Here is a 72,089-nt window from a genome sequence, read left to right as displayed (position 1 = left end):
GTACTGGAGCCTGAAAATTGGAGGAGACTTCCTTCATCTGTACAGCGGGGGTCATGCCCTGCTGAGGCTCATGGGGAGACAGCAAAATGGTAAATGTAATTACCCAGAGGTATTATTGCTATTTTTATTTGTGATTTCTCACCAACAGAAAACATCCCTTATGGCACCATGAAGATCACTTGGAAAATAGCTTTGACAAACTGTTCACTTGAGTCTCCATTACATCCAGAGCATGATATATGTATATGTATATATATATATATTGGTTCTGCTCTCACCTTACTCCCATTTATCATCTCTGCAACTGGTCCTATTTCCCTGCCCTCGATCTAATCATAATCCAGTACCATCCCAAAGGGACCAGCCACATGTAAACGTGGACACACCATAGATCTGCACATTCAAGTTAACTGCAGGGCTTAGGGGTGTGCTTGATGGTGGGGTCAGAAGACTGAAGTCAGTGCACACCCTGTGCCCTACTCCAGCCTTTCCCTGACTCCCTGAAGAGGAAACACCTCACTCCACTACTTCTTACCCATCTCTGTTGTTTTCTCCATCTGGCCTTCCCTATTTGGGATTTTCTCTATCTGTCTCCATAAACCAGTGGTGGATTCCAACCAAGCCCTCTATCCCTGGGGTTCAGCACAGCACCTGGCACACAATAGGTGCTTAGTAAATTTGTAATGAATGAAAAGATGAGGAAGGTAGGAGACATCACTTTCACTACTGTTCATCTTGCCTGAGTAAATACCCATACTGTTCATTGTGTTGAGGGTATGTTTTCCACCTTGTTCCATCTTTCCTGCTCCTTCTCTCATTTGTGTCTCCCTCCACCTCTGACCTTTGCTGTACCCAGCCTGAGTCACTGCCTAGGGTCTCCATGTGGGAAGTGATGCTTCCACTCCAAAAGTGCCATACCATTGCAACTTGAACCAAATGGTTTGTAATTCTGCCCCTGGAAGAAGCTCAGAAAGGCTGAAGCCTTTGTTCATCCTGGATCCCCTTTTACATGAGTGACATCCTCCCCAATAGCTTTGGAGTCCAAGGGAAGGAACAGGCTGGGGCATGTAGAGGTGGGGCTGGCTCAAGGATCCACTTGGCCTGTCACTTGGCAATCAAGAATAGAAAGGACACTGCAGGTGTGTCTTGCAGAGTGCCAGTAACTAGGGTGGGGGGGGGAGTGGAATCACCTCTGTTTGAAAGGCATCACCTAGGCATGCCCTGGAGCATAAGTCTACTGCCAAAGATCCTTTGAGATGGACGAATAGACCCTATTTTTAATACCCCTTGCAATCCCTCTGAATAGGAGGTGGTGAAGTTGGTGGGGCCATCACCATCTCTTACAATGTGTAACACATCCTATCACCATTTACTTTGTGGTGGCCTCTTCTCAGCTCCAGTCACAGGGTGCTAAGTCTCCACTTTCTTTGAAGCCAGGTAGAGTTGGGCTCCTTTCATTGTGGTTCAGACATGGTTCTAGATCCTGCCCAATTATGATGCACCTCCCCAACCCAAAGATAGGTAGCCACTCCTATTAGCACCATTGGGATTGGAATCCTTTATTGTTTACTGAATGTTTTATAGGGCTTTGCAGAGTACCAAACACAGTCCAGCAAAATCCTTGGGTGGGAGTGCCCTATGTGTGAGTGAGTGTGTGTTTGTAGTAGGCCTGGTTGATTTCTGAAGCATCCCCAGGATTTCCACTGAGGGAGCCAGGGCAAACTTGCTGTTTCTCTTATCATAAACCAATAAATACAGCATCAGGAAGGTGTCACTCAAGATCCATGTCTTGGGTGAGCTCCACTTTACTGTGCTCCCTTGAAAGTTGCCAAGACAGGTGCCCTGAGGATCCTGGGGGAGACAGAAATACATCCCAGTCAGCCTCATCAGTTACCTGCCACCCCCTTCAGCATCCAGGGTCAGTGGCCTCTGAGTTTTATTTCCCTCCTTTAGTAAGAACCAAGTGGCTCTCTCAGCAGCTGTGGAGGTGGGGTGTCCATCCAAGAACAAGAACTGCAAGACATATGACTGCCCTGAGGGAGGGCAGTAGGGGTGGGAAGGATTGGTAGTTTGCTATTAGCAGATGCAAACTCTTATATAGAGAGTGGGTTAACAGTAAGGCCCTCCTATATAGCACCAGGAACTATTTCAATAATATGTGACAAACCCTAAAGGAAAGAATAGGAAAAAAAAATGCATGCAAAACTGAGTCACTTGTTGTACAGCAGGAATTAACACCACATTGTAAATCAACTCTACTTCAATACAATAAAAACAAAAAGAAGGAAGAAGAAGAAGAGGGAGAAGAAGGAGGAGGAGAAGAAGAAGAAGAAGAAGAAGAAGAAGAAGAAGAAGAAGAAGAAGAAGAAGAAGAAGAAGAAGAAGAAGAAGAAGAAGAAGAAGAAGAAGAAGAAGAAGAAGAAGAAGAAGAAGAAGAAGAAGAAGAAGAAGAAGAAGAAGAAGAAGAAGAAGAAGAAGAAGAAGAAGAAGAAGAAGAAGAAGAAGAAGAAGAAGAAGAAGAAGAAGAAGAAGAAGAATGGCTCATAGATCCCCTGTTCTTTCCTTCTGAGCCATGCTCACTGTTTTCTCTGCAGAGATTGCCTTTTCTTCTCCCTCTTCTGCACAACCTGTTCTTTAGGATTGTGCTCAGCTCCTCTAGGAAGACTTCATCGACCCACAGCCACCCTCCTGGGCCATCCCAGGATGAGCTGGATGACTCCGCTTGGTGCTCCCCTTGTCTGTAGCCCTCATCACCTCTAATCTGGCCCAGGCTCCCCTTGGCTCAACCCCTGGGAGTGATGCTTGCATACAGTCCAGTGTAGATTTGCCTCAACTTAAGCAGGCCTCTTCATGGCTCCATAAAGCTGGAGTTTCAACTTACTGAAATTCCCTCTCTTCCTCATAGTGTTCTTGGTGCCCATCAGCCTCCTCTGAACTCCCACAGGGAGCTGACATTAAATCTGAACCCTGTGCCAAGGTGATGCATCACTGTGCACCCTTTACTCATGTAAGCATCCAATCTCCCCACAGAGGGGTCTTGTAGCCCAACTCACACAGGGTGAACTGATGCTTACCAAGGAGAAGTTACAGCTCAGGACTAGAGGAACTATGCAGTTGATCCTCCAACAGGGACAATTTTGAGATGGGAACGGATAATCATTATGATGTGAAAACACACTGAGACTGTCCCCAGCCAACTCTACTTGTACTTGGCCTATTTCAGGGATTTCTAGAGCTGACTTTCCATGTTTATCCATCTGAGGTCTCTGGTGGAACTGAAGCTCTTTGAGGGCTGAGACCTTTAGTGTTTCCCTCTCCTCATGCCTCACACCATGCTGGCATGGGCTGGTGTCTCTATTTATTCCAGAATGATGGATGCCCTAGAATGCCCTTTGGTGTCAACTTATTGGTTGTGTGGGACACACTGGCCCAGCCACAGGGGCTCAGCAGCACCTGCAGTGGTTTGACCTGGCCTGGAGAGGGTCCCCGCCTAACAGCAGCAGCTCAATGGTTCCTTCAAGGCCCAGATTTGAGAGCCAGCTGCCAGAGTTGGCCCCTCACCTTCCAGATGCAGGCTTGAGTGGGCACTGGGTAGTGGTTGCTGTTGATGGTGAAGATGATAGTAGGCAGGCTCGTGATGTTTCTACATGGAATCTCATACTATTAGAGAAAGAAAAGACATTTGACCCAGCTGATCCCTGGTGTGTGGAGAGCACCAGCGTGACCCTGTGGCATGTCCCTTCACCTCTCGACTGATATGCATGACAGTGATTGTTGCTGAAATCGGTCCATCGAGAAACCAAACACCACACTCGGAGGGTTGGAGAACTCAGGTTTATTAATCCGGTGGCCCCAGATGAGCTAACGCTCCAAAGTTCTGGGCCCCAAACTTAGGGTGAGCTTTACTTTTATAGTGCACATGTTTACAGAGCATGGAAGTTTCCAAACAGAAACTTACAAGAGCAGGTTCAGAACATTCCATTTCTTAGCTAAACATCTTAAAGTTACACTGAATTGTTAGGTCATCCTGTTTTTCTCAGTGCAGCAAGCATATTTCACAAAAGCAAATCAAGCATGTTTTTTTTTTTTTTAACTGAGTGTACATTTCTAACTTTCCTCTTTAATGCCCCCTCTTGATGTCCCTTAAATCTTATAAGGCATCAACTTCTTGAGCTTCTAAGCCCAGGGGATGATAACCTCTTAGGGCTAGGAGACGTGTGGTGGCCCTCCTATCCTCAGTGGCCTCAGCTAGGTTGGAAACTTCCCTCATGAATAAGGGCAAGAGGCAAGGTAAAAGGGGACATGTCCCGAGGAGGAGTAGGACTATTCCCACAAGAGTTTTGAATCTCCCTAGTTAAGAAAACCAACCCCCAAATAGTTCCCCAGGATTCCATTGCTTTTGGGTAGATTATGGCCAACACGACCCCTTATGTTTGGCCTATAGAAAACATAAAGGCCAGTGGTGCAACCAGTCCCTACAAGGCAGGATGTCATCATAACCCTGACTCACAGATGTCCCTCATCGAATTCCTCAAGTTTCTGCCGTGTGTAGACCAGTCAGCCCTGAAGTGACTGGAGCAGGCCTGGAGATCACAGATGGGACTTGATTGTCTCCATAGGAAGACCTGAAGCAGCTGGTTCAAATAAGCTTTAGCAGTCCAGGTCTCTTGCTCTTCTAGAGGTGCTGCTCTCTTCACCCAGGTGTAGTGGATGCACAGGGTGACTCCTGTAACTTTAACAGCAGTAGGGGTTGCCAGGACAACTGTATGAGGGCCAGACCAAACTGGCTGAAGTGGTTCCTTCCTCCAATCTTTTACCCATACTTCATCTCCTGGCTGATAAGGATGAACCCAATTGCCCAAGGGAATGAGAGTACCTTCAAAGGTTTCTGGAGTAATATGGCAAAAGACCTTTCCCAGGGCGTGGAGGTGTCGAGACATCTCCAGGTCTGCCAGTTTTTGGGGTTCTCCCTTGAGCTTCCCTATCACTGGAGGAGGTCTCCCATATAAGACCTCAAAGGGAAAATAGCCTGAGGACCTCATGGTACATCGAGCTTGAAGTAAGGCTAGGAGTAGCATGTTGACCCAAGGTAATTGGGTCTCCTGACAGAGCTTAGGTAACATAGTCTTGAGGGTCCAATTCATGTGCTTGACTTTCCCTGAGCTTTGTGGTCTGTAAGCAGTGTGGAGCTTCCATTTGATTCCCAGGGTCTTGGAGAAAATCTAAACTATCTCAGACACAAAGGCTGGGCCTTTGTCAGACCCTGTGGAGAGAGGTATCCCATATCTGGGGATTATGTCTCTTAGTAGGGCCTTGGCCACCTCTCGTGCCCACTCAGTGTGCATGGGGTAGGCCTCAGCCCATCCTGAGTACGTGCAGACTATCACAAGCAAATACTTATAGCCTTGGTAAGGCTTGACTTCAGTAAAGTCCACTTCTAAATCTTCAAAGAGAAATGTCCTAACTGTCTGCATCCCTAGGCGGGGTCTTTGTCTTTAGCTGGCATTGTTTTGTGCACAATCACACACCTAATACTGATCTGGGAACATAGGGTTGGAAGCTTAGGAACAAAATAGTAGCAGCTCAGTAGACTTTCCAATGCAGTTTTCCCTAAGTGAGTTGTCTCATAGTGCTGCTGTACCAGCTGGACTGCTATAGCACTAGGGACAAAGAGTCTTTGGTCTGGAAGCTTCCACCAGTCCTCTTTTCCTTTAGTTCTTCCCTCACCTAAAGCCCATTGATCTTCTTTGGTATACCTCAGGGATGGGGGCAATTCTGGTGCAAAGAGGACCTTAGAAATCAGCTCTAGGCCCAATGTGGAACTCAGTTGGGTTGTCGCCTCTTTGGCTGCCTGGTCAGCCAACTGATTTCCTTTGCTGCCTGGATCAGTTCCTTTCCGGTGGCCTTTGCAATGGATAACTGCCACCTGGGAAGGCTTCCCAATTACCTCTAACAGCTGAAGGATTTCTTCCCTGTTTTTGATCCCTTTTCCCCCTGCTGTTAGTAGTCTACTTTCTTTATAGATGGATCCATGAACATGCAAAGTAACAAAGGCATACCTTGAGTCAGTGCAGATGTTGACTCACTTCCCTTCGGCGTGCCTCAGCGCCTGGCTGAGTGCCCACAGCTCAGCCCATTGTGCTGACCACCCCTGTGGCAAGGCCTCAGGCTTTATTATCTCATCTGTTGTTATTATTGCATAGCATGCTTTGTGTTGTCCTTTCTGGATGGAACTGCTTCCATCAGTGAACAGTTCCAGTTCTGAGTTCTAGAGGGGTGTGTCCATCAGGTCTGGCCTGCTTGAGTAGATTTCAACCAGGATCTCTTCACAGTCATGATTGGGGGTTCCCACCTCTGTAGCTAAGAAGGTGGCATAATTGAGTGTCTGCACAGTCTTGAGGCAGATCCATGGATTTTCACAGAACAGCCCTTGATAGTGAGTCATTCTGGCATTGGTCAGCCATTTATGTCCCTGGCTGTTCATCAGCATGGTAACAGCGTGGGGGAATTTCACATTTATATTCTGTCTCAGTGTAATCTTGTCTGCTTCTCTGACCAGCCCTACTGTAGCAGCTAAGGCCTGGAGACATGGTGGCCATCCTGCAGCCACAGGATCCAGTCATTTGGACAGATATGCCACCAGGCACTGCCATTGCCCAACTATTTGTGTGAGGACCCCCAGTGCAGTATGATTTTTCTCATGCATGAAGAGGTTAAAGTCCTGTGTCACGTCTGGCAGGGCTAATGCTGGAGCACTGGTTAAGAGTCTCTTTATCTCATTGAAGGTGTTTTCTTATTCAGGCCCCCACTCTAGGGGGTCCTTACCAGACCCTGCCATGGCCTCGTACAACAGCTTGGCAGTTTCAGAGAAACCCAGTATCCAGATCTGGCAGAATCCAGCAGCCCCAAGGAAGTCATGGACTTCTTTCTTGGTGCTTGGCTGAGGTATTGAACAGATGGTTTGCTTCCTTTCATGTCTAAGCACCTGATGCCCTCTCAATATGACAAACCCAAGGTACTTGACCTCCTGTCTGCAGATCTGTGCCTTTTTCCATGACATCTTGTACCCCATGGTGGAGTGTAGGGCCAACAGGGCTTTGGTGCCTTTCCAGCATTCCTCTTGGGTGGGACTGGGTAGCAACAGATCATCTACATACTGGAGTAGGGTGCCATTCAAGGCTTCTCCAGGGAAGGCAGCAAGATCTGCAGCCAGTGCTTCACCAAACAAGGTACGCGTGTTTTTGAAGCCTTGTGGCAGTTGGATCCAAGTCAGCTGTGTCTTTCTCCTGGTGTGTGGGTCTTCCCATTCAAAGGCAAACAAGGGCTGGCTGGCTGGTGATAGCCAGAGGCAAAAGAAGGCACCCTTGTGATCCAGGCAGGTGAACCAAGTTGCTTTGGTGGGTAAGAGGCTCAGGAATGTCTAAGGGTTTGAGACAACTGCATGGATGGTGATCACTGCATTTCTGATGGCACAGAGATCTTGGACGGGACAATTGTCATTCCCTCCAGGCTTCTTGATTGGTAGGAGTGGAGAGTTCTAGGAACACTGACACTCTATCAGAATTCCGGTGTCATGCAGGCACTGGATGTGGTCCCAAATTCCCAGATGTGCCTCTCGCGGTACTGGATATTGCCTCTGTCTGACAGGAGTGGTCCCTGGACTCAGGTCCACCACGGTGGGTGCATGGGTTTTAGCTAAACCTGGGGTCCTCTCTTCTGTCCAGACAGCAGGGGACACTTCTAGCAGGCTACTTGGATTCATTTGTTCTCTTTCTGAAGAATAGAGGCACCATTCATCTTCCCTGGGCATGGTCACAGCCATTATCAGAGCTAGTTTTCTTCCCAGGGTGAGGCTTGTGGGCTTCCCGGGGACAAAGGTGAACTGTGCCCCAAGTTTGTAAGCAAGTCTCTGCCCAGCAAAGGAATGAGGCACTCTGGTAGGTACAGGAATTCATGACTCCCTTGGTGGCCCCCTAGCTGACATGAGCGGGCCTTGCAGAATTTGCAAGCAGTCCTGTCTCCTGTGGCCCCAGTGATAGTTGCTGTTCGACCTGTGAGGGGAGCCACAGGTGTGGTTTCCACAGAGTGTTCAGCTCCAGTATCCACCATAAAAGTCATTGATTGGCCCCCTACTTTCATTGCAACCATAGGCTCCTGGGGGCCCAAGATCAGGGAGTCCTGTCCTCCCTAACCTGATCCTACTCCAGCCAGGCCGATAAGGTCTTGGGTGGCTGGCTCAGGCTGGTGTCTTCCTCTGCTGGGTTGACTGAACTTCTTTGACCCTTCAGCTGTCCCTCTAAGATGGGGACATTCATTCTTCCAGTATATGGTCTCTTTGCAATAGGTGAACTGATCATGTGGGTGTAAAAAAAAATGGACTTAAGGAGGTCAATCATCGCTTGTGGCTTCTCCGAATAGGACAGGGTGTGGTGTTTCCAGTTGAGATCGGTGGTGCTGAAGGGCTGATTGTAAAGGACCGGGCATCCTGGCTGGACAGAGCCATCCTCATTGACCTGGGGTGGGCCTCGGGCCTCTCACAAGGGCCTATGCAGGGATGCAGGCTTTTGGACTGGTTGGTTGCCCAAGCAAAGTCGCCATGGGCTTGGAGGGCACTCTGGATTTGGAGGCAGTGGAGAAAGAGACGGTGGAGGGCTGTCTGGTGAAGGGTGAGATGGCTGAACGGGAACTGGTGGAGCAGCTGGCATGTAGGGCGGAGGCACAAGGTCACTTCTTTGGGGTCTGCTTGGTGGATACCATTTGCCGGCTTTCCTTTGCTTTTAATTGGACCTGGTTGGGCCATGAGGATCCTACACTGTCCCTGCCTATTTGCACAGAACCAAACCCAAAGAGGCAGCTGAACAGTGATTTGCAACCAGGAATCTATGTATGGAAACTGGTCTGGGTACCTGGGAGTCCCTTGTCACCACTCCCTACACAGCTCTAACTGTAGGAAGGTTTAGAGTACCCTCCACAGGCCATTCCACTCTGAAGATGGGCCATTCTAACTTGCACAGGGTGAGGAGCTTTCCCAAGGTCATCTTAACCCCATAGTCTCTGGGAAAATCCCTTCTTAAAGTTTTTCATCATACAATCCAAACCAGTCAGCTTAAAGGAACACCCCCCATGTTGACACGTGTCATCTACCTCTTTGACCAGGGAGGAGAGGGGCATACATGGGAAGGGCCTTGTCTTAGGGCCTTATAACCCAGGTAGTGCTGTTGTCACTACTCCTGGAAAGCCCAGTATTCCCAGACAGCACATGTGCATGCCTCCTTAAAGATGGCCCTGATCGTTAAATGTCTCAGGGAGACAGGGCTGTAAGTAGGTGGTCTCTTGTGATGGAGTTTGCAGAGGAATAACTTCAGGTGGGGCTCCAGAGGAGGTCTGGGGTGATTGACCCTTTTGTGGGCATTGAGCAGGCAGAGCTAGCGAGTATGAGTACTCTTCATCTAAGTGAAGAGCCTGAAATCCTTGGGGAATCAGGGGATTATGAAGGGAAGGTGACAAAGGAAAGCAGCCTTGTAATGAGGATCCCAAGGTATACAAGAGCTCTTAAGAGTTTGCTGCTCTGCATGGAGTGGTCCAAGGGACCAAGAGGGAGGGAGGTACAGATCTGTCTGGCAAATGGGGCAAGTCTTTTGGGGAAAACCTAATTTCTCAATAAGTTGGCTCAAAGAGCCAGGTGATAGAAGAGGATAGTGAGCAGTAAAATTTTAAGAAAATAATCTTGGCAGAGGGCCCTAGGGCAAAAGGGCCATTTGGACATACACAATTGTTAAATCAAATCAGTAATCAATCTCTCCCCCTCTGTCTATCCTGCCCTGTGTCAGTGTCACAAAAACAAACAAGAGTGGGTGCCCCCTCAGAAGAGGAGACCATTCAGGTGCGCACCTGGCCACATCCCCATGGGGAACTTTGGTGCCTTTTAGCTTTGGTGGGTGGTATACAGTCCTGACTTGAATCTGACTCACAGGGAGGGACTGGGTCCCCCAGAGACAGACACTGCCCTGAGGCATATGAGGTCACCATAGAAAGGCAGGTTAGGGTCCACTCGGACTCCATAGCCACGAAGGCCGTGGAGCCACACAATCGCCCTGGAATGAGGATGAACCAGGGTGCTCACTCACACACCCAAACTCACACCAGAGTTTATCACAGTGCCTCTTCCCTCTGGGACGGTCCCTAACTGGTGGGTGCCTCCCTCCTCTGGAAAGTCCCTAACTGGTGGGTGTCTTCCCCCTCTGGGAAGGTCCTTCACTGGTGGGTGACTTCCCCCTCTGGGAAATTCCCTAACTGGTGGGTGCCTCTCCCCTCTGGGAAGGTCCCTAACTGGTGGTCTTCTTACTGAAGACCATAGGAGGTGATCAAGCTCCTCTTCCATCTGGAAACGAGACCTGACTGGGTTCAGTGCCCTGGGGACTTACCTGATCCTGTGGCCAATCCTGGTGAGTGGGTCCATCCCTACAACAAGTCCGGTTGGGCCCAGCCATCCAGAGAGTCAGTGCACCAGTCGAAAAGAGAACCCAGAGTACCATCAGGTGGCATGTCTCCTCGTTCGTCTCGGAGTTCATTCCCTCTGACTCGGCCGAGCCACCAGTCCGGTGGCTCAAGAGGCCAGTGTGGCTGGAATCTCCCTGGGGCCTCCAGAAATGTTGCAGAAATTGGTCCATCAAGAAACCAAGCACCACACTCAGAGGGTTGGAGAACTCAGGTTTATTAATTTGGCGGCCCCAGATGAGCTAACACTTCAAAGCTCTGGGCCCTGAACTCAGGGTGAGCTTTACTTTTATAGTGCACATGTTTACAGAGCATGGAAGTTTCTAAACAGAAATTTACAAGAGCAGGTGCAGAACATTCCATTTCTTAGCAAAACATCTTAAAGTTACACTGAATTGTTAGGTCATCCTGTTTTTCTTAGCTCAGCAAGCATATTTCACAAAAGCAAAACACACATGGAGTTGTTTTTAGCTGAGTGTAAGTTTCAAACTTTCCTCTTCATGATGAACCTCTGTATGGTGGTGACCAGTGTAGCTGGTCCAAGCAGGAACCAGTATCCACAATGGCCTAGCAGCCTCAGCAACAACCAACAACCATCCCATTCATGGTGATGATGAGGACACTGGGACAAAGTGGGCACATGTATTGCTCTGACGTCTCTCCACATGACTGCCCCACTTCCTGACTGTCTTCAGAACAGCCCTTCAGCTCATGCCCTGACTCTGTTTTCCTTTGCTCTGGTCATGTAAACTTCTTTGACTTACTCTCTGTTTTTGAATACACCAGGCTCTCTTGTGCATCAGGGCCTTGACATGTCCTGGTAGTCCTTGCTAGAAGACCTCCATCCCCTTTGCCTAGCTAATTTCTTCTCACCTTCCAGGTTCCAGCTTAAATGTCACTTTTCCAGGTAAGACGTCCCCCCATGGTAGATGAGGTCACTATCTTGTTCACTTACTGTAGACTCTTCCTTATATTTAGCAAGTATCGAAGTGGTGATTCATTATGTGTGTGACTAGTTTCATAAACATCTGCCTCCCTAGATGGAAGGGCAAGTTATATCCTCAGTGCCTCCCTCAAGTGCCCGGCACACACTGGATGCACAATGTATATGTGTTGAGTGAATGAATGAATGAGTGCGTGAATGAGGAAATACATGAGTAATAACCAGAGACCTGCGTCTAATGTCTGCCCAATAATGTCACCCCACACAGAGAAGATGGAGATTCTTTGAGGGATCAGATTCTCAAATTGTTGAGGAGGGAAAAACAGGTTGCCCTGGGAGAGATTGTTTCCCAACACGGCTCAGACACTGGGGCCCGTGGCCAGGTGATGCCTGATCTAGTCCAGGGGGCCTCAAAAGGACCAGTAAGCTTTTGTCTAAAAGTATCACACAGAGTCCCATCAGTTATTGCCCCTTGTTCTCAGGCCACTCCTGGATCCCAGCTTTCTGATTCTGTCACAGCTCCTGCCCCACTGGGGGATGAGGGGTTATGTGTCAATGGGTAGGGGGAGTTTCACTTTGTGTGAGTCGCTTTCAGGTCTCAGGAATGTGCCAATCCCTTCTCCACTGCTGGGGAGCTTCTCCCCAAGATAGTAGTTTTCCCAGTTTGTCCAGGAGTTTCTCTGTTTTTAATATAGCAGTTTTTTGTATGAAGAATTCCCTTATTCCTGGATAGCCCTGTACAGTTGGTCATCTTATCACCACCATGTGCAGGCTGGTGAAATTCTCCCTGAACCTCTTTACATCACACTTTAGGGTCCTCAAACCATGCCTTCTGCGTCACAACACAGTGGGTGCAGCTCTCTCTCTGGGCTGCACACCTCTCAAGGCCCTGTTCAGGACCCTTGACGAGGCCCTCGTTGCAAGGACTGGGTCGATTACAAGCCCTTTGGTGGTGTATTTATCTGTGTGTATGTTCCTTTGTGTGTGTGTCTTTATGTGTATCTCTGTGTGTGTGTGTGTGTGTATCTGTGTTCATGCGCATGTTTATATGTGTGCCAATATGTGTGTTTATATGTGCCTCTGTGTGTGTTTATATGAGTATTTGTGGGTGGAGCATATGTGTCTGTGTGACTGTGTGTCTGATCATGCATTTCTGTGTGTCAGCATGTGTCCATGTGTACCTGTGGGAGCATCACTTGGGGTGACGCTCAGAGGGATAGGCTTAGCGGTTCATGGTCCAGTGCCAGTATTTGGTTCGGGACACTGGTATCCACTTGAGCTATTCTTTGTAGTAGCTGTGGTCCACCCTGCCAAACATCACTACCCTGCCATTCTCCTTCCTGCTGGGGAGAGAAGGAAGAGGGAGGGTGGCTTGTCAGAGAATATCACCCCTCACTGTCTGAGGGTTGTGCTTATCCTCCCATCAGAAGCACTATTATGGTCCTCATTTTACAGATGTGGAAATTGAGGTGTGGAGGATTGATTACCTGACCAAGGTCAGTCACTAAATAATTAGTGGCACAGAAGAGGTTCAAAGCTGGGCAGCCTGGCTGGGTTCTGACCACCCACCCTTCTGAAGAGGGGGTGGTCCCCTTAGCAATCGGAGTGCTCAGAGGACATCATGCAGGAGGGGTCTGGTTTTCCATTTGTGTAACCTCTCACTTTTCAGAAAAGCAGAGGCCCAAGAGCACTAAGGCCATGGGTTCAGGCTGACTCAGGTTTGACTTCACAGGCCTGTGACCTGCACCATCCATGGGGACCCATGCTCAGCAAGGCCCGACACCTCTGCTATTTCTGTCTTGAAATTCCTAATACGTTTTGAACAGGATGTCCCACATTTTCATTTTGCGTTGTCTCCTGCCAATTATGTAGCTGCTTCTGGACTGCCAGTAAAATGTTAGTGAGGAAGTAAATATTCTTGCCTTTTCTTTTGTTCCCTCCATATCAAATCCATCAGCAAATCTTGTTTCCTTTTCCTCCAATCTGTATCCTGACAACTTCCATTGCTCTCCCTCTTCCCCCTACCCTCTAGTTCAAGTAGAAGGCAGAGACAGGCTGAGATTTGACACCCTGTCTCTTCATGTTGTCAAAGACAGATATGACTGCTTGGTGGGTGAGGCTGAGGTAGCCCATTCCCAGGACCCCATCAAAGGATGCATGATCCAATCCAATTTGTTTCTTGATCAGGCCAAATGCCTGGCCCAGGTCAACAAGATTCCCTATTTGTGGGAGAGGAGAGTGTTCCCAAGTAAAGTTTTGTTAAGTGGGGCTGTGACTGGGCTGTGGTGGAGATGCCATTAGCACCTCAGGGAAGACCTGAGGCCTGGCAGTGCTTGGAGTGACCTCAGATGGCTAGAGCAGGCTGGGACAGGAATTCGGGTTCTATTTGTACAGGGCTGGGGATTTTAACTAACACCTGCTCCCTCTGCACACACCATCTGAAATGAGTCAAATTGACCTAATGCCTTTGTACAGGTGGGGAAACTGAAATTCAGGAGAGGACCAAATGGTTACCACTTGAGCACAAAATGAGTAGATAGCAGGGTGGTCTACTTTTTGACATCGTTACAATCAGATGACATAAATGGGCTGAATTCATTGCAATGCATTGTGGATTCTGCATCTGACCAGCAAGATAGAAGCCCATCATACATCATTACTGCCAGAGTTCTTATGAAAACTCTGCCTGGGAAACATGATTTGGGGGATGTGCATGTGTGCATGTATATGTGTGTGTGTGTGTGTGTGTGTGAGAGAGAGAGAGAGAGAGAGAGAGAGAGAGAGAGAGAGAGAGAGAGATTCATTCCCCTTGGGGGAGATAGGCCACATATTTTATTGGATTCTCAAAGGCCCCCTAGAGTTAGAACTCATCTATCAGGCTCCTTCACTTCTGTGGCCCACTGCTTTCCCTGCCCAGATTCCTGAAGCACTTGGCTGCCCCCAGGGGCCCAAGATCAGTTTTATCCTTTCACTAAATACCCCACACCTGCATGAATTCTGACTGGCCAGCCAAGACCCACCACTTAGCAGATGGCTGACCTTGACAAGGCCCTGGCTCTGTGGACCTCAGTTCCTTCCTCTTTATAATGGAGCTAATCATATTACTTGGTGTGTGGGGTTGTTGCAGGATTAAACATGTTATTACCATGAAATTGCACACCAGGGTCTGACAATAGAAAAGTGGGTGCTTCTTTCCCCGTCTCCCTGCTCCCAGAAAAATGAACCTTTAGCTGCTCATGAGCAAAGGAGCTACAAATCCATACCCCAAGCCACTACCTGGGTTAGCCATTTTGGGAGTTTGTGTGTCAGCAGAGGCATTGTGTCCAGCTACTATGGGTTGTTGGGAAAGATGGGCCCTCCGAGTTGGTTCTGAATTTCTTTTATAAGCAGTGGTCACTCCCAGGGCCAGCCCTGACTCACCTTCTGGTTTCCACTTACCTGTAAGTTGTCATAGCCATGAAATCCAACCTTCCCAGAGCTGTATTTGATGTTGATGGGCCAGCCTGAGAGCTGGAAGGCGGTCGATGAATGAGGGTTGAAGAGCTTGCATGTACCTGCAGACACAAAAGATTAATGTCCGTCAGGTGCCAAGGATGGAGACGTGGATGGGAAGAGTAGTATAAGATGGTTGGGGGATAGGCAAGAACTCATGGCAGGAGGGATTGGAACAGTAGGTGGAGGACACCCACAAGTGAGATGAGCCAGTGTCAAAGATGACCCTGAACTTCTGAGGGGGTGTTTTGATTGCAATGTTGCCAACATAAGATAGCTACAAGGGCCAGGGTGGGGTGATTAGGGCAGGCCTGGCTGCCCTGGCCACCGTTGATTCCCAGAATGCTGCCCCTTTTGAAGTGTCCCATGTCTCCTGAAATCACTTTCCAATCACCCCACCTCACAAACTCTGCCCAGACCAGTGTCTTCATTTGATTTTTTTTTTCTTTATCCATGTGCAATCTTAGTTTCCAGACCTAGGATCGAACCTGAGGCAGTGCAGCATTAGTGCAGAGTCTTAACAACTGGAGCTCCAGGATTATCCAGGTGCCTTCATTTAACAAGCTCTCCAGGCTCCCATTCAAGTCCCAGCCTGAGTGTTTCCTTCTCCACTTGGCCCTCCTATGTCTCCCCGGGCCACATTCACTAACCCCAGACCATGTCCTATCAATACCATGCAGCTGGCCCTTTTATTGCACATATATTTACTCTTTGGCTATCAGTCAGGCTGGCCTATGCATCCTTTTTTTTTTTTTTTTTTTAATGTCCTCAGGCTATGTCATTCTTACACACAATAGTTTTTGTTTGTTTGTTTTTTAATCTTGATTGGAGTATAATTGCTTTACCTTATTGTATCAGTTTCTGCTGTACAACAAGGTAAATAAGCCACTTGTATACATATATGCCCATATCGCCTCCCTTTTGAGCCTCCCTCCCCAACCTCCCTATCCCACCCCTTTAGGTCTTCACGAGGCATAAAGCTGATCTCCGTGTGCTCTGTGGTAGCTTCTCACTAGTCACATATTTTACATTCGATAGTGTGTATATGTCAATGCTACTCTTTCAGTACTCTCTCAGATTCCCCTCCTACCATTGTCCTCAAGTTCATTCTCTACATCTGCATCTCTATTCTTTCCCTGCCACTAGGTTCATCAATACCATTTTCTAGATTCCATATATATGTGTTAGCATACAGTATTTGTTTTTCTCTTTTTGACTTACTTGACTCTGTATGATAGACTCTAGGTCCATGCACCTCAGTACAAGTAGCTAAATTTCATTCTTTATTATGGCTGAATAATATTCCATTGTATATATGTGCCATAACTTCTTTAACCATTCAACTGTCCATGGTCATGTAGGTTGCTTCCATGTCCTGGCTATTGTACATAAAGCTGCAATGAACATTGTGGTACATGGATCTCTTTGAATTATGGTTTTCTCTCACTATATGTCTAGTAGTGGGATTGCTGGCTCATATGGTAATTCTGTTTTTAGTTTTTTAGGGAACCTCTGTACTGTTTTCCACAGTGGCTGTATCAATTTACATTCTCACTAACAATGCAGGAGGCTTCCCTTTTCTGAGCATCCTCTCCAGCATTTATTTTTTCTATATATATATATATTTCTTAATGATGGCCATTCTGACTGGTGTGAGGTGATACCTCATTGTAGTTTTGATTTGCATTTCTCTAATAATTAGTGATGTTGAGCAGCTTTTCATGTGCCTCTTAGCCATCCATATGTCTTCCTTGGAGAAATGCCTATTTAGGTCTCCTTCCCATTTTTTGATTTGGTTGTTCGTTTGTTTGTTTGTTTGTTTGATATTCAGCTGCATGAAATGTTTATATATTTTGGAGAGTAACCCTTTGTCTGTTGATTCATTTGCAAATTTTTTTTCCCATTCTGAGGGTTGTTTTTTTCATCTTGCTTCTACTTTCCTTTGCTGTGCAGAAGCTTTGAAGTTTCATTAGATCCCACCTATTTATTTTTGTTTTTATTTCCATTACTCTAGGGGGTGGAGCAAAAAGATCTCACAGTGATTTATGTTGAAGAGTGGCCTTCTTATGCTTTCTTCTAGGAGTTTTATAGGGTCTGGGCTTACATTTAGGTCTTTAATCCATTTTAAGTTTATTTTTGTGGATGGTGTTAAGGAGTGTTCTAATTTCATTCTTTTCCCTGTAGCTGACCAGTTTTCCCAGCAACACTTATTGAAGAGGCTGTCTTTTCTCCATTGTACATCCTTGCCTCCTTTGTCATAAATTATTTGACCATAGTGTATCTCTGGGCTTTCTATCCTGTTCCATTGATGTATGTTTCTGTTTTTGTGCCGGTACCACACCATCTTGATCACTGTAGCCTTGTAACATAGCCTGAAGTCAGAGAGTCTAATTCCACCAACTCCATCTTTCCTTCTAAAGATTGATTTGGCTATTTGGGTCCTTTGGATTTCCATAAAAATCATATTTTTTTTTGTTTCAGTTATGTGAAAAATGCCATGGGTAATTTGATCTGGATTGCATTGAACCTATAAACTGCTTTGGGTAGTATAGTCATTTTCACAATGTTGAATCTTCCAAACCAAGAATATGATATGTCCTTCCAACTGTTTGTCTTATCTTTGATTTCTTTCACTAGTGTTTATGGAGTACAGTTCTTTTACCTCCTTGGTTAGGTTTATTCCTAGGTATTATATTCTTTTTGCTGCAATGGTGAATGAGATTGTTTCCTTAATTTCTCTTTCTGATCTTTCATTGTTAGTGTATAGAAATGCAAGAGATTTCTGTGTGTTAATTTTGTATCCTGAAACTTTACCAAATTCATTGATAAGCTCAATCAGTTTTCTGGTGGCATCTTTAGGATTTTCTATGTATGATATCATGTCATCTACAAACAGTGACAGTTTTACTTCTTTTCTAAATTAGATTCCTTTTATTTCTTTTTCTTCTCTGAATGCTGTGGTAACGACTTCCAAAATTATGTTGAATAGCAGTGGCGAGAGTGGACATCCTAGTCTTGTTCCTGATCTTAGAGGGAATGCTTTCAGTTTTTCACCATTGCGAATGATGTTTGCTGTGGGTTTGTCATATATGGCTTTTGTTAATTTGAGATAGTTTCCCTCTGCCCACGTTCTGGAGAGTTTTTATCATAATTGGTGCTGAATTTTGTCAAAAGCTTTTTCTGCATCTATTGAGATGATCATGTGGGTTATATCCTTCAATTTGTTAATATGGTGTATCACATTGATTGATTTGCATATATTGAAGAATCCTTGCATTCCAAGGATAAACTCCACTTATTCATGGTGTATGATCCTTTTAATGTGTTGTTGGATTCTGTTGGCTAGTATTTTGTTGAGGATATTTGCATCTAATTTCATCAGTGATATTGGTCTGTAATTATATCTTTTTTGTAGTATCTTTCTCTGATTTTGGTATCAGGGTGATGGTGGCCTTATAGAATGAGTTTGGGAGTGTTCCTTTCTCTGCAATGTTTTGGAAGAGTTTGAGAAGGATGGGTGTTAGCTCTTCTCTAAATGTTTGATAAAATTCACCTGTGAATCCTTCTGGTCCTGGAGTTTTGTTTGTTCAGAGATTTTAATCACAGTTTCAATTTCATTACTCATGATTGTTCTGTTCATATTTTCTATTTTGTCCTGATTCAGGCTTGGAAGGTTATATCTCCCTATCAATCTGTCCATTTCATCCAGGTTATCCATGTCATTGGCATATAGTTGCTTGTAGTAGTCTCTTATGGTGTTTTTTTATTTCTGCAATGACTGTTGTAACTTCTCCTGTTTCATTTCTAATTTTACTGATTTGGGTCCTCTCCCTCTTTTTCTTGATGAGTCTTGCCAGAGGTTTATCAATTTTATTTATCTTCTCAAAGAACCAGCTTTTAGTTTTATTGATTTTTGCTATTGTTTTCTTTGTTTCTATTTCATTTATTTCTGCTCTGATCTTTATGATTTCTCTCCGTCTACTAACTTGGGGTTTTGTTTGCTCTTCTTTCTCTAGTTTCTTTAGGTGTAAGGTAAGATTGTTTATTTGGGATTTTTCTCGTTTCTTGAGGTAGGATTGCATTGCTATAACCTTCCCTCATAGAAATGTCTTTGCTGCTTGCCATAGGTTTTGGATCATTGTGTTTTCATTGTCATTTGTCTCTAGTTATTTTTGGATTTCCTCTTTGATTTCTTCAGTGATCTCTTGGTTATTTAGTAGAATATTGTTTGGCCTCCATGTGTTTGTGTTTTTTACAGTTTTTTTTCCCCATAATTGATTACAAATCTGATAGCATCGTGGTCAGAAAAAATTCTTGATATATTTTAAGTTTCTTGAATTTAGCAAAGCTTGACTTTTTACCAGAATGTAATCTATCCTTGAGAATGTTCCATGCACATTTGAGAAGAACGTGTAATCTGCTGCTTTTGGATGTAATGTCCTATAGACATCTATTAAATCAAGCTGATGTATTGTGTCATTAAATTTGTGTTTCCTTATTAATTTTCTGGGTGGATGATCTGTCCATTGTTGTAAGTGGGGGGCTAAAGACCCCCATTATTATTGTGTTACTGTTGATTTCCTCTTTCATACTTGTTGGCATTTGCCTTATGGATTTAGGTGCTTGTATATTGGGGATATATATATATATATATATATATATATATATATATATATATATAAAGTTGTTATCTCTTCTTCTTGGATTGACCCCTTGATCTTTATGTAGTGTCCTTTGTTATGTCTTGTAAATTCTTTTTATTTTAAAATCTATTTTATCTGATATGAGTATTGCTACTCCAGGTTTCTTTTGATTTCCATTTGCATAGAATATGTTTTTCCATCCCCTCACTTTCAGCATGTATGTATCCCTAGTTCAGAAGTGGGTCTCTTGTAGATAGCATATATATGGGTCTAGTTTTTGTATCCATTCAGCCAGTCTGTATCTTTTGGTTGATGTCTTTAGTCCATTTACATTCAAGGTAATTATTGATATGTATGTTCCTATTACCATTTTCTTAATTGTTTGTTTATGTATTTGTAGGTCCTTTTCTTCTCTTATGTTTCCCACTTAGAGAAGTTCCTTTAGCATTTGCTGTAGGGCTGGTTTGGTGCTGAATTCTCTTAGCTGTTGCTTGTCTGTAAAGCTCTTGATTTCTCTGTTGAATCTGAATGAGATCCTTGCTGGGTAGAGTATTCTTGATTGTAGGTTCTTCCCTTTCATCACTTGAAATATATCTTGCCACTCCCTTCTGGCTTGCAGAGTTTCTGCTGAGAAATCAGCTGTTAATCTTATGGGAGTTCACTTGTATGTTATGTGTTGTTTTTCCCATGTTGCTTTTAATAACTTGTCTCTGTCTTTAATTTTTGTCAATTTGACTACTGTATGTCTTGGTGTGTTTCTCCTTGGGTTTATCCTGCCTGGGATTCTCTGTGCTTCCTGGACTTGGGTGGATATTTCCTTTCCCATGTTAGGGTAGTTTTCACCTATAATCTCTTCCAATATTTTCTCAGGCCCTTTCTCTCTCTCTTCTCCTTCTGGAACCCCTATAATACCAATGTTGGTGCATTTAACATTGTCCCAGAGGTCTATTAGGCTGTCTTCAGTTGTTTTCATTCTTTTTCTTTGTTCTTTTCTGCATCAGTGATTATCACTATTCTGTCTTCCAGGTCACTCATGTGCCCTTCTGCCTCAGTTAATCTGCTATTGGTTACCTCTAGTGTATTTTTCATTTCATTTATTGTGTTGCATATCTCTGTTTGTTTGCTCTTTAATTCTTTTAGGTCTTTGTTAATCTTTTGTTTCAACTTTTTGATCTTTGCATCCAGTCTCTTTTCAACGTCCTGGATCATCTTCATTATCATTATTCTGAATTCTTTTTCCAGAAGGGTGACTATCTCCTCCTCATTTAGCTGTTTTTCTGGGGTTTTAGCTTGTCTTTTCATCTGCTACAAAGTATTCTGACTTTTTACTTCCTCTATATTTCTATGGCTGTGGTTTTCAGTTCCACAGGAGAAAATACTGCTGGTACTGCTTGATACTGATGTCTGCCCTCTTTTGGAGGAAGCTGTCTAGGAGGCTTCTGCATGCTTCTTGATGGGAGGGACTGCTGGTGGTTAGGGTTTGGGTGGGCACATCCCAGTAAGACTTTAATCAGATTTGGTGGGTGGAGCTCAGTAAAACTTTAATCTGCATGTCTACCAATGGGTGGGGCTATGTTCCCATCTTGTTGTTTGCTTGGCCTGAGGCTGCCTATCACTGGAACTTACAGGCTTTTTGGTGATGCTGATGTCAGGCTCTGGGGAGGCTCACACAGGTGAGGACATCCCAGAACCCCTGCTGCCAGTGCCTTTGTCTCCTCAGTGAGCCACAGTTGCCGCCCACCTCTGCAGGCAACTCCATCACCAGCAGGTATGTCTGGTTCAGTCTCCTATGGGGTCACTGCTCCTTCCCCCGAGTCCTGGTGAGCACACATTTTTGTGTGCCCTCCAAGAGTGGAGCCTCTGTTTCACCCATTCCTGTGGAGGTCCTGCAATCAAATCCCACTGACTTTCAAAATCTGATTCTCTGGGGATTCCTCCTCCCGTTGCTGGACTCACAGGGTGAGAAGCCTGATGTGGAGCTCAGAACCCTCACTTTAGTGGGTGGAGTTCTGTTTTATAACTGTTCTCCAGCTTGTGAGTCACCCACCCAGCATTTATGGGATTTGATTTTAACACGATTGTGCCCCATCCCACCATCTCATTGTGGCTTCCACTTTGTCACTGGATGTGGGATGTCTTTTTTGGTGAGTTCCAATATCTTTCTGTTCATGATTTTTCAGCAGTTATTGTAATTCTGGTGCTTTTGCAAGAGGGAGTGAGCACATGTCCTCCTACTCCACCATCTTGATCCCCAGTCCAGATGTGTGATTAGCTCTTATAGTCTTCTGGTAGCATCTTTAGGGTTTTCTTTATATAGTAGCACATAATCTGCAAAGAGAGACATTTTTAGTTATTTTCCAATTTGGATCCTTTTTATTATTACTATGTCTTCTCTGATTTTTGTGGCTAAAACTTCCAAAACTGTTTGAATAATAGTGGTGAGAGTGGACACCCTTGTCTTGTTCCTGATCTTACAGTAAATTCATTGACTGATTCAACATTGTAGATTATGTTGGCAGTGGTTTTATCATATATGGCCTTTATTATGTTGAGGTCGGTTCCCGGTATGACCACTTTTTGGAAAGTTTTTATCATAAATGAGTGTTGAATTCTGTGGAAACATTTTTTGACATCTATTGAGATTATCAATTTGTTAATATGGTATATCACATTGATTAACTTGCACATATTGAAGAATCCTTGCATGCCTGGGATAACCCCCACTTGATTGTGGTGTTTGATTCTTTTAATGTGCTGTTGGATTTTGTTTGCTAGTATTTTGTTGAGAATTTTTGCATTGATGTCCATCAGTGACATTGGCCTGTATTTTTTTTTTTTTTTTTGGTGACCTCTTTGTCTGATTTTGGTATCAGGGTGATGGTGGCCTCATAGAATGAGTTTGGCAGTGTTCCTCCTTCTGTTATATTTTGGAAGAGTTTGAGAAGGATAGGTGCTAGCTCTTCTCTAAATGTTTGATAGAATTCTCCTGTGAAGCCATCTGACCCTGGACTTTTGTTTGTTGGAAGATTTTAATCAGTCTTAATTTCAGCGCTTGTGATTGGTCTGTTCATGTTTTTAATTTCTTCCTGGTTCAGTCTTGGAAGTTTGTATTTTTCTAAGAATTTGTCCGTTCCTTCTATGTTGTCCTTTTTTTTTTTGGCGTATAGTTGTTTGTAGTAGTCTCTAATGATCCTTTGTATCTCTGCAGTGTCAATTGTTCCTTCTTTTTCATTTCTGATTTTGTCTATTTGAGTTTTCTCCATTTTTTCCCTGATGAGTCTAGCTAATGGCTTACCAATTTTGTTTATCTTCTCAAAGAACCAGCTTTTAGTTTTGTGGATCTTTGCTATTGTATTATTGATTACTGTTTCATTCATTTCTGATCTGGTCTTCATAATTTCCTTCCTTCTGCTAACTGGGATTTTTTTGATTTTCTTTTTCTAATTGCTTTAGATGTAGTGTTAGCATTTTTATTTGAGATTTTTCTTGTTTCTTGAGGTAGGATTGTATTGCAATTAACTTCTCTGTTAGAACTGCTTTTGCTGCATCCCATAGGTTTGGGTCATTGTATTTGCATTGTCCTTTGGTTCTAGGTTTTTTTTTTTTTTTTTTTTTTTTTTATTTCCTCTTTGATTTCCTCAGTGATTTCTTGGTAATTTAATAGAATGTTGTTTAGCCTCCATGTATTTGAAATTTTTACAATATTTTTTTCTTGTAATTGACATCTAGTCTCATAGCATTGTGGTCAGAAAATATACTTGATATGATTTGAATTTGCTAAATTTATTGAGGCTTGATTTGTCACCAAAAATGTGATCTATCCAGGAGAATGTTCCATATGCACTTGAGAAGAAAGTGCATTCTGGTTTGTTTGTTTTTTTGGTATGGAAAGTCCTATAATTATCAATTAATTCCATATTTAAGGTAATTATCAATATGTATGTTCCTATTACCATTTTCTTAATTTTGGGGGGTTTGTTTCTATAAGTCTTTTCCTTCTCTTCTGTTTTCTGCCTAGAGAACTTCCTTTAACACTTGTTGTAAAGATGATCTGGTGGTGCCTAATTCTCTTAGTTTTTGATTGTCTCTAAAGCTTTTAATTTTTCTTTCAAATCCGAATGAAATCCTTGCTGGGTACCCTAATCTTGGTTGTAGGTTTTTCCCTTTCATCACTTTAAATATATCCTACCACTCCCTTGTGACCTGTAAAGTTTCTGCTGAAAGACCAGCTGTTAGCCTTATGAGTGTTCACTTGTATGTTATGTGTTGCTTTTCCCTTGTTGTTTTTATTATTTTTCTTTGTGTTCAATTTTTGATAGTTTGATTAATATGTGTTTCACTGTGTTTCTCTTTAGGTTTATCCTATATGGTACTCTCTGTGCTTCCTGGACTTGATTGACCATTTCTTTTCCCACATTAGGGAATTTTTCCCCTCTAATCTTTTCATATATTTTCTCTGACACTTTCTTTTTCTCTTCTTCTTCTGGGACCACTATAATTCGAATGTTGGTGTGTTTAATGTTGTCCCAGTGGTCCCTGAGACTGTCCTCAGTTCTTTTCATTCTTTTTTCTTTATTTTATTCTGTGTCAGTTATTTCCACCATTCTATCCTCCAGTTAACTTATCCGTTCTTCTGTCTCAGTTATTCTGCTCTGGATTCCTTCTAGAGCAGTTTTAATTTCAGTTATTGTGTTGTTCATCAGTGTTTGTTTGCTCTTTATTTCTTCCAGATCCTTCTTAAACATTTATTTCCTTAGCTCCACCTGTGCCTCCATACTATTTCTAAGATCTTAGATCATCTTTACCATAATTAGTCTGAATTCTTTCTCAGATAGACTGCCTATCTCTTCATCTCTTGTTTGGTCCTGTGGGTTTCTCCCTTGTTCCTTCATCTGCTGCTGCTTTCTCTGTTTTCTCATTTTGTTTAACTTACTGTGCTTGGGGTCTTCTTTCTTCAGGCTGCAGGGTAGTAGTTCTTGTTAACTCTGTTGTCTGTCCCCAGTGGGGAGGTTGGTCCACTGGTTTCTGTGGGCTTCCTTGTGGGGGTTACTGGTGACTGTATTATTATGTGCATAGCTGGATCTTCTGCTTCTGATGTGCAGGCCAATGCCTTTCTATGGGTTTTGGTGTGTCTTTGGACTTAGCATGACTATAGGCAGTCTGTCTTGTAATGGGTGTGGTTATGTTCCTGTCTTGTTAGTTTTTGACTTGAGATATCCAGCAGTGAAACTTGCTGGACTTTGGGTGAAGTTGGACCATAGAGTTGAAAATGAGGCCTCTGGGAGAGCTCTTGCTGGTTAATATTGCAGTGGGTTGGGAATTCACTGGTGCTCTGATGTCCTGGATATAGATCTATTGCCCTGGGAGTCCAGGTCCAAGACCCGACCAGGGCACCAAGAACTTGGAAGCCACACAGCATGGAGAAAAAGGAGAAATAACAAAATAAAATTAAAAAAAAAAAGAAGAAGAAAGGAAAAGAACTGAAAAAACACCAAGAATGATGGTAATAGCAGCACTAAGCAGTCAAAATCACACAAAAAGATGTATACAATTTACCTCACAGAAAGAGAAGAAAAGAGAAGAAGAAGAGAAAGAAAAAGAAAAGAAAAATAGAGAAAACAAAGAAGAGGGTATTCAAACCAATAAGCAAACCCACATACAAATATATGTGGTAAAGCTTAAACTAACAAATACATAAAACCAGTAACAAATCAAAGAAACCAAGAAGTCCTCAAATGTTTATAGGTAGGTCTTTTCACCTACTGTGGGGAATGTGGAGAGCTCAGACTGTGATCTGGTCTTAGTCTTGTGTGTATTTGCCAACCTAGCCCATGGTTGCCATCTAAGTCTACAGCCTCTAGTGTAGAAACACTCATCTAATCAGGTAATCCACCAATGCAGGGCATTTCAACCTCATTGTGTGTATTAAATCTTCTCTTCCTGGTGCAGTTTCTTTTTCTCTTTTTTGGTCCTATAGTCCCTCAGGGTCAGTTTTGGTTTCGGTCCAGTCTCTGAACGTGGGCTGTTCTCCAGAGTTGATTATCCTCCCAGGCAAGAGGGGGCAATTGAGGGTGATTCAGGCTCATTTGCAAATTTAGTCCAGAGGAGGGTGGCATATGGCAGTTTGACTGAAATTTGTGGGAACACTTGCAGCAGAGGAGGGTGGCATGAGCCTGAGGTGTGGTGTGTGTTCCCCAAGGGAAGTTGGTCCTGAATTTAGGACCCTTGGCAGTGGTGGTCAGGATCTGCTGCCAGGAGGGTATGGCCAATAATGGGCCTTGCATACAGGGCCAGTGGTGGTCTCAGTGGCAGCAGGTTCTGTGTTCCCATTTAGCAACCATGGCTCATGGCGATGCTCACACAGGGGCTGCTCTGCAGTCTCTGGTCTCATGTAGCAGGAAGCTCTTCTCAAGCACACTGAAAGAAAGGCCTCCTACTTCTTTGTCAGGCCCAGGCTTTTCCCCAGAGTCCCTCCCAGCTAGCTGTGGTGCACTAGTCCCCCAGGCTCTTGTCATGCAGCCAGCCCCAGTTGTCTCCTTGTTGTCTGTTCTCCAAAGCCCAAGCCTTAGTACCCAGCCCCCACCCACCACTGCAGGTTAGCAGACTAGTGTCTCAAGCAGAGGAGTGCTGCTTGGCACAGGTCCTCCAAACAGGAATCTTTCCACTCTTCCCTCTGTGCACCTGATGTTGCTCTCTCCTACAGTGGCTCTGAAGCACCCTCTGGCTGTCCCTACTAGTGAGGGAGCTTCCTAACGCATAGAAGATTTTCCCCCTTCACAGCTACTCCCAGAAGGGCACATCTCCTTGATATTTATTTGCCTCTTTCACTTTTTTCCATTTTTCTTTTTTGCTACCCTGTTACATGGGGATTTTCTTGGCTTTTTGGAACTCTGAGATTCCCTGCCAGCATTCAGAAAGTGTTCTGTAGAAGCTTTTCTACATGTAGATGTATTCTTGATGTATTTGTGGGGAGCTCACAATTTTAAGGCAGTTGATTGTGTGATAACCTATCTGTACTGAGGAGACTTTATGTTGAATGGGTCTTGGGATGTCCCAGATTTTCCCTTTATTAGAGACTCTGATGAGTATATCCTTGCTTATTTAAGTTTTCGGGTGCTTCTGATCATCATTTTAACATAAACCTTAGAAGCAAAATTGCTGGGACAAAGACCATACATATTGTAAGAACAAATCATCTCCAAAAAGATTATAACAATTTACAAATGTTCAAGATCTACATTTTTCCTGTTTTTTTTTTTTTTTTCTATCTTTTCTGTCACTATTTGCTGAGACTTGCTCGGTGACTCGGGGTGAATGATGGGTGCCTCAAGCTTAAAGAAACACAGGCATAGATTTAAGAGAAAGAAGGGACCAGGGGACTCAAGACCTCTAGGATCAAGAGCCCCACTGATTCATCCCATGTTGCTTTTATGGAGCTCTCAACATTCAAGAAGCAAGATAGCATAAGGTTTTCACACTCCCAGGTCTGTCCCACAATCAAGGTTATCTTTGAAGTAACAAAATTTCTTTTTGTATAACTTTTTGCACAAAGGACCTCACATGATTGGGGACAGTGGTCTTTTGCAAGAACAGCAGAAGAACCATTAGTGCGTGCACTTGCACAGATCCTTGCTGTGGTGAGAGGGCAGCTGCTATTGGCCAGGTCTCTGTTTGCCTTCTGGGTCCCAATCTAAGCTGGCCATGAGAAGCAAAGCAGTCATGCAGACAGGAGACCTCCCTCAGAAGGGGTGAGGGTCTGTTCCCCACCTTTATTGGCCCCTCTGCAACTGTGCCTGTCTTAGATTGTTCCTCCCCTGAGGAATCTTACCCATCTCTGGCTGAGCAGCCATCCTCCGGGGCCAAGCAGGGTGATGTGAGGTGTGCAAGTGAGGGAGGAGCAGCACCCCCACAGAGGCTCGGTTCTCTGTCTCCTCAGGAGCCTATGTCCCCATGGCCTCCATGCCCAGCACCTGCCCCTGATGGCTGTGTCCCACATGCACATGCAGTTTTCTGACTCATGCTGACCTGGCTTTCCTAAGCCCGCACCCTTAGCTTCTTTGCTGCTCAAGTAGGTCATCCTGCACCCAGTTGCTTGGCCCACACACTTTATTTTTAGCCATATTTTCTGTAACATTTTTAAGGCTTCAGAAAGACTTCTGAATGTTTTCCCACAACTATTGGTTATACTCTCTCTGGCATGCAATGGGTAAAGGATTAAAGTGGAATGTGTGGGAAAGGTGTTGCTTTGAAGATTAGACTTTGGGACTTCCTTGGTGGTACAGTGGTTAAGACTCCACACTTCCAATGCAGGGGACATGGGTTTAATCCCTGGTTGGGGAACATAATATCCACATACTGTGTGGTGTGGCAAAAAAAAAAAAAAAAAAAAGTTAATGAAGATTACAATTTATCCTCATGGTGGTAGCACAGGCTACAAATACAGAGCCTTAAGAACAGTGGGCTCATTAACAGACACTGCTCCAGCCTTAGGCTCATCTAGGGAAGCAAAGCCTGAGTTTTTCTGGTTGATATTATGGCAGTAAGTCATGCTGACACCATATGCTTCCTCATATGGATGCTGCAGTGTGTTGTAGTGGATACAACTATGAATTCATCCATTCATTTATTCCACATGTATTTATTGAGGGCCTACTATGTGTCTGTCACTAGTACTGGGGCCAGAACAGTGGAGGAGACTTCCTTCCTCTGTAAAATGAAGGTCATGCCCTGCAGGGGCTCATGGGGAGACAGCAAAATGGCACATGTAATTAACCAGAGCTATTATTCTTACTCTTATTGGTGTTTTCTCACCAACAGAGAGATATTGCTTGAAGATCCATTAAGACCACTTGGAAAATGAGTTTGAGAAACTGTTCAGTTGACTATACACAAAGCCCAGACCATGTTATTTACTGTTAAAAAAATATCAGTTCTGCTCTCACCTTTTTGCCTTTGATTAGCTCTGCAACTGGTCCTCTTGCACTCCCCTCAAGCCTATTACAGTGCCATCCCAAAGGGTCCAGATAGATGTAAATGTGGACATATGGCAGATCTGTACACAAGTGGTAACTGGAGAGCATAGGCCTTTGCTTCTGGGAGGGTGCACACCCTCACCCTACACAAGCCTTTCCCTTGCTCCCTGAAGAGAAAGCCCCTCAGTCCTCTGGCCTCCTATCCATATCTTTGTTGTTTTCTCCATCTGGCCCTCCCCAGTGGGGATTGTCTCTCTATCTGTCTCCATGAACCAGTGGTGGGTTCCTGACCCAGGCCTCTATCCCTGGTTTCCACCACAGTACCTGCCTCACAGTAGGTTCTCAGTAAATTTGTACTGAATGAAAAGGTGAGGAAGGAAGGGAGACATCCTTTTAGCTGATGTTCAGGTTGCCTGAATAAGGCCCACACTATGTATTGCATTGAGGTGTATTTTCTACCTTACTTATTCTTTCCTGATCCTTCTTTTAACTGGGTCTCTTTCCACATCTGACCCTTGTTGTCCCCAGCCTGGGTCTCTGCTGAGGGTCTCCAGGTGGGTAGAAGTGATGCTTCCACTCCAAATGTGCCAAATCTTGGTGGTGTGAGTCAAATGTTTGTAGCTTTGCCTCTAGAGAATGCTCAGAAAGGCTGAAGGCTTTGTGCACCCTGGGTCCCCATTTACATGAGTGTCATCCTCCCCAGCTGTGTTGGAGGCCAAGGAAGGGGCAACCTGGGCCCTGGAGTGGTGGGGCTGACTTATAGATTCACATGTCCTGTCACTTGGAAGTGGAACTGGAAAAGATTTTGCAGGTGTAGGTGGCAAAGAGTGATTGGGGTATGGGGACCAAGGGGAAACATCTCAGGTTGAAGGGCCTCACCCAGACCACCCCTTGAGCAGGCCATTGCCAAAGGTCCTCTGAGATGGGAAGAATGAAATTTATATTTTTTAACCCCTTACCATCCCTCTGAATGCAGAGATGGTGGAGTTGGTGGGGCCATCACTGACACTTCCATCGGCTAGGACACCTCCCTGCCACTTTCTTTGGGGCTACCTCTTTACAGCCCCAGTCCCATGGTGCTGAAGGAAACTGTCAACCATGTTGGGCAGGACCATGTGTCTAAGTAAAGTCAAACATAGTATCCCATACCCTGCCATGATGATTGGTCAAGGGCTGGACACATGATCTGAGATGGATCAATCAGAGTCCTCCCAGGTACACTGATGATTTCTGAGCTTCTCTCCTTATGGGTGAGACTCCTTAGGGATATACGTGTTGAAGCCTGAGGAAAGAAAGCGGTCAGGCTAAGATAATCAAAGATGAGAGAAGGAAAAGAGTGAGGGACACAGAATGACTTGATGGCTTCTGATATCTTGGGTCCAGTCACTGAGACGTTTGGATCCGCTGTGATTCTGTGCCTCCCAAACTCCCAATACCCTTTTCCAATATGTCTCCCCTTTCCTTGCAGCCAGGTGAAGTTGGGCTCCTCTCGTTAATGGTTCACACGAGGTTCTAGGTCCTGCACGATTATGATGTACCTCCCGACCCAAAGAGAGGCACCCATTAATATTAGCACCATTGGGAATGGAATCTTTTATTCTTTACTGATGATAGCACTTTGCAGAGCACTAAACAGAGCCCACCACCATCCCTGGGCGGGAGTGCCCTACATGTGAGTGAATGTGTGTTTGGTGTGGGATTGATTGATTCTAGAAGTAGCCCCAGCATTTACACTGCGGGAGCCAGGCCAATCCTGTTGTTTCCTCGATCATAAACAGAGAAATACACCCTCAGAAAGACGTCACCCAGGATCCAGGTCTCCGACCTTTTCCAGTCCTCTGTGCCCCCTTGAAAGTTGCTGAAACAGGTCCCCTCATAATCCTGGTGGAGACAGAAATACACCCCAGTCAGTCGGATCCCTTACTTACCACCCCCTCCAATATCCATAGCCGGAGGCTCCTTGGTTTTATTTCCCTCCCTTAGTAAGAACCAAGGGGCTTTCCCAGCAGCAGCAAAATTGGGGTGCCCATCCAGAAACAAGAATGGCCAAGACATGTGGTTGCCCTGAGGGATGGAGAAGGGAAAGAGAAGTATTGCACCTTGGGATTAGGAGATGAAAAGTACTATATAGAGGATGGATAATCAATAAAGTCTTTCTGTATAACACAGGAAATATATCCAATATCCCATGATAAACCATAATGGAAAAGAATAGGAATAAAAAAAGAAAAATATAACTGAATCATTTTGGTGTAAATAGGAATAACACAACATTGTAAATCAACTATACTTCAAAGCAATCAAAAAAATAAAAATAAAAGGAGGAGAATGGCTGATAGTTCCCTTGTTCTTTCCTTCTGACCATCCTCACTGTTTTGTCTGCAGAAAGCACCTTTTCTTTGCCCTCTTCCCCACAACCTGTTCTTTAAGACTGTACTCAGCCCCTCTAGGAAGACTTCCTGGACCCAGGCTCCCCCTCCCTGGCCACTCCAGGCTGGGTTGGGTGAATTACCCTGGGTCTCCCCTTGTTTCTAGCTTTCATCTCCCCTAATCTGGACCAGACAACACTTGGCACAGACCCCAGAGGTGCCATTTGCATGGAGTCCAGTGTAGACTTGCCTCAACCCAAGCAGGCCTTCTAATGCTTCCATGAGGCTGGGGGTTTCAAATTACTGATATTCCCTGTCTTCCTCAAAATTTTCTTTGAGCCCATCAGCCTCCTCTGAAGCCCCATAGGGCTCTGACATTGAGCCTAAACACTGTGCTAGGGCTGTACAGTCACTGTGCACCCTTTACTCATGTGATCATCCCACCTCCCCACAGAGGGGTCTGGCATCCCAACTCACAGAGGGGGAGCTGAAGCTTAGCAAGCAGAAGTTGCAGCTGAGCACTAGGGAAACCATGCAATTGATCATCCAACCAGGACATTTTTGAGATGGGAAGGGAAACTGTTAATCATTAAGGTGGGACAACACACTGAGCCTGTCCCCAGCCAACTCTACTTGTCACTTGCCCTATTTCAGGGATTGCTAGAGCTGACTTTTTGTGTTCATCCATATGAGGGATCTGGTGGAACTCAAGTTCTGTGAGGGCAGAGACCCTTAGTGTTCCCTCTCCTTATGCCTCACACAATGCCGGCATGAGGTGGTGTCTCCATTTTTACCAGGATGAGGGATGTCCCAGACTCACATTTACTTTCAAGTGGTTAGATTTGTGGGAGGCACTGGCCCAGCCACAGGGGTTCAACAGGATCTGCAGTGATTTGGTTTGGCCTGCAGATCCCCCCCACCCAGCAGCAGCCCAATAGTTCCTACAATTCCCAGATTTGAGAACCAATCCTCAGGGTTGACTCCTCACCTTCCAGATGTAGGTTTGAGCAGGCACTGGGTAGTCATTGCCATTGATGGTGAAGGTGATATTAGGCAGGCTCATGATTTTGCTACATGGAACCACATATTGTTAGAGAAAGAGAAGACAGGTTGTCCCTGATGATCCCTGGTGTGTGGAGAGCCCCAGAGTGGCATGCCCCTTACCTCTTCACCTAAAGGAATGGCACTGCTTATCTTGTGGATGGTGTTGACCACTCTAGTTGGGCCAAGTAGGAACGTGGTCGTAGTATCCACTAAGGCCTGGCAGCCACGGAAACAACCAACAAGCTTCCCATCCACAGTGATTCTGAGAGACAGTGGGGCATAGTGGGCACCAGGATCACTCTGAAGTCTCCCCCACGACTCACCCCATCCCTGACTGTCTCAAGAACAGCCCTTCCGATCATGCCCTGACACCATTTTGCTTTGCTCTGGTCATGTAACCTTCCTTGACTTCTCACTTTTTGAATGCACCAGCCTTTGTGTTGCAGGGCTTTGGCATGTGCTTATTGTCCTTCCTAGAAGACCTCCATCCCTTTGTCCAGCTAATTTCTTGTCATCTTCCAGGGTCTAACTTAAATACCACTTTTTCAGGAATGTCTTCCCCATAGACTAGATCAGGCTTCTGTATTTTTCACTCTCTGTAGACTCTTCTTTATTTGCAGCAAGTACCAAAGTGGTCATTCATTACGTGTGTGACTTCTTTCATATACATCTGCCTCACCACACGTAAGGTCACATTGTATCCTCAGTACCTTCCTCGAGCTCCCAGGACACAGTGGATGCACAATCTTTATTTGTTGGTTGAATGAATGAATGAGTGAGTAAATGAATGAATAAATGCGTGAGGAATAAGCAGAGACATGTGCCTGGTGTCTGACCAAAAATGAGTCAGCCCACACAGTAAAGACGGACGATCTCTGGGGTAGCAGATACCAGAGTGCTGAGGAGGTAAAAACAGGCTGCCCTCAGAGAGGCTGTTTCCAATCATGACCCCCTCACTTGGCTTTGACACTAAGACCCCTGCCAGGTGATGCCCAAGCTTGCCCAGGGTGCCTCCAAAGAACACGTAAGCTCCTGTCTGAGGGTATCACACAGAATCCCATCAGTTATTGCCCCTTGTTCTCCGGTCACTCTGGAGTCCCAGCTTCCTGATTCTCTCTGTCACAGCCCCTGCACCACTCTGTGCCCAGGATTGGGGGGGATTGTTTATGGTTAGGTGACATGCCTCTTTGTATGAGTTGCTTTCAGGTCTCAAGAGTGCAGCCAACCTCTCTCCATTGCTGGTAAGCTTCTCTCTAAGGAGACCAGTTTGCCCAGTTTGTCCAGGATTTTCCCTGTTTTTACACTGTTTTGTGTACTGAGAACTCCTTTGGTCCCATGTAGCCCTGGACAGTTGGTCGTCTTACCACAACCCTGTTCAGGCTGCTGAAATCCTCCCTGATCCTCTGTTCACTGCACTCTAGGGTCCTCAAACCATGCCATCTGCCTCACAGTGCAGATGTGAGACCTCTGCTCTCCAGGCTGCACACACTTTTCAGGACCCTGGTCAGGGCCCTGGTTAGGAGTTCTGGGGTGATTATGAGCCCGGGGTGGAGTGTGTACCTGTGTGTCTGTGTGTCTGTGTGTCGGTATGTGTATCTGTGTCTGTGTGTGTGCATGCCTGTGTGTCTCTGTCTTTGCATGTGTGTGTGTGTGTTTGGGAGTGTATCTATGTTCCTGTGCATATGTATATGTGTGCCAATATGTGTGTTTATATGTGTGTTTGTGGGTGGAGTGTATGTGTCTGTGTGTGACTGTGTCTGATGATGCATTTGTGTTTGTCTACATGTGTCCACGTGAACAACTGGAGCATCACTAGGGGTGTCCCTCAGAGGGAGAGGCTTACTTGTTCATGGTTATCTGCCAGTACTGGGTTTGGGACACTGGTATCCACTGGAGCTCTCCTCTGTGGTAGCTGTGGTCCACCCCACCAAACATCACCATGCTGCCATTCTCCTTCCCACTGAGGAGAGAAGAAAGAGACAGGGCTTCTGGTCAGAGAATAATGCCACTCACTATCTGAGGGCTGTTAGATGCACTACAGTGGTCTCCATTTTACAGATGTGGAAACTGAGGCACAGAGGGATTGATTACCTGACCAAAGTTGGTCACCAACTAATGAGTGGCACAGAATAGTTTTGAAGCTAAGCAGACTGACCAGGCTGTGACCAGCACCCTTCTTTAGAATGCCTGGTACCCTCCAAATAGAGTGCTCAGAGATACCCCCAAAGGTATGGGGTATGGCTGCAGAGGTCTGGCTTTCCCTTTGTGTAGCTTGTCATTTCTCAGAAAAGCTGATGGAAGAGGGCACCAAGAGCCTGGGTTCAGGCTCACCCAGGGTTGGCTTTGGGCCTATGAACTGTGCTATCCATCGGGCTCCAAGATCAACAGGGCCCCACATCTCTCCTATCTCTGTCTTGACATTCTTAATACTTTCTGAACAGGAAGTCCCACATCTCATTTTGCACTGGCTCCTGTCAATTCTGGTGTTGATACTGGGCTACAAGTAGAACGTTAGTGAGGAAGTAAACATTCCTGCCATCCCTGTTCAACCTTCCATATCAAATCCATCAGCAAATCCTGTTGCCTTTTCCTCCAACCTGTATCCTGACCCCTTCCATTGCTCTCCCTCTTCCTTCCACTCCCCTGGACCAAACTGCTGCCCTCGAGCCCATGAGCATGGTTGTGTTCCAATACAACTTTATTATAGAATCTAGTGGGGTACCAGATGTCATCCTGGGGCCATAGTTATGCTGGTGCCATTAATCTTTCAGGAAACTCCTGTATCAGGTTGTATTATAATTTATGATGCAACTGAAAGCACCTCACAACTGATTTAGAGAAAGGGCTTGTCTAGCTTAGACTTACCTGTTCAAGTAGAAGGCAAAGACAGGCTGAGAAATGATGCCTCGTACCTTCAAGTTGTCGAAGACGGGAGTGGTCCCTTTGATGCTGAGGCTTGGATAGCTCAGGCCCAAGACACCATCAAATGTTTCAAATTCCCACCCAATCTGCATCTCACTCAGGCCAAATGCCTGTCCTAGGATGACAACGTTCCCAATCTGTGGGAGAGGAGAGTGATCCCACATTAAAGTTTGGGGAGTGGGGTAGGGAGGGGGCTGGGGTGGAGATGCCAGTAACACCTAAGAGAAGTCCTGAGGCCTGGCTGTGCCCTGGACTGACCTCAGATGGTTAGACCAGGCTGGGACAGGTATTCACATTCCATTTGTGCAGGGCTCTGGATTTTAATGAACACGTGCTCCTCCTGCACACACCATCTGAAGTGAGTCACATTGGCCTCAGGTCTTCTGTACAGGTGGGGAAACTGAGACTCAGGACAGGACCAAATGGTTCCCACTTAAAAGCAAAATGAGTAGAGAGCAGGATAGTCTTGTGTTTGGCATCACTATGATCAGATGACAGAAATGGACTGAATTTGTTGCAATGTACTGTGCATTCTGCATCTGCCCTGGAAGTCAGAAGCCCCTTATACAAAGTTGCTGCTACAGTTCTCATGGAAATTGTGCCTGGGAAACATACTTTTAAGAATTTATGTGTGTTTGAGAGCAAGAGTGACAGAGAGAGAGAGGGAGAGAGAGAGAGAGTGTGACAAAGAGACAAAGAGATGGTGTATGCAGGCCGGTTGGAAGAGGCAGGCCATATATTTTTTTAGACTCTCAAAGTCCCCCTAGAGTGAAACCCATTTGTCAGTTGCTTTCCAAATCTGTGGTCCCCTGCTTTCCCTACCCAGATGCCTGAAGTCCTTGGCCACCCCCAAGGACCCAAGATCAGTTTTATCCTCTCCCCAAATACCCCATGCCTGAGTGAATTTTGACTGTCTAGCCCAGCTCCACCGCTTACCAGATGTGTGATATTAGCATGGCCCTTGCTCGCGGCACCTCAGTTTCCCCCTCTGTATAATGGAGCTAATCATAGTACTTGCTGTGTGGGGTTGTTGCAAGATTAAACGTTATTACCATGAAAGTGGCCAGCACAGTCAGAGAAAAGAAAAGTGGGTGCTTTTTCCCCTCTCTCCCTGCTCCCAGCAAAATGAACAGTGAGTTGCTCATGGCAAAGGAGCTGAAAGTCTGCACCCCTGGCCAATGCCTGTGTTAGCTGTTCTGGGAGTTTGAGTGTCAGCAGGGGTGCTGTCGTACAGTGCTGGGTGGGCAGGGGCCAGCCACTAGGGACTTTGTGGAAGATGGGCCCTGCTGGGTGCTCCTGCACCTGCTTTGTAAGCATGGATCAGTTCTAGGGCCAGCCGTGACTCAGCTTCTCATTTCCAGTTACCTGAACGGTGTCAAAGCCAAGAAATCCAGTTACACTCCCAGTTGTAGTAGTTGAGTTCGAACTTCAGAGTTGAGGACCTGGAGGTGGTGGATGAGTTAGGGTTGAAGAGATTTTGTGTACCTGCAGACACAAGTGATGAATGTCCCTCAGGTGACAAGGACAGAGAAGTGGGTAGGAGAGGGAGTATAAAATGGGCGGAGTGGGGGCGGGTACTCATGGCAGGAGGGACTGGAGCAGTGGATGGAGGGCACCAACAAGTCAGATGAGCTGGTATCAAAGAGGACCCTGATTTCCTGAGGGGGGGTTCCAATGGTGATTTTGCCGACGTATGCCATCTAGGGGGGCCGAGGAGGGATGATTAAGGCAGGCCTGGCTGTCCTGGCCACCTTTCATTCCAGTAGTGCTGCCCCCCCACCATGTGCCCCATGTATCCTGAAACCATTTTCCAACCACCACACCTCACAGTCTCTGCTCAGACTGTTGCCTTCATTTGATTTTTTTTTTTTTTATGCACAATCTTAGCTCCCTGACCAGGGATTGAACCTGCCTGTGCAGTATTAACACAGCGTCTTAACCACTCTACCTCCAGGAAAGTCACGATGCATTCACTTCAGAAGCTCTCCAATCTCCCACTCAAGGCCCAGCCTCAGTCTTTCCTTTTCCAGGTGGCCCTCCAAATCACTGCGAGCCACTTGCTCTCCACATAGACCATGTCCTATCAACACCGCACAATTGGCCCTTTTATTGAACATCCATCTACTCTCTGCCTATCCCTCAGCCTGGCCTATGCACTCTTGAAGGAGAGATGAGAGTTTCTTTAGAAATAATAACAATAGCCACAGTGTTAAATTTTTATGGAGTCACAGGCCATAGGGTTCAGAAACTTTCTACTGGTGTCCTTGCTGGATCTACAGAGGTTGAAATTCCTCTGGCTGGAGTTTCAAACTTAATGTTCAGTTGGCTTTATCATTTGATCAGACATGGCTCACCTTTCATCTGTAGCTTCTTCCTCATTTAGTTCAGAAAGAACAATCTCCCTCAAACTAATGACATATATTTGGCACAAAATGAATCTTTACCTGCCCCCTGGTCATTGCTGGGCCCAATCACCACAGGCCAAGAGTGGAGGATGAAAGTGCCTTCTCCCCTGGGAATGGGGCCCCTCTTCCCCAGTGTTTCTGCTTCCTGCAGGAGCCCCAGCCCCAACATCCAGCCTGTCCCATCCAGGTCAACCCCAGTGCTAGGCCAGAGCACCAGGGGCTGCTGTGGAGCACCATCCTCCTAACACACTCACATTCAGGTGGTTCCTCAGGGGGTGAAGATAAATTTTTGGGTCATCAGTGGCATTCTGGGACCTGCTGTCAGTGTTCTGCTCCAGGAAACTTGTCATCAGGGTTTTCTCCCTTAGGGTTTGTCTCATGTTCTTGATCTTCATTAGAGGGATTCTTTCAGTGAACATGGGGATAAGGAAACAAATAAGGAGCATAAATCATCTGTCTGTGTTATTGTATGACTGTCATACCTTGCATTGTAATAGTGCTGTGTATTTTCTCAGCATTTTTAAAGTGTAATCTTATTATCAGGATGCCATGAAAAGTCCAGGGCAAAGTCCTCGGTTTAAATATAGATTCTGTTGTGTAATCTTGGGTAAGTCATATGATTATTTGGAGTCTCAGTTTCCCTATTATGTAAAGAGGTGGAATATAATAACCTCCATCTCCCATATAGAATGTGGTGGGTATTAAGTGAGATGATGTATAGAATGTACCTGATATGTAGGAAATGTCGACAATGACAGCCATTACCACTGCTATTGCCAACCCAATGTATCTTTTTCAAAGAAGCTTTGGGAAGCACATAGAAGGAGGATCATTATCTTCTTTTTACAGGGGAGGGATTTGAAATGCAGGGAGTTTGTGATTGGCTGTGATCACAGTGCTTGTTAGAGATAATACAGCCTAGAAGTAGCCTTCCTGATCTAGCTCCAGAACTCAAGCAGAAGAGTAGGTTGAGAGTGATAGCCAGGAGATGTGGTATAAATTAAGAAATTAAGAGGCTAGAGAAGCAAGGAAGAATGAAAACAGGAAGAAAATAACTCAGAGTATTCTAGAGACAGCCAAAGAGATAGAGAAATACGAGAGAGATACAGAGAGGAAGACAAAGACACTTTAGCACAGAAATGGCGAGAGAGCAGAGAGAAGACCTAGAAGCACATACAGGAGAAGTGCTCTTCCATAGGACCACACTTACAGTTGCCGAGGTTGTTCACAGAACAATTCCAAGGAGTGCCATTTTCACATAGGTCATGATGTGACTACACCCCAAGAGTTGTGCAACTGTGAAGGTAGACCCCAAGAGCGTTGCTCCCCACAGTGCCCATGGCCCAGTACTAATCAATAAGTGTAAGATGAACTTTAAGACTGTCAGGGAATGATTACATTCCCTTCTATCCCCGATGGGTGGAAGAATAAGAGGACAAGAAAAACACCAGAAAGAGAGATGATGCTACTTACGGTCCCCATACTTACAAGACTAAGCACTCTGAAAGGGCCACCAGCCTGAGGATCCCAAGCCACTTCCTGTTTCTTTCCTGGCTGCAATTACTCAATAAGGAGCGTGCAGTGGTGGCAAAGAGTTCCTAGTTATATATGCTCTGAGTTGCCTTAATTGTTCCCTTAGGCCACTAATGGATCTGATAATAGATATGAACCTCTAGATAAAATCTTTACTTCCATCAGTGTCCATGGAGTGTGGTCTTTGAAAATTCTCAAATACATAGGTTTCTATGGTAATCTCTCCCTTGGGGCTTGCCTGCAAAACCAAACTGAACCACTTAACTGTATAAGAGTAGGGTGATTCTTCCTAATTTGGAGACAAAACACTGTTCCTAACGTGATGACTGTAAATGCTAGGGTCATGTTTGACATCAGTGATATCATGTGGTCTTCCTAGCAACTTCATGAGATGTACATTGTTGTCCTCAGTTGGAAAGGAGATTGCTAGGAGGAAAACAGGACACATGGCAAAGTGAAGACTTAAGGGGCAGCTCAGTGACACATTAGTGAGTGGCTTAAGTAGTGGGACAGATGGTACAGACCAGGGGCTTTATGATGCCAATGTGCATTACAAAACTAGGCTAGAATAGTGTTACAATAGCAGAGTTCCTCTATTGGAAGAAATGTGATGCATGCATCCACAGGATACTTTATATAAACGAAAAATATATACAGAGGACCCTGTGTGCTGGGGTCTGGGTTAGATGCTGGAAAGTCAAAATTCATTAAGACACAAGTCATCCTTATCTTCATGGAGCTAGCAGTCTAGGGAAGTTCTCATGGCTTAGGAGGCAAGAAAAATGAGTAGAGGGGCTTGGCTGGCTTCATGGACACAGGGCAGGAAGAACATGCCATTCCAGAGGGGGTAGCCTGTCCTCAGCTCCCACCAGTTTTTGCCATCATGGAAAGAAGCCTGGTTTTGCAAGTTTTCAAGAGAAGTCAGAAGTCTCAATATTTATGTAAAATCCCCTGATTGTAATCCTAGCCAAATTTTTTTTTTCTTAAGAAAATATCGTGGGAGCCAATCAGAAACAACTGTGTGTTAGATTTAGCCTGCAGGCCATGCAGGTTTTTATTTGTGGCCTAGAGGTGGGAGTAGAGAGGGAAAAGAGAGGGGATTCAATTTATTTTGGTTGAAGGCATGAGAAACTGAATGCATCTAAACCATGTTAATTTTCCTTCCATTTGTAAAGAACAATCACCAGGGTCCTATACAGCAACAAATTTAATAATGTCCACTTGCTGAGTATCTTGTTTAATTCCCCAATAGGACCCATGACTTGAAACATTTTGTCTACAAACCAAACAAAGATGTTTTTAGGGTCTTATCTCTGAAGGAAGACAGAAAAGACCACTCAGAGATCCTTCTCAGCCAGAGATGAACAGGCTACCTGTTAAACTGTTATTCTATACAAAGTAAAGACAATGAAGTTTTATTGCTCCTTCCAGGATTCCCAGGGCCTGCGTGTCCCTGTGTGAAATCTATCCAGGCCTGTCCCATGGGTGCAACAATGGGAGGCTGGCCTGGTCACCACGTGGCTGATAGATGGGGTGCTGCATCTTCCTAATCATTTTTGCATGCTGTAAAAATTCGGTTTTGCTGGTTCAATCCCTATGGAAGGGATCTGACAGCACCTAGCAAATGACACACACAAATACCATTTAGCTCAGCAATTCTACTTCTAGGGATTTATCCCAAAGATATACTGGCAAAAATTCAAAAAGACATACATGCAAGGTATTCACTGCAACATTATTTGTAAATACAAGGGTTTAGAAACATACCTGAAGTGACCATCCATTGGGGTGTGTGGAATAAGGTATAGGGCATCTGAACAATTGGGTATAAAGGGGTTGTAGGAAGGTATGGAATGGCTGAGATGTTCAGGATATACTCTTAATTTTTAACAAAGAGGGACCAGAAATGTGCTTAGAGTTTGTTGCTTTTCCATACACATATATGTGTTTTTTCAGTAAGAAAGAGTGGAGGAATACACCAAAAACTAATAAAATTATAATTTATGGGGGAGGGGCAGGGATGGAAGTGAGATTTCTCTTACTTTATAGTTTGACTTTGCAACCATGTAAATGTATTACAGAATCAAAAAGTAAATCAATAAACACATCTGTCAAAATTGAGAACTAAAATTAATGAGCCGAATTCTGTCAAGTTGGTAACATAGCTGCACAGAACAAAATATCCCTTAAGTAGCTTTAAAATGCAGAATTTTGACTTTACATTCAGAGTGGGATATCTTGTAAGGGAAAATACAAAGAAAGAAAGAAAAACACCTTCTCTCCAAAACAAAACCAAAAAAACAAAAATCCAAAGAAATCTGAATCTATATCAAACACCTTATTGTTGATGATACTGCTACTGCTATTTTGAAAGTATAGTATGCATGTGCATACAAGTTAAAGCAACTAATTTATTAACCTTCATGTTGTTATGAAGTAAGATTTCCAGTGGAAAAGAGAAGAGATTTAAGTACACAAGCAAAAAGCTTACGTAAAACCTTGCAGTCTTAAAACTTGAATTGGAAGTATAAGTTTCTACCAATGAATTATTTTCCTTTAAAAAAAGGTCTGGGGCTACCCTGGTGGCACAATGGTTAAGAATCTGTCTGCAAATGCAGGAGAGACGAGTTTGAGCCCTTGTCTGGGAAGTTCCCATATGCAATGGAGCAACCAAGCCTGTACAACAGAACAACCAAGCCTCTGATTCAGAGACCATGAGCTACAACTACTGAGGACATGCACTGCAAATATTCAAGTGAGAGTACCTAGAGCCCATGCTCCACAGCAAGAGATGCCACCTCAATGAGAAGCCTGAATGCAATCCAGCAAAAGAGAAGCTGCTGCTCCCTGCAACTAAAGAAATCCTATGTGCAGCAAAGAAGATCCAATGCAAACAAAATAAATAAACTAAAAAAATATATATAAATAAGTAAAAAAAAAAACAAACAACCCTGTACTTCTTGGCCCTTACTACTGAAAAGCCTAGAAGCAATGGCAACTTGATAACAGTGAGTATCCTGAGGCCTAGCTTGTGAACCCTAAATACTATTTTCCACCAGAGATTCCAGAAATTCTTGAGGAGATGGCTGATTTCAGAGCTGGAACAAGAAGTGCACAAGATAAGCCTTGGAATCTTGAAGGACCAGAAATTTGAGGGCCTTCAAAGAACCCTGGGGGACAGAAAAAATTTAGGAATCCATATGAAGAGATAAAAAGTGGGACAACTTTGAAAGAGGAGGAAAGATGGCAGGGTACAATCTTTGAAAGTATGACATAGCCCAAGGACATGGCATAAACTTGGAGAATAAAACAGGTCCAAGATAGTAGACAAGTTGACTTCCACTAGAACTTGAGTATCAGAAATACAAGCATAAGGATCAAAATGTGGGCCATGTCCCAATTCCTGGTAATTCCTGTGCCTTCCTGAAAGAGCTGGAATACCTTTCCCACTCATTAGCCTGTGGAAGAACTCACCTCTATAAAACCTGACAACCCCATACCCTGTTGCATTTCTCACCTTCTGAGATGGCCCACTGTCTGTCTGTGGAGTGTGTTTCTGTCTAAATAAAACTACTTCTTACTTGTCAGTTTGTCTCTCACTGAATTGTTTCTGTGATGAGATATCAAGCACCTGAGCTTCCTTAAATCTTGAAACCAGGTGTATGATCTCAGTTGGAAGACTTTCGGTTTGGACCAGGTTTGAGTCCCAGTCACTTGGGTCCAAGCTCCAATTCAAGATGTTCAATTTCAGCTGGCCACCACAAAGTGACAGTGATAAGGTAAGTAAATGCTGAGAGTTAGGTCTTGGTCCTAAAGAGCCCCCTGGTATACCATGATTCAGGTATACTGGGGAGGATGTTCTGCTGATGTCTGATGATTTTTGACTGGTGGGTCAGCCTCTATGCTTACACACATTCGACAGCAGATCTAACACAACATTGTTAATCTCTATACCTTTTGCTTTGACTCTGTGGTTTTTCTACTATATTATTACATTCTTATTCATTCCTGCTCTCTTTTATTCCTTTCTTTTTCTCTCTTCCTTCCTTCCTTTCTTCCTTCTTTTCTTTCTTCCTTTCTTTCTTTCCTCCTTCCTTCCTTTCTTTCTTTTCTATCTTTCTTTTTTCTTTCTTTCTTTCTTCCTTCCTTCCTTCCTTTCTCTTTCTTCCTTCCTTTTTTTTCTTTCCTTCTTTCTTTCTTTCTTTCTTTCTTTCTTTCTTTCTTTCTTTCTTTCTTTTTTTTCTTTTTCTTTCTCTTTGTTTCTCTCTCCCTCTCTCTCTCTCTTTCTTCTGTTAACCCTAGAATGCCACTGTAACCACCAAGGTGTACTTTTTATTGTTTTTACTCCCCTCCCTTTGACCCTCACAAGTACTGACTTTTTATTTCTAACTTAGAGATAAACCAAATCACACTCATCGTCAACACCATTGGGACATCTTCTGTGCTGTTTCTTTGTGATAAATCTTGGGCATTAATACCTGGTTGGGAGACTAACTTGGAAGGGATAGCATCTAAAATTCTAAGTGCAAAATTTGGCTGTATTGTGTGGTTGATTTTGCCTTAAGTGTGGAATTTTGGATACTTTGGGACTTAGAGATGTCTGAAGTGGATCAGGTTACATCAATCCCAAAAAATACCACTTTGGGCCAAGTACTCTGGGATAGGGAAAGATCTGGACAATAGGAATAAAATGGAAAAAACAGTAGGTTTTGTCATCAGGATTGGACACAATATTAAGAAATTTAAAGTGGAGTGAAGTACCCTATGTTCAATTTTTCATGCCCTTGTTTCTAAGCAATGGAACGCAAAAGGAATTTAAGGTATGTGTAGCCCTGAGGGATAACTGCATGAAGGACACAGAGGACACTTTAACTGATACACCCTATAGGGCCATGGTTTCCAAGTGATCGTAGATCCATTCTTCTCCATGTTTCAGGCCATTTTGGCTATAAATTTCCTAGCCCAGTCTGCCCAAGACCTCAAGAACAAAATTCAGGAAACAATACCTGGTCCTCAGACTCCAATAAACAGTTTGTCCCAATTGGCTTTTTGGTTTTCAGAAATAGGGATATGGTGCAAAATACTGAACACAACCAGAGAAATATGCAAAAGGCCCAATGATGGCAGTGGCTTTGTCAGCTCAGAGACCATGAAGGGGAAGCTGACTTTTCCAGGCCAATCTGGCCTAGAAGACCACAGGACCCACGGGAACCCATAAAATACCTGTGTACCCTCTGTGGACAAAAGGGTCACTGAGGGAGGATTGTGATCAATGTGTCCTTTGCACACAGCCAGGACCTTGTATGAGGGAATTTGCCAGACACCAGAGAGCAACAGGGGACCCTTGGAAATTGATGGTTTTGCAGTCAGAAGACTGTAGGGGCACAAGGCCAAAAGTGGCTCTGCCTAGAGTTACCATCTATATAAGTAATATCAAGTTTTGGGTGGTCATTGATATGGTAGGCTACTTGAAAGAATTTCTCATAGACACTGCTGCAAACTTCTGGATCTTAATCAAAAGGATTGGAAACTTTAGCAATAATATGGAATATGTAATGGGGTTGTCAGGGAAGAGACAAGGACACACTTTCCTGGGATCCCTTTTGTGCAAAATCAATGGCCAGCTGTTTTTACATTTTTTTCTGTTTGTGCCTGACTCACCCATCCCTTTAAAGGGAAAAGATCTATTAACTAAGTTACAGGCCACTCTGTTTCTTGAGGAGTAAGGGATCCACCCTCATCACCAAATGGTTCTAACACAGAAACAAAAAGGAACAGATAAAATCTGAAGTTAAATAGAAGACAATGTGAAGACCTCCTAAGTAATGACCTGGGATATCAAGGTTCTGGGCTTGGACAAAGATATCCAGCCAGTGATTTTTAAGTGAAAAGGATTATATAGTGTCTAAATATAAAACACATTTTTTTTTAACCTAGGGAAGTTCCTCAAAAATGTTTGTAAAGAGATTATCAAAATAGGAGGCCACTGGTCTGACTAAATGGACCATAGGTGATATTCAGGGCCTAATAGGAATTTTGGAAGAGGACTTCTCCCCTAAGCTACATGAGGAAAAGTAAAACTTTCCAGCAGAGGTGAATGGGTATGTCAGGCCTTCACTATCACTGAGGTAACCAACCCATTCTTTAAAAAAGAGAACAAAACTGTCCTGATTTCCAAATGTAGTCTTTATAGGACCAGAAGCAGGGCTTCAAATGTAATCCAAAGCCCACCAATCCCTTTAACACTCCCAAAACCTTCCCTATTTATCTTAAAAGATTTGTATGTATTAAACAAAGGGGGGAAAAGTCAAAGTAAGAACAACTTGCCTGTAACTTTGAGATGCAGATGTCCTATTTGATCTTCTAAGGAACCCTTTTCTCTTCCACCTTTTTAAATGCAAATTTTAGGAAAGAGCTTAATTTAGAATTTGACTTGTTAAAGATAAACAGAAATCTTGTCTTTGTTGTAAACACTAGAAAAATGTGTTTAGCTATGTAGATATGTGACCTTGATTTGTTCCATCTTCCAGAAGCCCAATTTAAATCCACTGTCTTGTAACTGATGGGGTTTATGTCGTACTTGACTAAGACTGAATTTGGGAATGGAAACTATGAGGCCTCATTGTTTGTATTTGCATGTTCAAATGTACCTATGTATGTGTCATAGATCTATGATATTGCCAAAGTTAATTGTTAAAAGACACTATTTATCTGACTTAAAGGAAATGAACTGTTATGTAAATACTCAGAATTAGAAAATAATCTGGTCAGAATGAATTTCAGTCTCATGCCATCTGGAATAACTGGTATCTGGTATAGAAGGGGGCTTAAACTTGTTGGTTTGATTAATATAGACATGTCTTTAGAATCATCAATGTGGAGGATAATACTTTGGTTGTACCTAGGTTTGCTAGAGGTCAAATAAAACCTTATTCTCCTATATATTTCTCAACAAGAAAATTATCTCTATGTCTAAAAAAAAAAGAATAGAAAAATCTTTCAAGGACACTTAGATGTATATTTTCAGTAAAATAAGAGGTTGAGAATGAGGAAAAAATACTGAAAAGAGCTGTACATGATCAGGATTTTCTAACATTTGAGTAAATGTAGTAGAGTAAATGGATTTTGTTGGGAGTGGGCTGGGACAGGACTGAATTTGATTCCTCCCTCCAAAGTTTTCTTGAAATGCTGTTTTCAATAACAGATACCATGAGTTTCTTTACCTTTAAGTTATCTGTATGTGCTTTTGAGATCTTTTGTAACTGTGGTTAAGGAATAAGTATTGCCTCACAGTGACTTGTGATCTTATTTAACCAAGTCTTTTAAAACTTTTTGACAAACTTCTCAAATATTAATTTTTCTTTATTTTAAAATTATTTTAAAAGATTTATTGAGATAGAATTAACTGCATAAGTGTAAAGTGAATAATTTCATGTTTTGACATATGTATACATCCTTAAAAGCATGGCTGTGATAAAGTAGATGAAGATAACAATTATTCCCCAAATCATCCTCATGTGCATTTTATTGTTTTATTTAAATTTTATATGCTCTTTATCAGAGTATAATTTCTTTAGATACTTATAACAGTTTCTGCTGTACAACAAAGTGAATCAGCTGTATTTATATGTGTCTGTGTATCCCCTCCTTCCTGTGACTTCCTCCCAACCTCCCTATCCCACCCCGCTAAGTCATCATCAATCATCGAGTTGATTTCCTTGTGTTATGCAGCAGCATTTGACTGGTGACCTATTTTATATTTGGTGGTACATATATGACAATGCTACTTTCTCACTTTGTCCCAGCTTCCCCTTCCATCACCAATGTCCTCAAGTCCTTTCTCTGCACCTGCAACTTTATTTTTGCCCTGTCACTGGGTTCATCAGTACCATATTTTTAGATTCCATATATATGCATAAGCATAGGGAATTTGTTTTTCTATTTCTGGCTTACTTCACTCTGTATGACAGACTCTAAGTCCAACCACCTCACTACAAATAACTCAATTTCATTCCTTTTTATGGCTGAGTAATACTGCATTGTATAAATATGCCACATCTTCTTTATCCATTCATCTGTTGATGGGCATTTAGGTTGCTTCCATATCCTGGCTATTGTAAATTATGTTGCAATGAACATTGTGGTACATGTATTTTTTTTTTTTTTTTTGAGTATGGTTTTCTCAGGGTATATGCCCAGTAGTGGGATTGCTGGGTCATATGGTAGTTCTATTTTTAGTTTTTAAAGTAATCTGTATACTGTTCTCCATAGTGACTGAAACAATATTCATTCCCACCAACAGTGCAGGAGAGTTCCCTTTTCTCCACACCCTCTCCAGCATTAATTGTTTCTAGATTGTTTGATGATGGCCATTCTGAGTGGTGTGAGATGATACCTCACTGTGGCTTTGACTTGCATTTCTCTAATGATTAGTGATGTTGAGCATCTTTTTATGTGTTTGTTACTATCTGTATGTCTTCTTTGGGGAAATGTATATTTAGTTATTCCACCCATTTTTGGATTGGGTTATTTGCTTTTTTAATATTGAGCTGCATGAGCTGCCTGTATATATTGGAGATTAATCCTTTATCAGTTGCTTCATTGGCTAATATTTTCTCCCATTCTGAGAGTTGTCTTCTTGTCTTGCTTATGGTTTATTTTGCTGTGCAAATGCTTTTAATTTTCACTAGATCCTATTTGTTTATTATTGATTTTATTTCTATTATTCTAGGAGATGGTCAAAAAGGATCTTACTTTGATTTAGGTCATAGAATGCTTTGCCTAGGCTTTCCTTTAAGGGTTTTATAATGTCTGGCCTTATATTTAGGTCTTTAATCCATTTTGAGTTTATTTTTCTGTGTGGTGTTTTGAAGTGTTCTAATTTTATTCTTTTACATGTAACTGCCCAGTTTTCCCAGCACCACTTATTGAAAAGGCTGTCTTTTCTGCATGATATATTCTTGCCTCCTTTGTCAAAGATAATATGCCCCTATGTGCATAGGTTTATTTATGGGCTCTCAATTCTATTCCATTGATCTATATTTCTGTTTTGGTTCCAGTAGTGTACTGTTTTGATCACTGTAGCCTTGTAGTATAGTCTGAAGTCAGGGAGCCTGATTCTTCCAGCTCTGTCTTTCCTTCTCAAGATTGCTTTGGCTGTTCAGGGTCATTTGTCTTTCCATACAAATCATAAAATTGGTTGTTCTAGGTCTGTGAGAAATGTCATTGGTAATTTTGTAGGGATTGTGTTGAATCTGCAAATTGCTTAGGGTAGTATAGTTATTTTCACAATATAGATTCTTCCAATCCAAGAACATGGTATGTCCCTGCATGTTTTTGTATCATCTTTTAATTCTTTCATCAGTGTCTTATAGTTTTCTACATACAGATCTTTTGCCTCCTTTGCAGATTTCTTCCTAGGTATTTTGTTGTTGTTGTTGCAAAGATAAATGTGAGTGTTTCCTTAATATCACTTTCTGATTTTTTTTTTTGTTGGTGTAAAGTAATGTAAAATATTTCTGTATATTAATTTTGTATCCTGCTACTCTACTAAATTAATTGATTAGTGGTAGCAGTTTTCTGATAGAATCTTTAGGTTTTTTTTTTTTTTTTTATGTATAGTATCATGTCTTCTCCAAAAAGTGACATTTTTATTTATTTTCCAATTTGGATTCCTTTTATTTCTTGTTCCTCTCTAATTTCTGTGGCTAAAAGTTCCATACCTATGTTGAATAATAATGGTGAGAGTGGGCACCCTTGTTGTTTTCCTGTTCTTAGGGGGAATGCTTTCAGTTTTTCTCCACTTAGAATGATAATTTTTGTGGGTTTGTCATATATGGTTTTTATTATGTTCAAGTAATTTCCTTCTATGCTAACTTTCCAGGGATTTTTTTTTATCATAAATGGATGTTGAATTTTGTCAAAAGCTTTTTCTGCATCTATTGAGATTATCGTATGGTTTTTATACTTTAATTTGTCCGTATGGTGTATCACATTGATTGATTTGTGTATGTTGAAGAAATCTTGCATTCCTGGGTTAGAACCTGATTGATCATGGTATATGACTTTTTTAGTGTGTTGTTGGATTTTGTTTGCTAGTATTTTTCTTTTTTATGATTTTTACATGTATATCCATCAGTGATATTGGCCTGTAATTTTCTTTTTTGTGTGTGACATCTTTGTTTGGTTTTGGTATCCGGGTGATTGGTGGCCTTGTAGAATGAGTTTGGGAGTGTTCCTCCTTCTGCTATATTTTGGAAGAGTTTGAGAAAGATAGGTGTTAATTCTTCTCTAAGTGTTTGATAGAATTTGCCGTGGCCATCTGGCCCTGGGCTTTTGTTTGCTGTAAGATTTTTAATCACTGTCTGAATTTCAGTGCTTGTGATTGATCTATTCATGTTTTATATTTTTTCCTGTTTCAGTCTTGGGAGACTGTAGTTTTCTAAGAATGCACCCATTTCTTCCAGGTTATCCAACTTATTGGCATATAGTTTCTTGTAGTAGTCTCTTATGATCTTTTGTATTTCTGCAGTGTCAGTTCTTACTTCTTATTCATTTGTAATTCTGTTAATTTACATCTTCATCCTTTTTTTCCTGATGAGTCTGGCTAATGTTTTATCAATTTTGTTTATCTTCTCAAAGAACCAGCTTTTAGTTTTATTGATATTTTCTATTTTTTCCTTCATTTCTTTATTTAATTGTGATGTGATCATTATGATTCATTTCCTTCTGCCAACTTTGGGTATCTTTTGATCTCCTTTCTCTATTTGTTTTAGTGTAAGTTTAGGTGGTTTATTCAAGATTTTTCTTGTTTCTTGAGGTATGATTGTACTGCAATGAACTTCCCTCTTAGAACTGATTTTGCTCTGTCTAATCGGTTTTGGGTTATCATGTTTCCATTGTCATTTTTTTCTAGCTATATTTTGATTTCTTTTTGATTTCTTGAGTAATTTCTTGGTTTTTCAATAGCATATTGTTTAGCCTCCATGTGTTTGTATTATTTTTACAGGTTTTTTTGTTTTTTTTTCTATAATTGATATCTAGTCTCATGGCATTCTGGTTGGAAAATATGGGAAACCAGAGAGGACGCAGAGGACAGGAACTTGGAGAAACCTGTGGAGGGCGCATGATGGCTGCGTGACTGTACACATGTTCTGAAAGCAGAACCAATCTCAAAGGAAAACCAAATGAGATAAGGCAGTCACATAGCCCAATGGTGCCACCTCCGGGTTGAAGCTTAGCTATCCTCCCTAGTAGTCATAATATACACAAGGTGTTCTGTTTTGGCTCTGCTAAAGTCTTATTCCTTGTGTTATTCATTATTTTGTTTTATAATTTGGTCTCTGCCAGAACACTTTTGATCTTTCTCAATAAATATGCCATGGGAATCAGAGCTCAGCATTCTTGACTGACTTGGTCTTGAGTCCCCTCACCCCATGCTTTCCTATACTCTTGTGTGAATTTTCTTAATTCTGCCATGCCACTCACATTCAGGTTCATTCGTGTGGATGTTACCTCCACAATTGGCACCCAAACAAGGACTTGAATTTAAAGGAGTTGCCTGAGTGACTGGTTAGAGATAAAAGACTGGTGGAACCCAAAAAGCAGAGGGACTTGCCAGAAGAAAGAGAGGTAAGTTCTCTTTTGGGGGATTTTCATCAGGGTTACCTTATGGGTCAACAATCTTCTACTCATGTTGATGATAACTATGTGGAGTTATTACGGACTCTGTTACAAAGATCTGGAGTAAAAGTGAAAAGGAGGAGCTTTGAAGAGCTATTTTCTCTAGTTAGGCAGCACTGTTATTGGTTTTCAGTGGGTGGTATTTTACAAATAAAACAATGGAAACAGGTAGTACAGGAACTTAAGGAAGCTTATGGAAGTGGAGAGCATATTCCTCTTTCCATTTCATCTCTCTGTAATCTTATTTCTTTATCCTTGCAACCATTACAATCTCCATCTGGCTCAGATTCAGAGGAGGAAGAAGAAGATAGGGCCAGAAAAGTTAATCTTCTCACCCTTGACCCTATTATGGAAGGTGAAGAACAACATATTTATGAAGATGGAAAGGATGAAAGAGAAAAGAATCCTTTACTGGCTATGCCAGCTTTAAATTATGCAACACAAACTAACAAGAAAAGGACCATGAAAGGAAAGAGTAATTTAGAGGGCACTACAGCCCCCATTTGGAATAATAGCGTATTTTTGGATTTGAATGACCCCCCTAAAAGTTCTATTGTCTTGCCACTTGATGGTTCAGGAATTCAGAAAGGAATTTGTCAAGCCCAATTAGAGGGAGATTTAGAGGCTTCCTTATACCCTTGTGCTTTTCTGATAACTGTTTCTCAAGTACAACCTAATCAGGAATTCCCTCAAGGGGCTCATGGATTTGATCATGCCCCTATTCTTTTTAAGACATTAAAATAATTAAAACAGGCATGTATGGCTTATGGAACTAGCTCCCCTTACACTATGGGGCTAATGTGAGGTTCATCTCAAGCAGAAAGACATACCATGGGACTGGGACAAACTAGCCCATACTTGTTTAACACCAGCAGAATTTTTATGATTTAAAACTTGATGGCTAGGTGAAGCATCTCAGCAAGGAGCTCAAAATGCTGCTCAAAATCCACCAAATCCCATTACAACCTTATATTGCTGATATAGCCATTAATTTATGGGGAAGGGACCTGCTACAATAATGGAAATCATATGTAAGCATATCTTCTGTAAATTCTGCTGCCAGAGAAGGACCAAATTCTAGAAATCCAAATTTATTCTAGTGACCACTGCTGAAAGTCCAGTTGCACTTCCTTTAACATGGTTAATGAGCAAACCTGTTTGGGTGGAGCAGTGACCGCTTACTGTGGAAAAACTGGACGCGCTTAAACAATTAGTTCAAGAACAACTTCAGGCAGGCCATATCGAACCAACCAGCAGCCTTTGGAATTCTCCAGTTTTTGTAATAAAGAAATAAATCAGGAAAGTGGAGAATGTTAATGGATTTGAGAAAAATTAATGCTGTAATTCAACCAATGGGATCACTAAAACCAGGGCTTCCTTCTCCTGCTATGATTCCTAAGGACTGTCTCTGATTATTATTGATTTGAAAGATTGCTTTTTTACTATCCCTTTACAGCCACAGAACTGTATTAAATTTGCCCTCACTATTCCTTCAATTAACAACCATAAACCTGCAGAACGATATCAGTGGAAAGTTTTGCCCCAAGGAACGTTAAACAGTCCTGCTCTTTGCCAACATTTTGTTAAACAACCACTGCAGCTGCTCAGGGAGCAGTTTCCTAATGCTTATATAATTCATTATATGGATGATTTATTATTTGCAACTCCCACCAAGGAAGAATTGACTCTTCTTTTTGCGACAGCTCAGCAAGAGCTATTAAAATATGGTTTGGAAATAGACAAAGACAAAATTCAGAATGAATCTCCATTTCATTACTTGGGAGCTATTATAAATCTTAATATCATAACTCCAGAAAAAGTTCAAATTTGTGCTGATTCTCTCAATGCCATAAATGATTTTCAGAAATTGTTAGATATTAATTGGTTACATCCAACTTTGGGAATTCCAACTTATGCTCTTTCTAATCTTTTTGATATTCTAAGAGGTGATCCTGCATTATGCAGTCCCAGAAAACTCCTCCCATGATGTGGGGAGTGATAAAGAAGACCACACACATGAAGCTGACAAGATACTGGAGGGATTGCACATGCCAAAGACATTGGCTGACATGTTTCTAGCTATGCTTGCTGTCATTAACACTATGGTGGGAATAGTGCATTGTGAAACTAATTTCTCTTACTGGGCTTATGTTCCACATCCTCCGCTAAACAAACTAATTACTTGGTATGACGGAGAACCATTTGTTTATATTAATGATTCAAATTGGCTTCCTGGGCCAAAGGATCCTAGGGGGCCTATGATGCTAAATGAGGAGGGCTATACTATTTCTAATTATACTGTAGGAGCAGATAATATTCCTATTTGTTTTGGACATGGGAATCACTGTCTTAAAGTGGCATATCAAGGCTGGCTGTCTACCATTAAGACTAATAGTACTAATCCTATTCAATTATTTTTATTGGCAAGTTTTAGCTTTAAAGACACCGGGATCATTAGCAACACCATGCCTCCAGACATACCCATTTGTCAGCAAAAAAGTGGTATCATCTATTTCTAATTGGATCAGTGGGTAGAAATGTAGGGCAAATGAAGGTCAATTGCTTCTTAATATTTCCCAAGGAATTATCATTGATTTGAGCCCTAAGGGTTCAACTCAACACCGTGGTTCCCCATATAATTTAAGATGGAAACATATACACATGATACTGTTATCTCAACTGAGGTGTCTGGAGATAGTATATACTGGCATGGATCAGGGATAACTCCTCAGAGTCCATATTTTGCTGATGGGCCAATTCACAATCAAATTTGGAAATTAATGGCCACCCTTCATAAAATATGTGCTTGAAAAGGAAATTATACTAGAAATTTGGTCAATAATGATACTGCATTCTACTGTTATTGAAACACATTACATACAAGCTTATATAAAATTCCCTTACTTACTAATGAAAGGACATACTAACTTTGATACTTATGAATTATTGTTAAATTGCATTAACTGTACTTTTTATACTTGCTTAAATCCTAGCATATTATTTAACCATAGTGCTGAATCAATTTACGTACTCAAAGCTCACCCAGGAATTTGGCTACCATTTCAAATGAAACGGCCTTGGCAAGAATCTCCTAATCTCTACTTCTTGCAGGAGATAATTAAAAAAAAATACTAAATAGAACCAAATGTTTCATTGGAACTTTAATTGCTGTCATGATAGGTTTAATTGCAGTAACTGCCATGGCAGCAACTGCAGGCATAGCTCTACATCAGACTGTTCAAACTATGGAGTTTGTGCAGCAATGGCATATTGATGCTGAGCTGTTTTGGTCCACTCAGAATCAAATTGACAATAAAATAGCTTCTGAAGTGGCTGATTTACAACAAGCCACAGTTATGATAGGAGATGAAGTTTCCAGTCTTCAGAAACAGTTACATCTTCATTATGATTGGAATATTACTCAATTCTGTGATACTCCCTATCCTTATAATTCTTCAAAATTTAACTGGAACAAAGTACATCAACATTTATTAAATCAAGGAAATATGACCTAACATTATTACATAAAGGAATTCTTGACACTTTTGACAAAAAAAATGAAATTACTAGCAGGATCAAATTATCTGGACAATATTGCTAATGAATTGGATAAATTAAAGTCTATGCCCCATTGGCACATATTTGGAGGCTCTGTTTTGGTGATAATTGGAATATTAATCTTAATGATTTTCTGTCTTTGCCTAGTCTGGCGACATCTTCGGCAAAGTCGAAAACAACAACAACCACTAGCTGCGTATGCTGTGAAGCTCAGACATGTGTCCGATAAACAAAAGGTGGGAAATGTGGGAAACCAGAGAGGACGCAGAGGACAGGAACTTGGAGAAACCTGCGGAGGGCACATGACAGCTGCGCGACTGTAAACATGTTCTGGAAGCAGAACCAATCTCAAAGGAAAACCAAATGAGATAAGGCAATCACATAGCCCAATGGTGCCAGCTCCAGGTTGAAGCTTAGCTATCCTCCCTAGTAGTCATAATATACACAAGGTGTTCTGTTTTGACTCTGCTAAAGTCTTATGCCTTGTGTTATTCATTATTTTGTTTTATAATTTGGTCTCTGCTAGAAAGCTTTTGATCTTTCTCAATAAATATGCCATGGGAATCAAAGCTCGACACTCTTGACTGACTTGGTCTTGAGTCCCCTGACCCCATGCTTTCCTATACTCTTGTGTGAATTTTCTTAATTCTGCCATGCCACTCACATTCGGGTTCGTTCATGTGGATGTTACTCCACAGGAAAAGATGCTTGATAAGATTTCAATATTTTTGAATTAACCAAGCCTTGATTTGTGAGACAAGATGTGACCTATCCTAGAGAATGTTTCTTGTGCACTTGAGAAGAAAATGCATTCTGTAGTTTTTGGAAGGAATGTCCTATACATATCAATTAAGAAGAGATGTTCTAAAATGTCATTTAAAGCTTCTGTTTCTTTATTTATTTTCTCTTTGGATGATCTGTCCATTGGTGTAAGTGTGTATTAAAGTCTCCTACTATTACTGTATTACTGTTGATTTCTCTTTTCATGGTTGTTAGCATTTACGTTATGTATTGAGGAGTCCCTATGCTGGCTACATAGATATTTACAATTCTTATATCTTATTCTTGGATTTATTCCTTGATGATTGTGTAGTGACTGTGCTTGTCTTTTGTAGTAGTCTTTACTTTAAAGCCTAATTTGTCTGATATGAGTATCACTACATCACCTTTCTTTTGACTTCCATTTGCATGGATATCTTTCTTCATCCCCTTACTTTCAGTCTGTAAGCATTCCTAAGTCTGAAGTGGGTTCCTTGCAGGCAGCATATATAAGCATCTTGTTTTTGTATCCATTATTCCAGCCTGTATCTTTTAGTTGGCACATTGAATGTATTTACACTTAAGGTAATTATTGACATGTATGTTCCTATTACCATTTTCTTAAGTGTTCTTTTCTTTTTTCTTTTCTTTTCTTTTTTTTTTTTTTTGTAGGTCTTTTCCTTCTCTTTTGTTTCCTCCCTAGAGAAGTTTGTTTAGCAATTATTGTAAGGATGGTTTGATGGTGCTGAGTTCTCTTAACTTTCCTTTATCTGTAATGCTTTTGATTTGTCCATCAAGACTGAACAAGATTCCTGTTGGTTAGAGGATTCTTCTCTGTAGGTTTTTCTCTTTCAAGACTTTAAGTATATCCTGCCACTTCCTCTGGTCTGTAGAGTTTTTGCAGACAGATCAATTGTCATCCCTATGGGTTTTCCCTTATATGTTATTTGCTTTTCTCTTGCTGCTGTTAATAATTTTTTTCTTTGTGTTTTATATTTGTTAGTTTGGTTCACATACGCCTCATTATGTTTCTACTTGGGTTTATTCTGTATGGGACTCTCTGCACTTCTTGGACTTGATTGACTATTTCCCATCCCATATTGGTGAAGTTTTTGACTATAATCTCTTCAAATATTCTCTCAGACATTTTATTTTTCTCTTCTTCTTCTGGGATGCCTATGTTGCTACACTTAATGTTGTCCCTGATGTCTCTCTGACTGTCTTCCATTCTTTTTATCCTTTTTTTTTTCCTTTTTCCTGTTCTGTGGCATTTATTTCCACCATTGTATCTTCCAACTCACTTACTCATTTTTTTGTCTCAGTTATTCTGCTATTGATTCCATCTACAGTATTTTTAATTCCAGTTATTGTGTTGTCCATTACTGTTTCTTTGCTCTTCCATTCTTCCAGGTTCTTATTGAATGTTTCTTGTATTGTCTCTATTTTGTTTTTGAGATTTTGAATCATCTTTACTATCATTACTCTGAATTGTTTTTCAGGCAATTTGCCTATTTCTTCTTCATTTATTTGGTCTTGTGAGTCTTTATGTTGCTCCTTTGCCTGAAATGTTTGTTTCTTTGTTTTCTTATTTTGTCTAATTTACAGTATTTGATGTCTCCTTTCCCTATGCTGTCTGGTGGTAATTCCACTTGTTTCTGCTTTCTGCCCCCTGTGGTGTGGTTGATCCATTGTCTTCAGTGGGGTTCCTGATGGAAGGGTCTGGTGCTTGCTCCTAGTGTGTGGATCTGAGTTTTTCCTCTCTGGCGATCAGGGCCATATCATATGGTGTGTTTTAGGGTATCTGTGTGCTTAGTATGGTTTTAGGTAGTCTGTGTGTTGATGCTGGGTTTGTGTTCCTGTCTTGGCTGTAGTTTGGTGTGAGGTATCCAGCACTTGCAGTTGCAGGCAGTCAGGTGAAGCTGGGTTTTAGAATCTGATAGAGGTCTCCATAAGAGCTCTCTGCAATTACTATTACCTGTTCATGGGAATTCTCTAATGGTCTAGCATCGTAGACTCAGTGTTCCCTCCTCAGAGCCTCAGGCTTGTGTTCTGGTTGGGGAATCCAGACTGCACAGGTAACTCCTCCTGGCAATAAAGGGGCAAAAAAGATTATCCAAACCCCAGACTAATGGGGAAATGTTAAGTCAATCAAACAAATACAGAATCAAAGAAACATGTGCACACACAAGATAAACAAAATCAAAACCCAATAGAAAATAAATCTCTAGAACAACCAGACTGTAGAACCCCAGAACACAATCAAACAACTAAATAAATAACCAACTAAAACTCAGACTGAAAGAGAGAGAGAGAAGGGTGAAAGAAGACAGTACAATAGAAAAGCAACATACATATGGAAATATATAAACAAAACTTTAAGTGGAAGAGACAAGGAAAGGAGAAGAAGAAAAAGAAAAACAAAATAACAAAACCCCAGAGGAATTATGAAAATGTAAAACAAATATAATGGGGACAAAACAGAAACAAGAACCAAATATAACAAAAAGCAAGAGAACAACCAAATAGGCTGAAGATCCCAAAACTAAATTGAACAATTATAATTAGAACTAACATAAAGACAGAACATAAAAACAAAAACCAAACAGTATGTCATCTGGAGAATAAACAAGGAAACAGAGCAGACCAATAATAATGATGAAAAGTATAATAAGATAAAATAATATAAAATAAAAAGGGATAGCACACAGAGCAACCGAAGAGCATAGTATAACAGGAAATTTAAAAAGAAAATAAATATAAAAGAAATGCATTAAAGGTGAAGAAAAATAGGAGAAATAAAATCAGTACTATGGAAATGCTAGCTAGAAATAGAAAGATATAAAAATAGTAAAAATAAAAATAAAAGTAAAAATAGAATAAAAAATATGTTATAAGATGTGAAGATCTCTTAAGACTATGATGGAAAAAAAAGCCAGAACTAACAGAAAATAGGTCAAATCAATAAAATTAATAATAATAATTTTGTTTCCTTGGGGTATCAGCTGTAAGTGTCCTTGTATATGCCTTGAGCCACTAGCCACCCTATTTGTCTCGACAAGAGGCCCTCCTCTGCCTCCGGGATGGACTCTGGACATGTTGTGGGCCCTATCAGGTCCACTTAGGCTCTGATTTGGCCCAATTCATGTGTGTGCTTGCTCCCAGTATCCACAGCTGTCAGGGCAAGACATTTCTCATTTGTGTGGACATTCATTGTCTACTCAGATATTCCAAAGATATAGGGTCTACCTAGCTGATCACAGGGATGTAGTCTGCAGCTTGTATAGATGATGGAAAGATTTTAGAACCTCTTCTTTAGTCCCCCTGTCCCTGGTGCTCAGCTTTGGTTTTGTCCCCTCTTCTGCGTATTGTCCAACCACAGATGTCTGGTTCAGAGGCTGTCTTGGAGCTCTTGTGTCTGCTTCATTGAAGGCTTCCTTTATTGTTAATCTATGGGTGCTGATGTATAGGGAGAGAGAGGTTTTGATTGTGGCTCCCCTCCCTGCAATGTGACTCAGCAGTAGCACCCTGACTGGATCACAGGAGCTCCGGGGCTGACATCAAATGCACAGGGATGCAGGTGGCCACGGGTATATGATATCTGATCTTAGTGTGGTTCTTCCATTGTGCCCAGCATAAATTGCATGCAGGACAGCTGTCAAGGGTCTTTTTGTATTACTCTGCAATGTGTGGAGCTTTCTTTAATGTTCATCTGTAAGCAACAGTGTGTGGGGAGAGACAAGGTACAAGAGCGTCTCCTCCTGCTGTGTGTGAATTAGCAATAGCGCCTTGCTTGGATCATGGGAGAGCCAGGGGTGACACCAAATGCATAGGAATGCCTGCAGCACAGGTGTTAGAAATCTAGTCTTAGTGAGGTTCTTTACTGGTGCCTGGCATAAGGTGTGTGAAGACCAGCCATCAGATGGCTTTTTGTATTAGTCTGTAACCTGAGGAGCTTCCTTTATTGTTCACCTTTAGGTGCTGGTGTGTGGGGAGAGAGAGGGTAAAATAGTGGCTCCTCCCCCTGTGTGTGAGTCAGCAATAACACCCTGCTTGGTTCTCGGGAGCCCCAGCAGTGACACCAAATGTGCAGGGAAGCTGGTGGGCCTAAATGTAAGAAGAATGTCCCTAGAGATGCCCCCCCCCCCACCGTGGCCAGACTTTTTTGGCTATCACCAGCAGGCACCCTAGGTCTGTCACTTGAGGGGGATTTTTCTATTATTTGTTGACTGGTGCTTGACAGCCGGGCCTAGAGGTGACTTCCTTTATTGTTTGTTGTGAGGGCCAAGAGAGAGGCCTACAAGTGTGGATCCTACCCCTGCACATGACTTAGCAGTAGCACCCTGCTACCATGGCAGCCCAGTCTTCCCTGGTAGGCATTCCCTGCTATAAATTTATTCCCTCCCATCTTCTTAGTCTTTCTGCCCACAACCAATAATGGTTCTCACCCTGGACCTCTTCTCCAGTCCCCAGGTTCCAGCTCCCAGACTCCTGCACTGCTGTGAACCCCTGTCTCAGTCCAGGGCATGCACGGCTATGGTAGACAATCTGCGTGTTTCTCACACTTTCTGGTCTTCCAGAGATCAGCTGTTTCACCCTCTTTGGAAAGTCCCAAACGCCTCCATTCTGACCCAATAAAATTCTCCAATGGACAGGAGGTTTCCCCTCAGATGGGGGTGGGGGGTGGGTTTCTCTGAATCCAGGATTCTCTCCTCTGTTTCAGCTCCTCATGCCCTGGGATACAGGTCCTGTCCCTTGTTTTCTCCCCCTCTTTCTCCCCCCTCCCTTTTCTTTAAGCCCTACCCAGTTATGCCAGGAGCATTGTACTCCTTTCTGGTGTCCAAAGTCTTCTGCTGGTGTTCAGCCAGCTTCCTGTGGGAACTGTTGTATCTATTGATGCATCTGTGGAGAGAGATGCACTCTACATTCTTTACTTCACTGCCAACTTTCCTCCTTCTCAAATTTTAATTAAGTTTCTTTTGATTTCCAGCTAACTGTGAGGGGCTTTAGAGGACCCATGAGGTATCTTACAGAGAAATATTTAACTAGGATTATTTGGTAATCTAAGTGTAACCATTCACAATTCTCATTATTTAGGCAAACATCGATTATACTGTAAGGAGGTGTTTAACCATGGCTTTTAAGTCTTCTGTCATTTATAGATATTTTTCTACTCTGAAGCTGGTACAAAATGTGATTCTTCAACAAGGAGATTCATAGAAAGGATATGGGAGCAATTATAACAATTCCACACCAAGGTGGTGGTTATAAGAGTACCCCAGGCTATACTCACTTAAAATACAAAGTTATCCTGTCCTGGGGCTCCCTAGATCAGGCATCCAGAGATTTTTACTTCCTGACAGTCAGGGTAGATGCCACTAGTCTGCCTTGAAGCAGTTACAGGGAATGGACCATCACCCTTCTGCTTCCCATAGGAATATGAGAGTAAAATCTCCAAGGCGGGGGGAATGAAACAGGAGGGAAGTGGGCAGGGTACAATCTCTGAAAGGATAACATAGCCTAAGAACATGAAATAAAGTGAGTAGAGCCAAGTGAGTCCAAGATGGCAGACAAGTTGACTTCCACTACACATTGAGCCTCTGTAATATAAGCATAAGTATCAAAAAGTGGGTGATGTCCCAATTCCTGGAAATCCCCACCCCTTCCTGAAATAGCTGAAATATTCATCCCACTCATTAACCTATGAAATTACCCACCACATAAAAAGAGACAACCTCATACCCAGGTGCCTTTCTCATCTTCTGGGATGGCCCACAGGCTGTCTGTGGAGTATGTTTTTCTCTAAATAAATCCATTTCTTGTCTTCCTGTTTGTCATTCACTGAATTCTTTCTGTGATGAGATATCAAGAACCTGAGCTTCAGTAAGTCTTAATACCAGGTGTGTTATCTCAATTGGAAGACCTTAGGTTTGGGTGGGATTTGAGTCCCAGCCTCTGTGTACAAGTCCTAATCTAAGAAGCTCGGTTTCCATTTAAGCGTTATGCCAAATAGATTGAAACAAATTAAGTACATAGTCATGACTGGGACTTCCCTGGTGGCACAGTGGTAAATACTCCACCTCCAAATGCAGAGGCCTGGGTTTGATGCCTGGTCATGGAACTAGATCCCATGTGACATAACTAATAGTTCACATGCCACAACTGAAGATCCTGCATTCCACAACTGAAGATCTGGTGTGCTGCAACTAAGATCCTGAACAGCCAAATAAATGAATTTTTTTTTAAAACCCAAATGATATCCCATTGTCTCTACCACATTTTCTTTATCCATTCAACTGTTGATGGTTCTTGTGTATTGTGAATGATGTTGCAATGTACATAACAGGACAAATATCCATTTGAGACCATGATTTTACTTTTTTGGAATAAATGCCAGGAAGTGAGATTACTCAACCAAACTGCAATTATTTTTTGATTTTTTTGAGGAATCTACATTATTTTTTCCTCCGGCTGCACCATTTTTCATCACCACCAACAATGTACACAATTCCACAACCTCATCAACACTTGTTATCTTTTGTTTCTTGATAATGACCATCCTAGTGGATGTGAGATGGTATCTTCCTCTCATTTGATATGCATTTTCCTCAGGATTAGTGAAGGAGGAACTATCCTTATACCAAATTTACAGAATAGGAAACCGATGTCCAGAAATGAGCTTATCAAGGTCACATGACTGCTTGCTGTCAGAGGCGGGATTTGACCCAGGCAAAAAAAGCCCCAGAATGTACATGCCTGGTGAATATGCTACACTTTCTTCCATGTGCTTAGCAAGCCTGGGATCATGCTGTTTTGTATTCTGTCCTTTTCTCTCAATGTCATATTAGAGTGATTTCTCATAACACTATTCTCCTAAGAAACAATTTTAAGACAGTGGATTGCATGACTGACTGTATACTGTGGACACTTTATGTTTAATGGGTCTTCAGATGTCCCATATTTTCCCCTTTTTAAGAGACTCTAAGAACTGTATCTTTGCTTATTTAAGTTTTTGGGTGGTTCTGATTGCCTTTTTATTATAAAGCTTAGCATCAAAATCACTGGGACTAAGACCATAAATATTTTAAGAACAAGTTGTCTCCAAAACAATTCTACAAATTTACACTCTTACAAGAAGTGTTCAATATCTATTTATTTCCTGTTTTTTCTACCATTTCTCTCACTGGTGGCCAAACAACTCTCTGGTCTGCAATAGGTTAAGGATAAAACTGGAAGGTGAGGGAAGATTGCTGTTTTCAAGATCAGACTTTGGGATATCCCTGGAGATTCAGTGATTAAGATTCCATGCTTCCAATGCAAGGGACAGGGGTTTCCTCCCTGGTGGGGAACTAAGATTCCACATATTCTGTGGTGTGGCCAAAAGAACCCAAAAATAACATCAACAACAACAGCAACAACAAAACCTTTGATGAAGGTCAGAATTTATCCTCATATTGATATCCCAAGCTACAAATATAGAGCGTCAGGAACAGTGGACTCATGAACAGACAAAGCTCCAGCCCTGGCCTTAGGCTCATCTAGGGAAGCAAAGCCTGACTTTTTCTGGTTGATATTATGGCAGTAAGCCATGCTGACACGAAATATCTCCCAACATGGATGCAGCAGTATGTTTTAGTGGAAGTATCTATGAATTCATCCATTCATTTATTCAACATATATTGATTGAGGGTCTACTATGTGTCTGTCATCAATACTGGGGCCAGACAGTGGAGGAAACTTCCTTCATCTGTACAGTGGGGGCCACGCCCTGCAGGGGCTCATCGGGAGACAGTGAAATGACATATGTTATTAATCAGAGCTTTTTTGATTATTTTTATTTGTGATTTCTCATCAAAAGAAAGACATTGCTTATAGTTCCATGAAGACCACTTGAAAAATAAATTTGATAAACTGTTCACTTGAGTCTCCGTTACATCCAGATCATTATATTTACTGTTAGAAAAATATACTTGTTCTGCTCTCAACTTTTTCCCATTATCAAGTCTGCAACTAGTCCTCTTTCACTCCCCTCAAGTGAATCATAATATAAAGCCACCCCAAAGGCAGCAGGTGCACGAAACTGTGGACATACCATAGATCTGCACACACATGGTAGCTACAGGGTTTAGGGGTGTGTTTCATGGTGGGGTCACAGAACTGAAGTCAGTGCACTCCCCTTGCCCTACCCCAATTTTTCTCTGGCTCTCTCAAGTGCAAGCTCCTCACTCCACTAGTCTCCTACCCACACCTATGTTTTCTCCATCTGGCCCACCCCATTGGGGGTTTTCTCTATCCCTCTCCATGAACCAGTGGTGGGTTCCTAACCTAGCCCTCTATCCCTGAGGCCCAGCACAGCACCTGGCACACAGTAGTTGCTCAGTAAATTTGTACTGAATGAAAAGATGAGGAAGGTAGTATACATCCCTTTCACTGATGTTCATATTGGCTGAGTAAAGGCCTATACCATTTATTGCATTGGGAGTTTGTTGTCCACCTTAATTGTTCTCACTCCTTCTCTCATCTGGGTCTCCCACCACATTTGATGTTTGCTGTACCCAGTCTGGGTCACTGCCTAGGGTCTCCACGTGGGAAAAAGTGATGCTTCCACTGCAAATGTGCCAAACCATTGTGACTTGAACCAAATGGGTTGCAATTCTGCCCCTGGAGGAAACTGAGAAATGCTGAAAGCTTTGTACACCCTGGGTCCCCCTTTACATGACTGGCATCCTCCCCAATAGCCTTGGAGCACAAGGGAAGGAACATGTTGGACCCTGGAGGGGTGGGACTAGCTAAGGGATCCACACAGTCTGCCACTTGGAAATTGAGAGTGGAAAGGACACTGCAGGTGTGTGTAGCAGAGAGCTGGTGACTGGGGTGGGTGGACAAAGGGGAACCATCTCAGCTTGAAGGACCTCACCTATAACCCCATGGAGAAGAAGGCCACTGCCAAGGGTCCTCTGAGATTGGACAACCTTACAGTCCCTTACAGTTGGACCCCTTACAATCCCTCTGAATAGGAGATGGCAGATTTGGTGGGGGCATCGCCATCTCTTCCGTGGTGTAAAAGATCCTATTGCCACTTCCTTTGAGTCTGTCTCTTCCCAGCTCCAGTCACAGGATGCTGGAGGAATCTGCCAATCATGTTGAGCAGGGACACGTGACCTAGGAAAACCAATCACAGTACCCCATTTTTCTGCCAAAATTGATTTTCTAGGGCTGGACACATGATCTGAGGTGGACCAATCAGAGCCCTTGTGGTAGCCAGATGTTTCTTGAGCTCATTTCTTTAAGTGTTAGACCACTTGTGAATATATATGCAGAAGCCTGAGGGAAGAAAGCTGTCAGATTAAGAGAATCAAACATGAGGGAAGGGAAAGCACAAGGGAGAGAAAGAGTGAGCTGATGTCTTCTGATTTTTTGGATGCAGTCACTGAGATATTTCAATCTGCTCTGGTTCCTGTGTTCCAGATCCCCAGTAGTCTCCCAATAAGTCTCCCCTTTCCTTGAATCCAGTTGGACTTGGGCTCCTCTCACTTGTGGTTCAGATGAGGTTCTACATCCTGCCTGATGATGAGGAACCTCCCTGACCCAAAGAGAGGTAGCCATTCATATTAGTACCATTGGGAAAGGACTGCTGTATTCTTCACTGAGAAGAGGGCTTTGCAGAGCACCACACACAGCCCAGCACCATCCCTGGGCAAGAGTGTCCTCCATGTGAGTGAGTGTGTGTTTAGAGTGGGCCTGATTAATTCCTGAAGCACCCCTAAGATTTACACTGCAGGAGCCAGACCGATGCTGTTTCCCAGATCATAAAGTGAGAAATATAGCCTCAGGAAGGCATCACCCAGGATCCACATCTCAGGCCAGCTCCACTTCTCTGTGCCTCCTTGAAAATTGCTGAAATAGGTGCCCTGAGGATCCTTGGGAGGATGGAAATACACCCTAGTCAGCCTCATCCCTTACCTGCCACCCCCTTCATCATCCAGCATCAGTTTTATTTCCCTCCTTTAGTTAGAACCAAGAGGCTTTCTCAGCAGCTGTGGAAGTGGGGTTCCCATCCAAGAACAAGAATAGCCATGACATGCGGTTGCCCTGAGGAAGGGTAGTGGGAGAGGGAATGATTGGGAGTTTGGTATTAGCAGGTGCAAATTACTATATAGAGAGTGGTTTAATAGCAAGATTCTCCTGTATAGCACAGGGAACTGTATTCAATAATCCATCACAAACCCTCAAGGAAAGTATAGGGAAAAAAATAGATGCATAACTGAGTCACTTGTACAGCAGAAATTAACACCACAATGTAAATCAACTCTACTTCAATACAATAAAAAAAAAGAAAAGAAAAAAAAAAGACTGGCTCATAATTCCCCTGTTCTTTCCTTCTGACCCATGCTCACTGTTTTCTCTGCAGAGAATGCCTTTACTTCTCCCTCTTTTGCACAACCTGTACTTTAAGACTGTGCTCAGACCCTCTAGGAAGCCTTCCGCAACCCACACTCACCCTCCTTGGCCACTCCAGGAAGGGTTTGGCGACTTCCCCTGATGATCCCCTTGTCTGTAGCCCTCATCACCTCTAATCTGCTCCAGGCTCCCCTTGGCTCAGCCCCTAGACATGATATTTGCATGGAGTCCAGTGTATATTTGCCTCAACCCAAACAGGCCTCCTCATGCCTCCATGAGGTTTGGGGTTTTGGATTACTGAAATTCTTTCTTCCTTAGAGCTTTCTTTGAGCCCATCACCTTCCTCTAAATCTCCCACAGGGAGCTGACATTTAACCTAAACCCTGTGCCATGTCTGTGCAGTCACTGTGCAAAATTTACTCATGTGAGCATCCAATCTCCCCACAGAGGTATCCAGTAGCCCAACTCACACAGAGTGAACTGGAGCTTAGCAAGTGGAAGTTGCAGCTGAGCAGGGAACCATGTAGTTGATCAACCAGGACTTTTTTTTTTTTTCAACTAGGACACTTTTGAGATGGGGAGGGAGACTGTTAATCATTATGGTGGGACAGCACACTGAGACTGTTCCCAGCCAAGCCCATTTGTCACTTGGCCTATTTCAGGGATTTCTAGACCTGACTTTCCCTGCTCATCCAACTGAAGGCTCTGGTGGAAGTGAAGCTCTTTGAGGGCAGAGGCCCTTAATGTTCCCCTCTCCTTGTGCCTCACACCATGCCGTCATGGGGTGGTGTCTCCATTTATTTCAGAATGATGGGTGTCCCAGACAGCCCTTTACTCTCAACTGGTTGGTTTATGGGACACAGTGGCTGAGCCACAGGGGCTCAGCAGCATCTGCAGTGGTGTGGCTTGGCCTGCAGATGGCCCCCTCCTCCCAGCTGCAGCTCAATGGTTCCTGCAAGAGCCAGATTTGAGAACCATTCCCCAGGGTTAACTCCTCACCTTCCAGGTGTAGGTTTGAGTAGCACTGTGTAATGGTTGCCACTGATGGTTAAGATGATAGTAGGCAGACACCTGATATTGCTACATGGAACCTCATACTGTTAGAGAAAGAGGAGAGAGGTTGGCCAAGCTGATCCCTGTTGTGTGGAGACCCCAGAGTGACCCTGTGGCATGTCACTTCACCTCTTAACCAACAGGCCTAGAGGTGATGAGCTTCTGTGTGGCAGTGACCAGTGTAGTTTGACCAAGCAGGAATGTGGTCCCAGGTACCACAATAGCCTAGCAGCCTCAGAAACAACCAACAGCCATCCCATTCTCGGTGATGCTGAGAGTCAGTGGGACAAAGTGGGCACCAGGATCACTCTGAAGTTTCCTCTCACGACTGCCTCCCTCCCTGACTGTCTTCAGAATGGCCCTACAGCTGATACCTGACTCTGCTTTCCTTTGCTGTGGTCCCATAACCTTCTTTAACTTCCTTTCAGTTCTTAAATGCACCAGGATTTTTTGTGCCTCAGGATCCTGACATGTTATGGTAGCCAATCCTAGAAGACCCCCATCCACTTTGGCTGGCTAATTTCTCCTCATCTTCCAGGTTCCAGCTTAAATATCACTTTTCCAGTGAAGTCTTCCCTTCACATTAGATGAGGCTCCATGTCTTTTTCACTCCTTGTAGACCCTTCCTCATTTGTAGCAAGCATCTCTGTGGTAATTCTTTATGTATGTGACTGGTTTCATGTACATCTGCCTCACTAGGTGTAAGGGCAAAGTATATCCCCAGTGCCTCCCTCAAGTGCCTAGTACTTAGTGGATGCATAATGTATGTTTTTTGAGTGAATGAGTGTTTCAGTGAGTAAGTGAGTCAGTGAGTGAGGAAATACATGAGTAATAACAAGAGCCATGTGTCTGGTGTCAGACCAATTATGCGTCAACCCACACACTGAAGATGGACATTCTTTGGGACATCAGATGCTCAGAGTGTTGAGGAGGGGAAAACAGGCTGCCCTGGGAGAGTTTGTTTCCCAACACAGTCCCCTCACCTGGCTCAGACACTGAGGCCCCGGGCCAGGTGATGCCACAAGAAGCTCAGGGGGCCTCCAAAGGACCCATAAACTTCTATCTGAAGGTATCGCACACAATCCCATCAGTTATTGCCACTTGTTCTCAGACCACTCCTGGATTCCAGCTTCCTGATTCTCTCTGTCACAGCCCCTGCCCCACTGTGTGCCCAGGATGGGTGTTTGGGTGGCAAAGGGTAGGGGGAGTGTTTATTTATATGTGCTGCTTTCAGGTCTCAAGAATGCAGCCAACCCCTTGCTACTCCTGGGGGTCTCCTCCCCAAGAAGACAAGTTTTCCTAACCTGTCCATTAGTTTCTCTCTTTTAAAACTGGCAGTTTTTGTATGAAGAACTCCCTCATTCCTGGGTAGCCCTGGACAGTTGGTCATCTTACCACCACCCAGTTCAGGATGGTGAAATTTTCCCTGAACCATTTTTCACTGCACTTTATGGTCCTGAAACCATGCCATCTGCCTCACAACACAGTGGGTACAGGTCTCTCTGGGCTGCACACACCTCTCAGGATCCGTTCAGGACCCTGGTCAGTGCCCTGGTCAGGAGGACTGGGGATGTTATGAGCCTATGCATGGATGGTTTGTGTATCTGTGTGTCTCTTTGTGTGTGTGTGTCTGTATGAGTATCTCTATGTGTGTATGTGCCTGTGTGTCTGTGTGTATGTCTGTGTGTGTGTGTATCTGTGTTCCTATGCATGTTTATATGTGTGCCAATATGTGTGTTTATATGTGTCTCTGTGTGTGTTTTTATATGTCTTTGTGGCTTAAGCGTATGTGTCTGTGTGACTGGGTGTCTGATCATGCATTTGTGTGTGTCTGCATGTGTCCGTGTGCACCTGTGGGAGTATCACTTGCAGTGACCCTCAGAGGGAGAGGCTTACATGTTCATGGTCATCTGCCAGTAGTTGGTTTGGGACACTGGTATCCACCTGTGCTGTCCTTTGTGGTAGCTGTGGTCCACCCGCCAGACATCACCAGGGTGACATTCTCCTTCCAGCTGCAGAGAGAAGTAAGAGGGAGGGCTCCTTGTCAGAGAATAACACCACTCACTGTCTGAAGGCTGTGCTTCTGCACCCATCAGAGGCACTAGTATTGTCCCCATTTTACAGATGTGGAAACTGAGGCACGGAGGGATTGATTTCCTGACCAAGCTCAAACACTGAGTAATGAAAGACACAGAAGAGATTTGAAGCTGGGCAGCCTGGCTGGGCTCTGACCACCCATCCTTCTGAAGAGGGCCTGGTCCCTGCAGCAACCAGAGTTCTCAGAGATACCCTCAGAAGACAGGGTTCTGGAGGGATCTGTCTTTCCATTGTATAGCCTCTCACTTTTCACAAAAGCTAAGGCCCAAAGGTACTAGGGGCATGCATTCAGGCTGACTCAGGTTTTGTCTCACAGGCCTGTGACCTGTGCCATCCATGGGGCCCCAAGCTCAGCAGGGCCCAGCACCTCTGCTGTTTCTGTCTTGAAATTCTTAATACTTGTTGAACAAGATGTCCCACATTTTCATTTTGCATTGGCTCCTGCCAATTATGTAGCTGATTCTGGACTGCCAGTAAAATGTTAGTGAGGAAGTAAACATTCCTGCCATTCCTTTCCTTCCTTCCATGTCAAATCCACTAGGAAATCTTGTTGTCCTTCCACTAAACTGCATCCTGACACCTTCCATTGCTGTCCTTCTTCCATCCACTTCCCTGGACCAAGCCGCTGCCCTTGAGCCCATGAGCATGGTTGTGTTCCAGTAAAACTTATTTACAGAAACCCATGGTCGGGTCAGATGTGGCTCTAGGGCCATAATTATTCTGGGGTAGACAGTCTCTCAGTAAACTTCTGCATCATGTTGTCTATAATTTTTCATGCAACTGAAAGCATCTTACAGATAATTTATAGTTAAGACTTGTTCAGCTCAGACTTACGTGCTCAAGTAGAGGGCAAAGACAGGCTGAGAAATGATGCCCTGTCTCTTCAGGGTGTCAAAGACAGACACGAACACATGGTGGGCAACCTGGGGTAGGCCAGGCCCAGAATCCCATCAAAGGATGCATGATCCAACCCAATCTGTTTTTTGATCAGGCCAAATGCCTGGCCCAGGTCGACAAAGTTCCCAATCTGTGGGAGAGGAGAGTGTTCCTACATAAAGGTTTGGGAAGTGGGGCTGCAACTGGGCTGTGGTGGAGATGCCATTAGCACCTCAAAGAAGACCTGAGGCCTTGCTGTGCCCTGGCTTAACCTCAGAGGATTAGACCAGGCTGGGACAGGAATTCGGGTTTCATTTGTTCAGGGCTGTGGATTTTAACAAACACCTGCTCCCTCTGCACACACTATCTGAAATGAGTCAAACTGGCCTAATGCCTCTGTACAGGTGGGGAAACTGAAACTCAGGACAAGACCAAATGGTTCCCAGTTGAGGAAAAAGTGTGTAGATAGCAGGATAGTCTACTTTTTGGCATCATTACGATCACATGACAGAAATGGACTGAATTCATTGCAATGCACTGTGGATTCTGCATCTGACCAGCAAGATAAAAACCCATTATACATTGTCATTATCAGAGTTCTTATGAAAATGCTGCCTGGGAAACATGCTTTTAGTGATATGCAGGTGTGTGTGTGTGTGTGTGTATATGTGTATGTGGGTGTGTGAGAGAGAAAGTATTCAGTCCCTTTGGGAGAGGCAGGCCATAGATTTTATTGGACTCTCAAAGCCCCCCTAGTGTGAGAACCTGCCTATCAGGTTCCTTGACATCTGTGGTCCCCTGCTTTCCCTGTCCAGATTCCTGAAGCACTTGGCTGCCCCCAGAGGCCCAAGATCAGTTTTATCCTTTCCCCAAATACCCCACACCTGCATGAATTCTGACTGAACAGACAAGTTCCTTCACTTATCAGATGGCTGACCTTGACAAGGCCTTGGCTCTCAGGACCTCAGTTCCTTCCTCTTTATGATGGAGGTCATCATAGTGCTTGAAGTGTGGGGTTGTTGCAGGATTATACACGTTATTACCATGAAATTGCACAACAGACTCTGAGAATAGAAAAGTGGGTGCTTTCCCCCACCTCCCTGCTCCCAGCAAAATGAACCTTGAGCTGCTCATGAGCAAAGGAGCTGAAAATCCACACCCTAAGCCACACTCTGGGTTAGCCATTCTGGGAGTTTGAGTGTCAGCAGGGACCTGTGGCCAGGCACTATGGATCATTGGGAAAGACTGGCCCACCCAGTTGGTTCTGAATCAATTTTGTAAGTAGTGGTTGCTCCCAAGGCCAGCCCTGACTCACCTCTTGTTTCCACTTACATGAATAATGTCATAGCCATGAAATCCAACCACCCTCCCAGAGCTGTATTTGATGTCAACGGGCCAGCCTGAGAGCTGGAAGGTGGTCAGTGAATGAGGGTTGAAGAGCTTGCGTGTACCAGGAGACACAAGAGATTAATGTCCATCAGGTGCCAAGCACAGAGAAGTGGATGGGACAGGGAGTATAAGATGGGTGGCGGATGTGTGAAAATTCACAGCAGGAAGGATGGAAACAGTAGATGGAGGACACCCACAAGTCAGAGGAGCCAGCATCAAAGATGACCCTGAAGTTCTGAGGGGGCATTCCAAATGCGATGTTGCAAATATAGGACACCTACAGGGGCTGGGGTGGAGTGGTTAGGGCAGGCCTAGATGTCCCAGCCACTGTTTATTCCCAGAATGCTGCCTCCCTGGAAGTGTCCCATATATCCTGAAATCAATTTCCAACTGCCACACCTCACAGCCACTGCTCAGAAATGTGCCTTCATTTGAATCTTTTTTTTTTTGGTCCGTGTGTGATCTTAGTTCCCAGATCTTGGATTGATATTGAAGAAGTGCAGCATTAGTGAAGAGTCTTAGCCACTGGACCTCCAGGGAACTCCAGGTGCCTTCATTTGAGAAGCTTTCCAGTCTCCCCTTCAAGGTCCAGCCTGAGTGTTTCCTTCCCCATGTGGCCTTTCTAGGTCACACTGGGCCACATCCTCTAACCTGAGACCATGACCTATCAATACCACACAGTTGGACCTTTGATTGTACATATATCTATTCTTTGGCTATCACTCAGGTTGGCCTATGCGTTTTTGAAGAAGAGACAAGACCTTTTTTTAAAATCAATAAAATAACCATAGTGTTAGAGTTTTATGGTGTTACAGGTTAGGGCTCAGTAACTTTTTCTGCTGTCCTTCTTGGATCTGCAGAGGCTGACCTTCCTCTGCCTGGGGTTTCAAACTTGATGTGCAGTTGGCTTTATCTTTTGATCAGACATGGCTTTCATCTATAACTCCATGGCTCACTTAGTTCAGAAAGAACAATCTCCCTAAAACTAATCAAATATCTTTGACACAAAAGTGAATGTTTGCCTGCCCCCTGGGGGCTGGGGGCCAGTCACCACAGACCAAGAGCTGAGGATGAGAATGCCTTCTCTTCTGGGAATGGGGTCCCTGTTCCTCAGTGTTTCTGCTTCCTACAGGAGCCCCAGCCCCAATATCCAGCCTGGCCCCTCCATCTGAACCTCGGTGCTAGGCCAGAGCACCAGGGGTCACTGCAGAATGGTATCCTTCCAACACACTCATATCCTGGTAGTTCCTCAGGGGGTGAAGAGAAAAAATTCTCCTCATGAGCAACATTCTGAAGCCTGTTGTCAGTGTTCTCCTCCAGGAAATTTGTTAGCAGTTTTTCTCTTAGGATTTCTCACATGGTCTTGATCTTCCTTAGAGGGATTCTTTCACTGAGTAATGAGAAAAGGAAACAAATAAGGGGCAGCAATCAGCCTTCCATGTTATTGTATGACGGTC

At 43.3% G+C, this 72,089-nt stretch overlaps 1 pseudogene; it reads right to left on the bottom strand.

Moving 5' to 3' along the window:
* Positions 1 to 13,468: 13,468 nt before the first annotated feature.
* LOC130848759 (pregnancy-associated glycoprotein 2-like) lies at positions 13,469 to 40,604 on the bottom strand (annotated as a pseudogene).
* Between the last annotated feature and the right edge of the window lie 31,485 nt (positions 40,605 to 72,089).

Source organism: Hippopotamus amphibius, chromosome 3, assembly GCF_030028045.1.
Source record: "Hippopotamus amphibius kiboko isolate mHipAmp2 chromosome 3, mHipAmp2.hap2, whole genome shotgun sequence".
Classification (NCBI taxonomy): Eukaryota; Metazoa; Chordata; class Mammalia; order Artiodactyla; family Hippopotamidae; genus Hippopotamus; species Hippopotamus amphibius.
The sequence above is the reverse complement of the archived record's forward strand: the minus strand, read 5'-3'. Positions and strand labels throughout refer to the sequence as shown.